At 38.0% G+C, this 72,089-nt stretch overlaps 3 protein-coding genes across 3 annotated transcripts; 2 read left to right on the top strand and 1 right to left on the bottom strand.

Annotated features, from left to right (window-relative positions):
- Window positions 1-22,608: 22,608 nt before the first annotated feature.
- LOC149262754 (FCS-Like Zinc finger 10-like) lies at window positions 22,609-23,376 on the top strand. Its single transcript, XM_089381842.1, has 2 exons — window positions 22,609-23,174; window positions 23,286-23,376. The coding sequence occupies exons 1-2, from the start codon at window positions 22,609-22,611 to the stop codon at window positions 23,374-23,376; spliced, it is 657 nt and encodes a 218-aa protein (XP_089237968.1).
- A 3,810-nt stretch (window positions 23,377-27,186) lies between these two features.
- On the bottom strand, window positions 27,187-30,539 carry SBPASE (sedoheptulose-bisphosphatase). Its single transcript, XM_089425139.1, has 8 exons — window positions 30,294-30,539; window positions 29,957-30,094; window positions 29,161-29,346; window positions 28,755-28,836; window positions 28,443-28,664; window positions 28,213-28,313; window positions 28,057-28,128; window positions 27,187-27,767 (listed from the first exon to the last, which is right to left on the bottom strand). Exons 1-8 carry the CDS (start codon window positions 30,417-30,419, stop codon window positions 27,486-27,488), a joined length of 1,209 nt encoding a protein of 402 aa, XP_089281265.1. The 5' UTR covers window positions 30,420-30,539; the 3' UTR covers window positions 27,187-27,485.
- Window positions 30,540-36,678: 6,139 nt separating this feature from the next.
- LOC149262752 (uncharacterized) lies at window positions 36,679-40,506 on the top strand. The gene is made up of 2 exons (XM_089381827.1): window positions 36,679-39,011; window positions 39,147-40,506. Exons 1-2 carry the CDS (start codon window positions 36,679-36,681, stop codon window positions 40,504-40,506), a joined length of 3,693 nt encoding a protein of 1,230 aa, XP_089237953.1.
- The last annotated feature ends 31,583 nt before the right edge of the window (window positions 40,507-72,089 follow it).

Below are 72,089 nucleotides of genomic sequence, written 5' to 3'. Positions count from 1 at the left end.
GCTTTTATCTTATCCCAGGGTTTTTTCTAAACCCTAACCTCATGATATCCATTAAACCCTAATAACCAAATTTCCTAGGGTTTCCTTCAAACCCTAGTATTCTTTTAGGTATCTTCCATCTTCTCTTTCTCTCATCAATGGTGTCTTAACAATGGTGATCTCAATCACTTTTCTTCACCTCGGCTCTAAAACCATGTTAATTTTTATTAGGGCTATATTGTTCTTTGCTTTAGATAATTGCATTTCATTATTTACACATTGAATTCACCTCATAGAATCATAACATTATTCAATGGCATATGCAATTATATAGAAAGAACAATATCAACAACAATGCAGTGGAACATAAAGGAACAATAGAATAAAATAATTCACACATAGAGATTCCAGGATTGGTCAGAGACCAGGGAAAAACCCCACAAGGGGGAAACCCTTTTAAATTATTCTTCTTATTACATTTTCATTGAATTTTTCAGCAAAGAGAGAGTACAATGATCCAATTCTTTATCCACAAGACTATCTAGCAAAATCAACCAAAAAATATCTCAAAGATGAACCCGACAATAGTACTAATGAGAATCATTATTCACCAGCATATGGTCAACTGTCGTCAACTGTTAGAATCTATGGCCAATTATGGTCAACTGTCAAAATCAAACCCTCTATTCCAACTTCATGGAGAAAGAGATGTGTGTGCAGATGAAACACTCCAACTATAGGCATAGGCTTACGTGCATGTAGTTGCAACCAAAAATATCTTGTGGCAACCCTATGGTTGAGAAACAAAAACCCTATTCACACGTGCGAGCTTCGAACCTTGCAATTTTGAACCTGTGTGAACCAATCTCTATGAACCACTTCAGACCTGTGCGAGCCAAATCAAATAAGAGAAAAGAAGAAGAAACTTTATAATCATATCCAAACGAGAGTCACTTGACTTGTATTTATAACCATCCAAGGGTGTCCAGATTCTTCTTTGGGCCGACCTGCCCTTTTGTGCATATGTGGGTTTCCAAATTATAATTATATTTTCCTTAACCAAATTAAATTATTCCAATGGCTAGAAAGGGTCTTCCTTGAAGAGGAAGATTGTCCAAAGGAGGGAATTTGTCCTTGAGCTGCCAAAATTAACAGGTATGGATAAGACTACACAATCTCCCTCTCCCTTTATGGCATCACCAAGTACTAGAAGGTATTGGAAACATGTTGGGGAGGTTTCTAAAGACGAGTCAAGAAAGAATTAAAAAATGATTTTTTACCTTTGCCAAGATTTGTGTCGAGATAGACCATAGTAAAGGCCTACTAGATCGCATTCATCTAGTTCATAAATATTTTAATTCGGCCCAAATATTAGACTTTAAACACAACATTCAGGTTTCAAATGTTTCTACAAACATGACATTTCCATAATACTTACCCTCAAGCTAAAAAATTTATAAAAAGGATAAAGAAAAAACCCCAAAAAGAAAAAGAGATGGCATGTCCCAAACCAACATATTTCAGAAGACAAAGAAGAAGAAACATACAAGAATCCTCAAAAAGTGGAGGAACAAAATCAACAAGGATCTCAAACGAAGGAGGGAGAAAAGAAGCATAGAGACATAGAAAGTCAGTTTATTAGAAGTGAGCCAACTTCTATAACGATAGCTTGAGAAAATAAATGGCACTCAAGGAGTGGGTGGAACAAATCAGACACATATTTGAAAGTTATCACTTAGATAAAGAGGTGCCCACGAAGATGGAAGGAAAAGAAATGGAAATAGTAATGGTCGCTCCCAATTAAGGAGGATGGCGAAAGGTGGAGAAAAATAAAGGGAAAAAGGGGAAGCTAAGTGATATTTATCACACTTAGCCCCATAATTTTTATGTAATTATTATTTTTTCATTTTTGAGCATTTGCCAAAAGGTTGAATTGATTAAATTCCATTGGTAATTTGTCGTATGTAATTTTGTTCCTTGGTTTTCAGGTTGAATAAATTACGATTTTTTCCTCATAATGGAAAAAGGAAAAGGTTATGAGGTGAAAAGAATAATATTTGAAATAATTAATATCTTGAGACAATATATCAAGACACTTTTGGATATGGGAAATTTGGCCAAATGTATATAGTGACAAAGAAAAACTTGATGATAGTAATGTGAACAAGAAGGACATTATTAGAATTATTAAGGCTATTAAAATGTTTCCATAGGGATCATGTAGGTCTCAAAGGAGTAGAGGGTATGTATTACATAGGAATTTTGATTCCAACTTGCAAGGGATCTTTGACTATGATAATGTTATTCTTTTAAGAGATATCAATAATATTAACTTAGATCCATTTTAATTTCAAAGTTGTTAAGCATCCAAAGTTATAAAAAAGAGATTAAAATGCAAATATTTTTATAAATAAAATATCACTATTTACAATTAATTTGTATTAATATAATTTTATTAATTTTTTATAAATATTTTATTTTATAATTGTAATTTTTTATTAATATTCTAATTTATAATTTAAATAATTTTTCTTAATAAATAAAAACATTTCTAGTTTGGGAGATGTAGAGAGCAGACAAAAGGAAAACAAAATCTTTCGAGCCATTAGCAGCTATGGGGAAGGATTATTTCGAAAACCTATATAAATCTTCGGAGGAAGTGACAATCGCAGAAGTGATCTAGGTTGATCAATTATTCTTTAGATTCATGGAAAAGGATGACAATCAAAACTTGATGGCCCTGGTCTCTAAAGGTGAAGTGGAAGTGGTCATTAAAGTAATGCAAAAGAACAAAATTCCAGACCCAGATGGTTGGACGGTGGAATTTTTCCCGCGTTTTTTCGAACTTATAGGAGATGATCTTCTTTGAGTGGTGGAAGATTCATGACTCAAGGGACAGATTCATGAACCCTTCAATTCAACCTTCCTAGATTTGATTCCAAGGGTGGATGAGCCCCTATCCTTTGAAGAATACAAACCTATCTCCCTCTGTAATTACATCTACAAGATTATTGCCAAAATTATTGCAATGCAACTCCGGCCCATATTGTCTAGAAATATTTCTAAAGAGAAGCTTGGTTTCCTAGATGTACGCCAAATTCATGAAGCCATAGGGGTAGCCCAAGAAGATATGCACAGTCTCAGAAGCCGGAAAATGAAAGGTATAATTGCAAAAATTGATATGTCCAAAGCTTATCATAGAATTAGTTGGATTTATTTGTGCATGCTTCTCACTCACTTGGATTTTAAAATTGCTTTTATCAACTAGATTACGGGTTGCATCACTAATGTGTCACTTGTAGTTTTGATAAATGGGGTTTCTTCCCCTTTTTTCCACTCATAGAGAGGTCTGAGGCAACGATGTCCTTTGTCACCTCTTTTTTTCTTTCTAGCAACAGAAGGCTTAAGTAGGCTAATTTTGGAAGCTAAGCGGAGAAGTGAAGTTCAGGGTATTGAGGTAGAAACAAATATTTTCATAACACAATTACTATTTGTAGATGACATCCTCTTGTTTAGCAACAGATCTAAGCAATATCTGCAACGCTTGAAAGAAGCTCTCTACATATTTCAAAAGGAAACAAGTATGAACATTAACTCGCAGAAATATACATTGGTCTATGAAGGACTAACTCAGCCGAAAATTCTCAGTGCACAATCCTACTTGCCTTTTGAAGCAAAGCCTATGAAGGAAAGTCTCAAATATCTAGGATTCCATTTAAATCCTAGCACCTATAAAAAGGATGACTGGAAGTGGCTCCTCGAAAAAATCGAGAAGCGTATTAGGTACTGGACTTTTAAATGCCTCTCGACAGCAGGAAGACTGGTCCTTCTCAAGTCAGTTCTAATGGCAATTCCAGTATACTGGATTGCACTCACATGGATTCCTAAGGGTATTCTACAAGCCATTAAGAAGTTCTATGGGAGATTCTTATGGGTATGGTCCAAGGAGGAGGATGTTTTTCCATGGCTGCTTGGGAGAAGATCGCCTTGCCTAAATCATGGGGATAGTGGGGGATAAAATATTTTTCAACCTTTGTGAGCTCGTTATCGGCCAAATCAGGGTGGTGATTACTATCTATGGAAAACCTCTAGACGACTATGGTGTCTCAGAAGTACATCTTCCCTCTTTCCATGGATAAATGGGTGCAAAAAACATACAAAAGTGTCCCAAATTCTTCAGCTATGTGGAAAGCTATGATAGAATCTTTCAAAATTGTAGGAGCTGGCCTAGCATGGCATGTTTGTTGGTAACAAACAAAAAGTTAGAATATTTATTGATACATGGGTTGGATGTACTTCAAACCATACACTCCCTCAAGAGATGGTGATTTCCCTAAATGAACAAGGAATAACCTTTCTTAATCAGGTGGCAGATGAAGGAAGATCTTCTTTCTAATACCAGGGGTGGAAGTTTGTTGAACCACTACATTTAAATGGGGACTTTGCAGTGTGTTGAAAAGAATATATATCAGGACTCCAAAGATCTCAAATCTGAATCAAGGAGTAGGAAGACTCCCTTAGATGGGTTTATGCTCCCACGAGTAATTTCTCTCCCAAATTCGGTATAGTTTTCAAATTGAGTCTTGGATGCAAAATCAACAAATCTGGTGGTGGAAACCAATATGGATGTTGGAGTGCCCAGCAAAGTCAATGCTTTTTCTCTTATGTTTTAATGACGGCAATCTGGGTGCAAGAAGGAGTGTTAATCTCCCAAGTTGTGAGATTATATCTTCTACTTCTGTTTGCAAGTGCAATTGTTGGTTCAATGGGCTCCCTTCATCCACTGACAACTTTTGACCTTCCGCTAAGCTAGCAAACCCCTCGAAACGTCGCAGAGTTCCACTAAACTTCCACCAGTCCGGACCCGACAGTAACACAAACCATAGTTTAATAAAATTTTAAAACTGCTTTTAAACTCGTCAGAACTTCTTCACCATTGATCTATTCAAGATCCAATGATCACATCACTTCCCGACTTCAAACTTACTTCTCGTCTGTCAACCGTTGATCTCGATCCACCAGATCTAACGACTCACACGTATATCGGCCCGTTAACTTGCGCACTCCAAATCCACTCAAAAAGCAGTTTCCCTCTCTCTCCTCGTTGCTACATCTCACAGTGTGTATGGAATCGGAGCCAATGGGGGAATTACCATTTACAACCTTTCCTCCGCCCGAAATCCACTTGTGGGTTTCTCCAACCACTCCTACTCGTTAACTGTCGGGTAACTTCCTCACCCGAACACCATTGATCTATCTCGACCGAGATCTATCGGTCCAAAATCAATATTCATGCGTTGCGTCCTTGGTCTTCCTCTGCTGATCTTGACCATTCACTCAACACACTCAGAATTCACGAGAAACTCAATTAAAAATAAAAACATGGAATTTAACATAGTAAACACAATTGCATTCAATCTCACAGAACACCAATTAAACTCTGAATTTCACAATAACACAGAGATTTCGAAGGAGATTATCCTTCGGGATTTGACAGGGAATTTCTCATCCACATACATAGAAACTAAATTTTCCCAATTTACTGGATTCGCTCCAAGAAAGCCAAATTTCTTCAACAGTCAAAATCCCCTTACAATAGTGTGAAAATTACATAAGTACTGGTTCATCCTAACAACCAGATCCTAATTCAAAGGCTAAAATTTATTAACCCTATCTGTCCTGCGAGGCATTCTCCTCGAGAATCTCCACTACAGCTAACTAACTAAAATTTATTACATCATGATCAAATCCTATATTCTAGCTCTATGCTTAACTAGAAAAACATGGAAATTGATGGCTAAAGGATCTCGCTCCTTTGCTTGTAATATTTTTTTGTATTTTTGGAATAATTCCTCGAATTCGTCTTCAAGCCTTATGTTCCTGCATTAGACTCCTAAGGACAAAATTCTTCATGGGCTCCTGTCCATGAGCTCTTCTACAGAACTGCCCAATTTTTGTAGCATGTTTTCTGTTACCCAAGTAGCTTCAGCAATTGGTTGATCCTTCCATTTGACCAAATACTGAAAGTACTCCTATCCTCTGGTTTTCTTGAACACTTTCTTGTCTAAAATCTTTTATGGCTGTAATTTCTTTGGTGTAGGTAAATGTTTACCCAGTCAATTTCCTGTGTCTCTTGGTCTTCTTTTGTATCATTTGTAATTTCACCTTCATACTTGTACAAATCAGCAACATTGAAAAGTGGAGATATTCCAACATTAGGGGGTAATTCAATTTCATATGCATTTGCAGAAAATTTCCTTAATACTCTGCATGGTCCAACTTTCTCGAACTTCAATTTGTTATACTCCCTCTTTGGAAATATTTCCTTCCTTAGGTGTGTTAAAACCAAATCTCCAACTTCAAAGTTCACTTCTCTTCTTCTCATGTTTGCTATGTTTTTGTACTTGATGTTGCTATCATGTAGCTATTGTTTCACCTGTTCATGTATTGCTTATGTTTCTGAAGCAAAATCTTCTCCCTCTGCACTTCTCATCTCATATTTTCCCAAGTTTCTTAACTCAGACACTCCTCTTGGATGCATTCCATAAACTATATGGAATGGACTCTGCCATGTACTCCTGTTAGGTGAGTCATTATATGCATATTTAGCCTGTGCCAATACTTGATCCCACTGCTTTGGATTTTTCCCAGTAAGACTCCTTAAAATATTACCCAAACTCCTGTTCACAACTTCAGTCTGTCCATCAGTCTGTGGATGATAGGCAGAACTGAAACTCAGTTTAGTTCCCAGCTTCTTCCATAGTGTCCTCCAAAAATGTCCAACAAATTTGGAATCCCTGTCTGAGACAATACTCTTAGGAAACCCATGCAATCTTACAATCTCCTTGAAAAACAAATTAGCAATGTGAGTAGCATCACTAGTTTTATAACATGGAATAAAATGTGCCATTTTTGAAAATTTGTCCACTACAACAAAAATTGAATCATTTCCTCTTTGAGTCTTTGGTAAGCCCAAAACAAAATCCATACTTACCATATCCCAAGGCCTATCTGGAATTGGTAATGGAACATATAAACCTATGTTTTCGCTTTTTCCCTTTGCATATTGACAAACTTTACATTTTTTCACATACTTTTCCACTTCAAATCTCATTTTCGGCCAGAAATAAAATATTTTCAACTGCTCATAAGTCTTATCTATACCAAAATGTCCTGCAAGTCCACCACTATGTTTCTCTTTGATTAAATTCTCCCTCATAGAACAATTTGGTATGCACAGCTGATTTCTCTTAAACAACAATCCATCTTGTAAGAAATAATCCAACCATTTATTCCTATCCATCAAAACAGGATTCTTACATGCTTCAAATGCTTCTTTAAAATATAAATCTATCTCATACAATTCTTTAAGAAAATCAAAACCCAACACTTGAATTTGACTCTCTTGAAATAATGTATTTCTCCTACTTAAAGCATCTGCAACTTTGTTTGATTGGCCATTTATATGCTTCAAGACAAAATGGAAACCCTGAAGATACTCTACCCTTTTGGGATGTTTCTGGTTAAGCTTTGGTTGTTGCATAATATACTGCAATGCATGGTTATCTGAATAAAGTATGAACTCTTTTAGCATTAGATAGTGTATCCACTTCTTCAATCACTGCACAACTGCATAAAACTCTTTATAATAAGAAGAATAATTCTTCTTTGAATCATTCAGCTTTTCACTAAAATAATTTATAGGTCTATCTTCCTGACTTAAAACACCTCCAATAGCTTCTCCACTGGCATCACATTTCACTTGGAAAGGTTTACTAAAATTAGGTAGAACCAAAATAGATCTTTCAGTGATCTTCTTCTTCAACAGTTGAAAATTATTTTTTTCTTCAGCAATCCATCTAAATGGTTGTTTATCCTTCTTTATAGTCTCAACAATAGGAGCATTGATCTTACTAAAATTCTTTATGAATTTCCTATAAAAACTAGCAAGACCATGAAAACTTCTTACCTCAAAAATACTTTTAGGTGAAGGCCACTCCATGATTGCCTTGATCTTCTCTGGATCCATCTTCAACCCTTCAGCGGAAATAACAAAACCCAAATACACTAATTCCTCTTTCATGAATGAACATTTCTTCAAATTCAGCAATAATTTCTCTTGTTGTAACCTTTGTAAGACATAATTCAGATGTCTCATGTGTTCCTCCTTAGACCTGCTGTAAACTAATATATCGTCCAGATATACTATTACAAATTTACCAATAAACTCCTTAAGAACTTCATTCATGAGTCTCATAAACGTACTTGGTGCATTTGACAACCCAAAATGCATTACTCTCCATTCATACAATCTTTCATTTTTCTTAAAAGCAGTTTTCCACTCATCCCCTTCTCTTATCCTTATCTGATGATACCCACTCTTAAGATCTAGTTTTGTAAAATACTTTGCTCCACTCAAACAATCCATCAAATCTTCAATTCTAGGTAAAGGAAATCTATACCTGATTGTGATTTTATTGATGGCTCTTGAATCAGTACACATTCTCCAACCTCCATCTTTCTTTGGACTCAACACTGTTGGTACTGCACAAGGACTCAAACTTTCTCTAATCAGTCTTTTGTCAAGCAGTTCCTGAACCTGCTTTCTAACCTCTTCATTTTCTGTGGGAATCATTCTATAAGCTGCTTTGTTTGGTAGATTTGCTCCTGGAATCAAATATATATGATGGCTAATTCTTCTAATGGGCGGTAACTCATTAGGAAAATCATCAACAATGATATCACAATAGTTGTCCAACATTTCTTGAATTTCAATGGGTAAATCGGAAACTTTAGTAGAAGTCATTGTTACCTTGGGCTTGCAAATTACAGCAAAATTTACTTCATTTTCTTCAATCTATTGTAAGTATTCCTTTCCTCCTAGTAATAGAGTTTTTGGATCAGTCTTCCTTCCTGATGTATTCCTTTCCTCCTAGTAATAGAGTTTTTGGATCAGTCTTCCTTCCTGATGCATCCTCTTCTTTCATAGGCAACAATGTATGATTGACACCATCTTTACCAAACTTGTAGGTGTTTCTTTTCCCATCGTGCATATCTCCTATGTCATATTTCCAAGGTCTCCCAAGAAATATGTGACACACATCCATAGGCATCACCTCACATACAATTTTATCCTTATATTTTCCCAAATGCAACTCCACTTCAGATTGTTCATTCACTAACAACTGATGTCCCTTTTGTAACCATGACACCTTGTAAGGTGTTGGATGTCTCATTGTCTTCAACTTCAATTTCTCTACCACTTCTGTAGAGACCAAATTATCAATGTTGCCACTATCAATAATCATCTGACAACATTTCCCTTGAACCTTGCACCTGTTATGAACAAAGTCTTCCTTTGTGATGGTTCAACTATCTCCTTTGTTGGCTTGAGCAAAACTTTATTGACTACCAAAGATTCTCCTCTCTCTGGTACTTCTTCTTTTTCTGTCATTATTGCTGCTTCTTCCTCAACTTGAGCAACAATTTCATTCCTCTGACTTGTTCCTGCATTCTCTGGGCACTCAAAAGCTTTATGTCCCAGCTTGTTACACCTGTAACATCTAAATTCTCTTCCTCTTCCTCTGTCTCCTCTTCCTCTAGAAAAACTCCCTTTGCCACCTGCATCACCTCCTGTGGTTGCATGTTGGTTTGAGCTACTGCTAGCTCCATCTCTAGGTGTTGTAGATCTTCCTCTACCACCTTGACTTCCTTTTCCTCAGAAAGTACCTCTTCCTCTGGCAGACTGCTTCCTCATGAGTTTTTCTTCAGCTTTCAGTACCATCTGATAAGCTTCTTCTACTGTTTTAGGAGACAGTATACTTATCTCATCTTGAATGTCCATTCTAAGACCATTCACATATCTAGCCACCTTCTCATCTGTATCCTGAGTTTGTCCAACTCTTATACTTACCTTATATAATTCCTCTGTATATTCTCTCACTGTCATAGACCTCTGTCTAAGATTCTGCATTTGTAAATGGTAATTCCTCCATTGACTCCAATTCCATACACACAGTGACACGTAGCAACGAGGAGAGAGAGGGAAACCTCTTTTCGGGCGGATGTGGAGTGCGCAAGTTAACGGGCCGATATACGTGTGAGCCGTTAGATCTGGTGGAGTGAGATCGACGGTTGACAGACGAGAAGCAAGTTTGAAGTCGGGAAGTGATGTGACCATTGGATCTTGAATAGATCAATGGTGAAGAAATGCCAACGAGTTTTTAGAAGGCAGATTTCAAATTTTATTAAACTATGGTTTGTGTTACCGTTGGGTTCGGACTAGTGGAAGTTTAGCGGAACTCTGTGAGTTTTGGAGGGGTTTGCTAGCTTAGCGGAAGGTCAAAAGTTGTTAGTGGGTGTCTGGCAAGTTAGAGAACAACTAGAGGGGGTGGTAGAGGAATATCTATACCAACCATTTACCACTTTATAATTTTCATCTCTCTCTATATATGTGTGTGTGTGTGATGTTTTTGCTATATCTCTTTATATTATGAAATTAGATCAAACAAGTATTTGTTGTTACTTTTTTAACCTCTATGTATATTGCAAACTTTAGTCAATTATATATTTATTTTTTTTGGACCTGTTTTTGGCTTTCTACGCCTCAAGTGGATGACTATATTTTACTTAGTAACATATAAAAGAGTCATTTTTCTCTTAGTAACATATAAAAGAATCATTTTTCTCAATATAGAAAAACTTGTTTTTGTTTTTATTATCTTTTTAATCAATTACAAAATTGCTTCCACATTGCATACGTAATTTTTTATAAAAAGATAAAAAATTACGAGAAAAAAAATAATAAAAATATTTCTCTGATATTAAATTATAAAATACATTTCAATTCTTTTCATATAATTAACCATAACTCAACAACTTCAATTTTGATGTAATTAACTAGAAGTGGACAATTTAAATTTCAGGTTAGACAATTTAAATTTCACTTCCTAAAACTTTGAAGAAAAGTCAGTTCGATGGGTATTTAATTTGATTTTTTCAGAATTAATCAATTGCCTATTAAATATAATTATGGTGTTTAGGAAAATAATGGTTTAAAGAAGAAATTTATCTAATATTTATGCCATAAGGCGTTCCCCTCTGAAACCAATTCTCCTTTGAGGTTACGTGTCCATTCGTGAGCGCTTGATTTAGTTGTTAGACGATTAAAATTGTTTGAGCCATCAGATTGATTCCACCGAAACGTTATAAGAATCGCAACTGGAAGATCTCCATTGTTGAGTTGAGAGTTTGGGAACAATTCATAGAAGACGGTTCAACTATCGGGACTCTGTAATGTCGATCAAAGCGGCGGCTTCACCACAACATCAACTGCTTCCTTCCCCGAGCACTTGCTCGAATGTATCGGTCCCAATCTTGCTCAAGTCCTCGTCTGTGTTTCACGGCAAACGCAGAGGTTTCAGGTTCAATTCTCTGCGATGTCAATCCTTGCAATCCACGGCTGTTTCGAAGGACCTCTCGACGCAGGCGGGGAACGGATTCCTAGAGCCGAATGTTGTTGAGCGCAATGTGGTTCGTCTGGGGTTGCCGAGCAAGGGTCGAATGGCCACCGATACACTTGATCTACTCAAGGTATTTCCATATTTGTTTTCTTTTCCTGTTCTTTGTAGAGAGAAGCCGAATGCTGTTGAGCGCAATGTGGTTCGTCTGGGGTTGCCGAGCAAGGGTCGAATGGCCACCGATACACTTGATCTACTCAAGGTATTTACATATTTGTTTTCTTTTCCTGTTCTTTGTAGAGATGGTCGATAAATTAGGGCCTTTTGATTACATTTTTAGATTGATGTATTAACAGTATTTGCAAAATCCAGGTAATAAGAAATAGTTTATTGCCAGGAACACAACTTTATGTTGAATATTGTCCATTCATTAGTTTTGTCCCAGCGGCGTATATACACATTTCTCTATGTTTTCCAGCTTACACGAGGGATCCTTGTTCGGCTTTCTAGTTGATATATGCTTCATTTTTTAACTCTGTTTTGCTACACACCTGTATACATTTATGACTTTTGTGGTTCATATCCATTTTTCAGTATCAGAGCAGAGAATCCGATCTCATGCCTCGCCCACATGCATATCACGAGCACTCTCGGTTTGCCATTATGGCACCAAGAGCAAGCTCTATTTTGTCATTATGGTGGTTCGGGGCCCATCTGTGTGGGCTCTGTGGCAGATTTCGCTGTGGTTCAGTCTCTTTTGTAGGGCTGAACAAATTTATAAATAATTCAGTAACGAGACATTACAACTTTTCAGTATTGGCCTTCTATGAATGAAATAGATTGCAGCAAGCGGCAGTAAACGAAATGCGTGCAAGAAGGGTGAAATAGCCAACTAATATAAACGCACTGAGCTCTTGGTATGCCCGCACAGCTTCTCATCTGTGCAAAGTGAAAACTGATCAGAATCACTATCTGCAATATACTAATACTGGAGTAGCTTTTAACAAATAGTCCGTGTTCACAAAGTTGTGTTGTAGACAGTGGGGCCAGTTTGGAGTGTGGACCTTTCAAGCTGTAGAGAGGCAGTAATAAGTACGGGAGTTACATTTAAGTCCCAAGTCTAACCAGGTCAAAGTTACTGCATTATATCCTTCCAATCCCGAATCATAAAATTTCAAAAATCTAAAGTTCAAATGCCTTATCCTGAATTGGATCACTAACCCATATTAGTTACTTTATACATTGAGGTTAACAAGATGAGCAATGAAACAAAGGATCAAATGATCCATATGTTCATGACGACAATACTCATTGAATTTGCTCAGGACTTTCAAAACCATATTGTGACCCATCTGAATGTTCCAAAACCTTGTCTTTGTTGGAATAAGGTGGTTATGCTGCATGTAGTATTGTAAGAAAGTGCCCATTTTGAAGGGAAAGTTGCCCAGGGCAGTTGTTCATTCAGTTGGCTATTTGTGTAGAATAGGTATGTTTACAAGGAAATCATCCATTCGGTGAGTATTAATGTTAAGTAGGTGGGTAAGCTATTTTTTTGTTTGCTAGTTACGACGTAAGGCGTTCCCCTCTGAAATCAACTCTCCTTTGAGGTTACGTGTCCATTCATGAGTGCTTGATTTAGTTGTTAGACGATTAAAATTGTTTGAGCCATCGGATTGATTCCACCGGTACTAAACGTTATAAGAATCGCCACTGGCCACACAGAGCAACGACCTCTCCTTGCTTGGCACTACCTTGATCGCCCCTGCTCAGCGATACTGGATCGCCCTTGCTAGGTATATTAAGGCGGAAAACGTAGACCGGCATGAGTTGCAGGCAGCGAGGCTAGCGCGCTAGAGCTACTTTAAAAAGCAATACTGTTATTTCTGTTTACCTTTCTGTCACTACAGTTTCCAAATAGGGCTGCATGCAGGTTTATTGGACCATTTCGATTTGTGTGTCTGCACAAATGCAAAGGAAAGCCGAGTTGGTGCTCCCACCGTTCTATTTTTTTCCTGGACAGGCGGGTTTTATTTTTTTGTTTTGCATCAACTACCTTTTACAGATGTATACCGTCATTTTTATCTGCCAATACTCATGTATATATTACCTTGTAAATATGATTAGGGTTTTGGGGGGGCTAAAAATAGATTCTGTAGAGAAATTGAGAAAGATTTTTTAAAGCGGCATGGACTCATATATGTAGTTTGATTGAATATAAAGTCCTTGTTGCAGCCTCTGATTGCCCAAGTGAATTCACGAGGAGGTAGGGTTTCACATAGACTGTATGCATCTAGGTTTCGTAGGTGTTGTGAGTGTGGTGCATATTTTATTGAAACAATAACAAGTTTTGAAAAGTGCATGCACAAGGATTCACTCATTTCTCTCAAAAATAATCCCCTTTTGTTTTTTTATTGTTGTCTGATAGACAATTATACAAGTGCTTGAGAAGATTGGAATTGATGCAAATCACAGTCGAAACCCTCAAAGTGAGTTTTTTCAGTCATTTGAAAAATGTGCTCCATGGCAGAGTTGAACACAGTTCTCTGTTTTATGTAAAATAGGGATGGGAGGAGTTCTGCAAAATGTGATGTGAGGTTACCTACATACCTACTAAAGGCTTAAACGTGCTTATTTCTTCTCTGTGGTATACTGCAGTGGCTGGAAATAACTTGAAGAATGGGTGAAGACTGTTGTTAATGTTGTTGTGGCAGCAATTGCAGGCATGGTAATGTGCCAAAGTTACTGAAGTTTTTCCTATGCTTTTCTAGAAGGGATTTTTGTTCATAAGCATCATTTTGCATGTTGCAGGTACCTCGCCAGATTCTACAGATGATGAAAATGGACTCTGTCTTTGGAAGAAATTGATACAATTCTAATTGGTATCGATACCCTGATTCTGAGCTTGTTTGTTACTGCATGGTTTTATGCTGCTTGTATGTGCTTGGAATTTAAGATCTTTTATTGCATGGATAATGATGGGAGTAAGTTATTCTCGGTTCGCTTTCTAAATATTTTTTTCCTTGTTGGAATTCATAATACTTACTCCATTATTATGAATCCATTCCATTACTTTTAGTCTATGCATTCCATCGGGATTTTAACCAAGAAATTATGTATTACTAAAAGGAATTAACCAATCCATTTTCTCAACAAAAACAAGAAATATGCCTTTTTCTAATTGCCAAATTCACATGTACAAACCTCTGTTTGAATGCAAGGCCTCTCTTCAATCTCATTCTTTCAACTTTATTATAGAAATTGCTTGAAAGTAGACAATGTCGTATGCTAGCATTCATTAGTGTGACAGAAAATAGCAGGTAAGAAGAAACCTGACAGGTACAGGTAACAGTTTTCTGAACAGTATGATGGAAGTGAAAAGACCCTACTTCAGATACAGGTTATAAACTTCATAATTTCCTGAATTTTGGGTCACTCCTAACTTATTGTTGAACTCCACCTGCAAATGAGATAAAATATCTCACACTATCCATCACACACTCCCTCTGTATGATAAAAGTGATCTCAAGTATCAATTTCCATACATGAATTGGTGGATTTGATTTGATTTCATAGTGTATGTAGAGGACAGAGGAAACAGATTGAGGTTCTTTGTCAACTCACAGAAGCTTGAAGAGAGAAAGAAAACATTGCCAAACAATTGGATGAAGTATCTAGGGAAAGGAATGACGCACTCCATCAAAATGAAGAAACTTGGGAAGAAAATAAAGGGATTGCCAAACAATTAGCTAAGGTTTTGAGATTGAATGAAAATGCAGTTAAGCAGAAAGATGCAAGACTTTTGGAGGCTCTGTCAGAACTTGAATTTGAAAGGAAAGCACGGAAGTCTGCTGAAGCAAAGAAAACATATTTGAAGCTGGCATTAAAACAAATGAGGGTATTTGCCCACAAGGAACATGGAAAGAATCATGCACTAAAGAGGCAGAGAGACGTAGTAGGGAGCATTGACAGTCTGTAGTTCCATGCATATTTTGTATGTGCTTGGAATTTAAGATCTTTTATTGCATGGATAATGATGGGAGTAAGTTATTCTCGATTCGCTTTCTAAATATTTTTTTCCTTGTTGGAATTCATAATAATTACTCCATTATTATGAATCCATTCCATTACTTTTAGTCTATGCATTCCATCGGTATTTTAACCAAGAAATTATGTATTACTAAAAGGAATTAACCAATCCATTTTCTCAACAAAAACAAGAAATATGACTTTTTCTAATTGTCAAATTCACATGTACAAACCTCTCTTTGAATGCAAGGCCTCCCTTCAATCTCATTCTTTCAACTTTATTATAGGAATTGCTTGAATGTAGACAATTCCGTATGCTAGCATTCATTAGTGTGACAGAAAATAGCAGGTAAGAAGAAACCTGACAGGTACAGGTAACAGTTTTCTGAACATTATGATGGAAGTGAAAAGACCCTACTTCAGATACAGGTTATAAACTTCATAATTTCTTGAATTCTGGGTCACTCCTAACTTATTGTTGAACTCCACCTGCAAATGAGATAAAATATCTCACACTATCCATCACACACTCCCTCTATATGATAAAAGTGATCTCAAGTATCAATTTCCATACATGAATCGGTGGATTTGATTTGATTTCATAGTGTATGTAGAGGACAGAGGAAACAGATTGAGGTTCTTTGTCAACCCACAGAAGCTTGAAGAGAGAAAGAAAACATTGCCAAACAATTGGATGAAGTATCTAGGGAAAGGAATGACACACTCCATCAAAATGAAGAAACTTGGGAAGAAAATAAAGGGATTGCCAAACAATTAGCTGAGGTTTTGAGATTGAATGAAAATGCAGTTAAGCAGAAAGATGCAAGACTTTTGGAGGCTCTGTCAGAACTTGAATTTGAAAGGAAAGCACGGAAGTCTGCTGAAGCAAAGAAAACATATTTGAAGATGGCATTAAACCAAACGAGGGTATTTTCCCACAAGGAACGTGGAAAGAATCATGCACTAAAGAGGCAGAGAGACGTAGCAGGGAGCATTGACAGTTTGTAGTTCCATGCATATTTTGTAGCTTTGCTATTTTCAATGTTAAAATATATGCATTAGCTGTGTTTAGGCTAATAGAGCTATGGGATGCCTCTTAATTTTCATTTTGCAATGCGTAGTGATTCCATGGCTGGGACTTAAGATGCTTGAACTAAACGAACTTGTTATAGCTCAGCTTAAAGTGAGAGGTCCAGCTTTTCCTGATGTAACAAAGGGTGTTCTTGTGCCACAAGTGAGCTACCTTGGGATAAAACTTGTGCATCTGTGGATTCGTTTTTTCGTTTTATTGCACTGGTTATGATAAAATGTTTATGCAATAAATCTATAGTGGAAGTTAGTCTAAACATTCATAATACATGGGAGGATTTTACTTGGATGGTTGCTAATAAGGTCTTTGTGTTCTATTTCCTAATTCCATTCTTGCATTAATAATTGAATTTTAACTCAGTTTACCTCTGTCTAATGTTGTTTTTTGCATATGGCAATTCAAAGGAGCGTATACTATATTTGATACCTTTCTGGCCTACCAAATTGATGGTACAAATTATGTTTTACATTTAAACATATGTTTTTGATTGAAACATCATAGGTGACTCCTGGATCACCTTCTTATCGAGCTGGATTCTGTCCTGGAGATGTCATCATTCAGTTTGATGGGAAACCAACTAAAAGCATCAAGGAGGTGAGTTGGAGCATGTTTTTTATAATCAACAGCACACAACAATAGAGAAATGTCATGATTTCTAATTTCTTATATAAATGGGCTACAACAGATTGTTGAGATAATGGGTGACAAAGTTGGAATGGATTTCAAAGTAATTTTGAAGCGATCAAATAATATACAATTGACCTTGACTATAGTGCCAGAGGAAGCCAGCCCAAATCTCTTTTGAGTACGGAGGGTAATATGCATTTTCTTTGCATTAATTGGATTGGGTTTTTGTGAAGCAATTCATCATCTGCTAGGCCACACCCAAGGATTCCCTTGATTGTAATAATGGCATCCAGGAACATATAAATCCCGCACGAGAGAAAACCAAATAAAGTGCAGGACCTTACCTCACTTAGAAGGCATTGAATTCTTTGAGCTCAGGTGAAATACCGAGTAAAGCTTTTCAGGATAAAATGAAGCTGGCACATGAACTTATCTTAGAAGGTTAGAGTTTCCATGACCAATCTATGAAAAATTGCAATTCACATGTACAAACCTCTGTTTGAATGCAAGGCCTCTCTTCAATCTCATTATTTCAACTGTATTATAGAAATTTCATAAGTTATTGATCCAGACAGACCTTCCAATTCATGGAGTTATCTTTGAGCTTTTATCTTTTCATAGCCTTATAAATTACTTATAAAAGAGGTTGTTGCATCCATAAAATTGTCTCATCTGGTCAACAGTGACCGACCCAACATATCTATGGAATTCCACAGGAATACCCAAACAAGGTCAAATTTCATAAGTTATTGATCCAGACAGACCTTCCAATTCATGGAGTTATCTTTGAGCTTTTATCTTTTCATAGCCTTATAAATTACTTATAAAAGAGGCTGTTGCATCCATAAAATTGTCTCATCTGGTCAACAGTGACCGACCCAACATATCTATGGAATTCCACAGGAATACCCAAACAAGGTCTACACATGCCTGGAGGGAAATGTGCAAGTAATACAAAAATTCATAAAACACAGTACCCAAGAAGCCCACTAAACCACTGAATGCATCCTGAATCAACCTCATATACCCAATATGGAACTTGTAAATCACTTAAATAATTTTGGCTGCCTTGCTGATCGGAAGGATTTTTGCTTACATAGAGTAGGTCAATTTGATCGTTTAACCTATAATGATAGAACAGGTCTCTTTGTTGTTTATTTTGGCTCAGGTGGATCATTTAACCTATAATGATAGAACAGGTCTCTTTGTTGTTTATTTTGGCTCAGGTGGAAATATAATTTTCTTATTTCTTTTAAAATTTTACTGTGTTGGTCTTAATATGTGTTTCCCACAAGTGTATTTAAAAATGAAAATCAGGAAAATAGAAACAATTGTGAAAATGGAAGATTGGAAAGCCAAAAAACCAGGATTTTGGAGAGTTGGAAAGCCAAGAAAACAGCGTAAAAGGATTAAAATAGATTATTACTCATTTTGTAAATATATTTTTATTTTCTAAGAGTTTACATAAATAAAAGCTATTAGCTCATGACAGTAATCTGACAGGGTATAGCAGTCCTTGTGGTAAGCAAGAAACAGACAACCATGTTCCATTACTTTTAGTCTATGCATTCCATCAGGATTTTAACCAAGAAATTATGTATTATTAAAAGGAATTAACCAATCCATTTTCTCAACAAAAACAAGAAATATGCCCTTTTCTAATTGCCAAATTCACATGTACAAACCTCTGTTTGAATGCAAGGCCTCTCTTCAATCTCATTCTTTCAACTTTATTATAGAAATTGCTTGAATGTAGACAATGCCGTATGCCAGCATGCATTAGTGTGACAGAAAATAGCAGGTAAGAAGAAACTTGACAGGTACAGGTAACAGTTTTCTGAACAGTATAATGGAAGTGAAAAGACCCTACTTCAGATATAGGTTATAAACTTCATAGTTTCCTGAATTCTGGGTCACTCCTAACTTATTGTTGAACTCCACCTACAGATGAGATAAAATATCTCACACTATCCATCACACACTCCCTCTGTATGATAAAAGTGATCTCAGTATCAATTTCCATACATGAATTGGTGGATTTCATTTCATTTCATAGTGTATGTAGAGGACAGAGGAAACAGATTGAGGTTCTTTGTCAACTCGCAGAAGCTTGTAGAGAGAAAGAAAACATTGCCAAACAATTGGATGAAGTATCTAGGGAAAGGAATGATGTACTCCATCAAAATGAAGAAACTTGGGAAGAAAATAAATTGATTTCCAAACAATTAGCTGAGGTTTTGAGATTGAATGAAAATGCAGTTAAGTAGAAAGATGCAAGACTTTTGGAGGCTCTATCAGAACTTGAATTTGAAAGGAAAGCACGGAAGTCTGCTGAAGCAAAGAAAACATATTTGAAGATGGCATTAAACCAAACGAGGGTATTTGCCCACAAGGAACTTGGAAAGAATCATGCACTAAAGAGGCAGAGAGACGTAGCAGGGAGCATTGACAGTTTGTAGTTGCATGCATATTTTGTAGCTTTGCTATTTTCAATGTTAAAATATATGCATTAGTTGTGTTTAGGCTAATAGAGCTATGGGATACCTCTTAATTTTCATTTTGCAGTGCGTAGTGTGTCCATGGCTGGGACTTAAGATGCTTGAACTAAACGAACTTGTTATAGCTCAGCTTAAAGTGAGAGGTCCAACTTTTCCTGATGTAACAGAGGGTGTTCTTGTGCCACAGGTGAGCTACCTTGGGATAAAACTTGTGCATCTGTGGATTCGTTTTTTCTTTTTTATTGCACTGGTTATGATAAAATGTTTATGCGATAAATCTATAGTGGAAGTTAGTCTAAACATTCATAATACATGGGAGGATTTTACTTGGATGGTTGCTAATAAGATCTTTGTGTTTTATTTCCTAATTCCATTCTTGCATTAATAATTGAATTTTAACTCACTTTACCTCTGTCTAATGCTGTTTTTTGCATATGGCAATTCAAAGGAGCGTATACTATATTTGATACCTTTTTGGCCTACCAAATTGATGGTGCAAATTATGTTTTACATTTAAACGTATGTTTTTTATTGAAACATCATAGGTGACTCCTGGATCACCTTCTTATCGAGCTGGATTTTGTCCTAGAGATGTCGTCATTCAGTTTGATGGGAAACCAACTAAAAGCATCAAGGAGGTGAGTTGGAGCATGTTTTTTATAATCAGCAGCACACAACAATAGAGAAATGTCATGATTTCTAATTTCTTATATAAATGGGCTACAACATATTGTTGAGATAATGGGTGACAAAGTTGGAATGGATTTTCATTCCCAGTTTACTATGTTTGGGTCCCCCAAATTCATCTGGGTAATGTGGGGTTGTTCAGACCCCATTTACTGCACTTAGGTACCCCCAAATTCTTTTAGGTGATGTGGTGGGTGTTGTTTCATACCTGATTCACTGCATTTGGGTACCCACAGATTCTTGCCATACGTGAGTGGGTATATGTACCCTGGCACAAAGTGGCAAGCAATTCATTGTTCTAAGGTTCGAAGAAGCATTCCTGCTTGTGTAGCATTGATTGAAGAAGGGGTTTATACAATTGATGGAAGCAGGGGGTTTTGATACAAGGGGAGGTTGTTTTAGTGTTTAAGGGGATTGTTTTGTTTTACGGGTGTAAAAATTGGTGTTTGTGAGTAATTTTGGGGCAGAATTGAAGGATGTTTTGTATACTTGGTGTCCTGGTACTGGAGTAGAATGATATTGGGGAAAGTTTTCTGACATTTTTCTGATTGTCAGTGTTGATTAGACACAAGCCTGAGACATTATGGAATGATTTTAGGCCTTGCCAACAATAAGTTTGGAAAATACCCGTTTGAATTGAGGGAGTGGTCAGGACTCAGGAGCTTTGAGGATTTTTTATCCTGGTTTTGCAGCCAATTTTGTCTTTATAAAACACTCATTTCAGGTTTATCTTAGGATCAGTATATGCTCACTACATCCAGGGAGGTTTAGACCAGGCTTGTAGTGTGAGGTTTTCTTTATTGCAGTATATCTGTCACCAGTTCCAAGGACTCCTACACTTTTTGTGGAAGAGTGTACCCGAAGTTGTAAGGGATTGTGCATGTGAATAGTGTACAAGGAATTTTTGGGTTTGAACGTCATTTTATTTTTCAATTGAAGAGAGTCTGCTAAGCAAGTTTAAGAACAAGGATTGAGGGGTGACTCCTCAGTAGCATCAAGGAAAAGAGGAGAGAAAAGATGATGCTTCATCTGATGCCCGATTACCCATCCGATTCATCACCTACCAGAGTCTGGCCCGAAGACAAGCATAGGTTCTGCAATGCTCCTGGGATCTCAATAGGTTTTAATCCATAGGGGTCCTCAGATTCAGAGGAAACCAACTAAAAGCATCAAGGAGGTGAATTGGAGCATGTTTTTTATAATCAGCAGCACACAACAATAGAGAAATGTCATGATTTCTAATTTCTTATATAAATGGGCTACAACAGATTGTTGAGATAATGGGTGACAAAGTTGGAATGGATTTTCATTCCCGGTTTACTACGTTTGGGTCCCCCAAATTCATCTGGGTAATGTGGGGTTGTTCAGACCCCGTTTACTGCACTTAGGTACCCCCAAATTCTTTCAAGTGATGTGGTGGGTGTTGTTTCATACCTGATTCACTGCATTTGGGTACCCACAGATTCTTGCCGTACGTGAGTGGGTATATGTACCCTGGCACAAAGTGGCAAGCAATTCATTGTTCTAAGGTTCCAAGAAGCGTTCTTGCTTGTGTAGCATTGATTGAAGAAGGGGTTTATACAATTGATGGAAGCAGGGGGTTTTGATACAAGGGGAGGTTGTTTTAGTGTTTAAGGGGATTGTTTTGTTTTACGGAGAAAAAATTGGTGTCTGTGAGTAGTTTTGGGGCAGAATTGAAGGATGTTTTGTATACTTGGTGTCCTGGTACTGGAGTAGAATGATATTGGGGAAAGTTTTCTGTCATTTTTCTGATTGTCAGTGTTGATCAGACACAAGCCTGAGACATTATGGAATGATTTTAGGCCTTGCCAACAATAAGTTTGGAAAATACCCGTTTGAATTGAGGGAGTAGTCAGGACTCAGGAGCTTTGAGGATTTTTTATCCTGGTTTTGCAGCCAATTTTGTCTTTATAAAACACTCATTTCAGGTTTATCTTAGGATCAGTATATGCTCACTACATCCAGGGAGGTTTAGACCAGGCTTGTAGTGTGAGGTTTTCTTTATTGCAGTATATCTGTCACCAGTTCCAAGGACTCCTACACTTTTTGTGGAAGAGTGTACCCGAAGTTGTAAGGGATTGTGCATGTGAATAGTGTACAAGGAATTTTTGGGTTTGAATGTCATTTTATTTTTCAATTGAAGAGAGTCTGCTAAGAAAGTTTAAGAACAAGGATTGAGGGGTGACTCCTCAGTAGCATCAAGGAAAAGAGGAGAGAAAAGATGATGCTTCATCTGATGCCCGATTACCCATCCGATTCATCACCCACCAGAGTTTGGCCAAAAGACAAGCACAGGTTCTGCAATGCTCCTGGGATCTCAATAGGTTTTAATCCAAAGGGGTCCTCAGATTCAGAGGGGGCCAAAAGCCCAATTTCTCCATTGGATTTGAAGACATTTTCTGGAGTTGGGATCACTTATTGGCCTGAAAACAACTTTGATTGCCAGTTGAGTTCTCCCAAGCAGCAAAGCGAGACAATACTGATTTGTTCTCCCCATGGATTTACAGAATCCACCCATCAAACAGGAATGGAGCATTCAGAGAGCTATACTTGTGTTATATCCCGTGATTCAAATTTGAGCACAAACAACCCGCATACTCATTGTCGTATAGAGTGTGAAATTGTGCAATACCCTGTTCAAAAGCAAGATGAACATGAAATATGGGATGTGGCATCGCCAGCTCGGAGCTATTCAAATGTTCCAGCGTTTCCTGTTGCCCATTTTCTCAGGGCTTGCTATCTTTGCAAACGGCAATTAAACCATGGAAAGGACATCTACATGTACAGGTCTGTTATAATGATCACACGATTGCTTTAAACCTCTGAGAATCGATTGAATTGATTAAAATTTCCCATTCTTAAGAGTTAGTCACATTCTCTGTTTGCTGATTATTGCAGGGGTGACATGGCATTCTGCAGCGAGGAATGCTGCTACCAACAGATTTTGATGGATGATGAAATGCCTTTAACGACAGATTTTGATGGTTGAATGAATGGAGGCATTTGCTGCTTCTCCATCTTCATCGAGTGCTGCTTCATAAGATCAGAGGCATGAGAATTGTCCATCATCAGAGCGGCAAAAAGAGGCATTTCAATGTATGTATTTTTTGCATCAGAGTAGCTGTAGAAAAATACATTGCTACAGATGATATAAAAATGTATCTTTGTTTTATTCAGAGGAAAAGGGATTGAATGGGGTAGGCTTTTCTAAGGCATATTAATACGGAGAGAGTTTTTATCCAATTTTCAAGTGTCAAATGCAAGAATAAGCTAATTGAATTTTTATTTCCAATCCTTCAAATTATTCCCTTGGTAGGAGAATCATTTTAAACAGATTCGTAGTTTTATCTCCAAGAATCTGTTTAAAAATCGCTACTTCATCTGAATTTAATGAAGTTCTTTCCCCTTCGAGTGAATGCTATTTCTATGGATCTTTATCATGTCATTGTTACTTCACACAGCAACTATTATAACTGCAGATGCTTAGTATATTTCTAGATTGGCTGCAAGGGACTTCTATGCGGTTTTCAAGCTTTATATACAAATTCTGTCAATCTGCAATCAGAGTTATGCATTACACTGAAATTGTATGTCAGAGCAAGATAAAGATGATGTCAAAGAAATTTTGATATATTGGGAATCATATTCATTTTTTACATTGTATCCATCTGCTGAGTGTACACGGTGTACAATCTGGACCTTTGTGCTTTGCTTGGTTAAGGTGTGGTGTCCCCTTTGTATGTCAGTGAAGAGCAGAATCTAAGGGATTGGTGGTTGTCATCAGTATTGTGTATTAAATTTTTTGGGTTAAGTGCACTAGTTTATCCTGATGACATTATTAGGGATAACATTCAGGGAGATGGAGAAACATTTCCTACATTTTCCTATAAAATTTTCATGACTTATAAATAATCTTAAAATAACAGACCTCTTTATACATTTATCAATTATTTTGTCGAGCCTTACATCATATAACGTGGATGCTCTCTCAGATAATTGACTTGCCAAACTTTCAATCATTATAAATAAACTGTTTTTTACCATTATCCCGTGAACACTAACATATAGGTATTGAACACTAATATATAGTTTAGTCTGAACTGTCATAGTAATGTTAGAAGGATAAGTGTCTTATTGGTGTTTGAATGTCAGGTTTAATGTTTTTTTAGTTGTCTTGGTCTTACGCTGAATTATAAATTTCTGATAAATTTGACTTGTTAACTATGATATATATCTTGAGAGATTGCTAATTCCCTATCAAAAGTTTTTCTTTGGAAAAATATTACTTTTTATTTTTCTAGGACATTTTTCGATTAATTTTGTTTGAAATTGGTGGGGGGTTTTTTGAAATAAGAAATTTAATCAAGATAATTGTTTCACCCTTTAGGGGCTCGCTGAACCATAGTCGCCTCCCGTATTTTCGTGCCTCACCCATACTCATACGCCTGTAGTGTAAGAGGATACAAGCAATATGAAAGCAAGTCACATCACCAACTCCTACCTCTAGATGAAGCCCAAAACTGTTAAAAAGAAAATGATTTTTTGACTTGGAGTGAATTAAAAGAAAAAATGATTACCCAATGATAAGGAATTAATGAGTCTACAAACTTTTGTGAAAATGAGCCAAAACCTGAAGTGAAGTCAAATTTTTATTGATTAACTAGACTTATAATTTCTTAATTATGTTTTAAAAATTCTTATTGGAGTTGAAAAATATTTAAAATTGTAACTTATGGAATGATTCTTTTTAACATTTGTAAATGATAAAATATAAAAATTAAATTAAATATATTTAATAGTCTTGGATTCATTTTTATATTAAAAATAAATAATTTAATTTCTTCAAATCATAACTTTAGTAATGATTGAATAATATACTTCTAACCATAATAAATTAAAAGAATTATTTAATTATTAAATAATGCATTTACAAATCTTCAATACAGAAATTATATTTGTCCTCGTTATATTCTTCAATTAGTTGTAGTGGGGTCTAGATATAGATATGGATGACACACTGATCCCAACAAAAATTACCTATTAATTAATAGTTAATAATGTTCTTATTCCATCATCATGTTAAAATCCAAACTTTATATTAAAGCCCAAACCCATCATGGAATTTTCTAAACATTGAAAAATGATCGGTGATTTTTTATGGTAAGTTCTTTTATGAGTACTGTTAAATTTATTTAAAATTTGTAATTGTATAGCTAATAATTAGTTTATAATTTGAATAGACCATAGGCTATATTAGATCTATAATTTAATTCTTTCTCGTTTTACTTGTCACTTATGATTGATTTTAAATTTTATTAATTTATACAATACATGCAATAAAGCCACTTGGATACAAGAAACAAGATGCCCAAACATGTGCATTATAGGTAATTTGATGTCAGTACATTTTATCACCTTCTTGATAGATTTTTGTTGCATCATGCAATCACTACAATACAGGGAATTGATCATCTGAAATATGATAACTGCTATAAGCGTGGCACAAATCCCCGGTATACATACATGGATATAGACTTCTATATCGACCTTATATAAAAACAATACAAGTACTCAAAAACTAGTGAAGCTCTTAGCAAGGCATACCACCCTATATTCTATTCACTGGGTGAAGGGTAAGAAGCATTTATAAACAATAATCTATCTTTAATCAAAGAAGCAAATACATACATGGATATAGACTTCTATATCGGCCTCATATAAAAACAATACAAGTACTCAAAAACTAGTGAAGCTCTTAGCAAGGCATACCACCCTATATTGTATTCATTGGGTGAAGGGTAAGAAGCATTTATAAACAGTAATCTATCTTTAATCAAAGAAGCAATGCTTTGACTGCAAAAACGTTTTGATTCTGCACGGGTGACCAGAGTCTTCGAACTTGGGCACCCAAGATTGCAAACAACTAAAGAACTACATGAGACATTAGACAAATGGAAAAGGTAATGCACTGCATAGCTTCATTGAGAGGGTATATTGTCTTTTAAACACTGAAATTGAACACTATATATTCCTTTGTCTAATATAACTTAAATGACCTTGAAATAATATCATGACTATAATTTGTTCATTCCAACATCACATCTAGAGCTGACCAGGATGACCAGTGGGCACCTTATCTAAGGACTAGTGGATGAAAGGATAAATTCACAACTTTATCGATTTCATATAAATTATCATGATGCTGCTACCAACATTTGATGATAATTTGCAATATCAAGTGCCATTCTTCTTGAATTTATGCCTTACGGCGTTTCCTTTGCAACATGTGGTGCAAATGCTAGTTTTAATAGTTTCATAATTCTGCGAGGCTGTCTGTGACTTCATTGCTGGGCCATGGCTATCGTTGTTTTGTCAAATAAATAAAATGGTAGGTCCAGAGTTACAAATGGGATTTAAAAAAATAAAATAAAAGTATCATGTCAATTGTGTTTGGGCAGCGGCTAACCAGCTTGCCATAGGGCATTAAATGCCCGGGGAGATGCAGGCTGGATAGCCCGCTAACACGCAAATTCCCATTTCTTATTTAGTGCCCAGTTTCGGAATTTGCGTGTTAGCGGGCTATCCAGCGTGCATCTCCCCAAGTCAATCAATCAATCTTACGTATGTGCAAAAACATAAAAAAAAACAAAAGCGGGTATTGATATCATGACAATTATTTGCGTTATAATCTTCTTACTTATGTGCCCAAAACAAATTCAAATTCTGTTAGGTGGCAACTCTCGAGTTTTGAGTTTGCATTTGATATAACATAATCAAAATTTTCATATTTGCTTTCCAGTGAAAATCACAAATATTACGAGAACAAATTTCCAAAGCTAAAAGATTATGAAACAATAGCGAGTTAGAGAGATTCCACGTACATAAGGATCCAAATTAGATACCCAAAAATAAAATAAAAATTTAGAATAGTGAAAAAAAAAAAATTATATGTCTGACGAATATATATACCAAAATTATGAACACATACTCAATTACTTCCAGAATAAACGAAGGTTCGGCAGACTTGTGGGAATGATTTTCTATTGATATCCGGAGGAGTAGATGAGCCCAAAAAATGGTGAGAGAATATAGCGCGTATCAGGCCTTGACTGTTGCTCCAACTGGCACATTAAGCCTGGAAGATCCATAGAGGGTTTCTTCGAACCTAATGATTTCATTCTTGGAACCATAGGCAACCTGTGTTCTCTCATCCACGAAGCTAATAACCTTCTCTAAAACTGATTGTTTTCCATCGCTGCTGTACCCGCCCGCTTTCTCAACCAGCATTCCCAGAGGGGCCACCTCGAAAAGCAATCTTAGCTTCGCCTTTGCGGTTGGCGATGTAACATTTGTGAAAATTCCCTTCTCCTTCACTATAATCTGTAATGCAATGCAACACCAGCCATTACTTCAAACCACCAGCGACCAGTGCATTATGCTATAGCTGTTTCTGTAACTTTGCTCTAACAAATTTCTAACAAGGGATCACATTTTACGAGCCAAATTAATCAGAGCCTAATCCCTAGAACAGAGGAAAATTGACACCATGACTGGGAGGTGCTTTAGCAACAAATTTCTAATCTTATTTCAACAATATCAGAAAATTTACCAACATTCACAACATTCATGCTGCCTGCTTAATTTGGGTGTATTTTCATAGAGGACAAACCTGGTTAACATCTGGCACCATGCCTCCTGTGTATCGGAGTGTGTACTTCTCACTCACATAGTAGTTGATCAGCTGAAATGTGAAAAACCATCAAATTTTCTTTTTGGAAACGAATTCATAGGAATTTTAAAGAAAAAAAAATGAGGGTGAAAAAACCTTCTCATATTCAGGGTTGTCAAAAGTTGCCCTCAAATTCCCAGGAGAGAAGAGTTTCCCCTCTCCTATCTCTGTAGTATCCTTAACATGTTGCCACTTGCCTGTCCAAAGGGCCAACAAATACCAAATGAAGATCCTAGTGCAGAATTGATCCATATTAAACATCTATAATAGATTTCTGACATAAGCATCCATATAATATGAATGTGAAGTGATAGTATTATTGTTACCATCATCCATTAACAAGAATTCATGGGTGCCTGGTGCATCTTTAAGGGCAAGCACATATGTTGTCCGAGGCCCATAAATGCCCATGGCAGCAGCAACCTGATCTCTGCCAGTCACTCCTGTTAATTTGTCTCCAGGCCACACTCCAAATATTGTACCAACTGTGAAGTTGGTATCAACAATGCTTGACCCATCAAGAGGATCAAAGGCCACACTGAACCCGCCTGCCATCATCATGGTATAATGTTTTCAATTCAGGCGAGGTAAATAAAATTCCAAGTTGGTTACTACCGAATTCAACTTAACACGCATACCTTCCACAGGTCCACCCATGTCCTCGGGCTCTGGGTTCTCTTCGGAGCATGCATATTTACAAAAATGGGAGTATCTCAAAGACTGAACATGTTTTCACCCAAACGAATTATTATAAGTCAGTCCCTGGGAAAACATTTAGCAGCTCATAATTCCTATTTGACAACCCTTTGTCCAAATTTCTCTATTGAAATGAAGATTTGGAAAGCCTGGAGTTTATAGAATCTTTAGACTGATTGTAATCTACGTAAATCAAAAACATGATAAATCTCATTCATCTCGCATGATTTCACATATCCTTAGTCCCAGGTTTTTATCTCCCATCATTAAAAAAAAAAAGGCATTTCTGTCCAACCTGAAAAACTAATTGAATGAAGCAATGAAAACTTAGATAATGTAAGATCTGACCTCAAAGAGCAGCTTATTGGCAATAAGATCAACAGCCAGCTGCTCGTCACCAAAGGTATTTATGCAGGATGTGGCACCACAAGACGCTGTCCTGACTTTGAAGGCTATGGTTCTAATTGCTTCCCCCATGCACACCAAAAGCCTTGATAGATTCTTGTTGTTTGTTGACTTGGCCAGGAATTCCTCCTATAACAACAATATCATTGCATGATATTAACCTCCTTCTACCTTGTTACACTCAGGTAATCTTATATCTATTGCAGATTCCTGAAATATCTGGAATCTGACACTGAGAATAGAGGTCAATTGCTTGACTGCTCTCCACCGTCAAATTTTAGAATATGCCTGAAGTCTACAATCGACATAAGTTTAACAATACCATTGCATGACATTAACCTTTTCTACCTTGTTACATTCAGATAACTTTATGTGGATTCTACCTTGTTACAATTGCTTGACTGCTCTCCACCGTCAAATTTTAGAATATGCCTGAAGTCTACAATCGACATAAGTTTAACAATACCATTGCATGACATTAACCTTTTCTACCTTGTTACATTCAGATAACTTTATGTGGATTCTACCTTGTTACAATCAGGTAATCTTATGTGGATTGCAGATTCCTGAAATATCTTAAAATCTGCCGGTGAAAAGAGAGGTCAATTATTTGACTGCTCCCACCGTCAAATTTTGAGATATTCCTGAAATCTACAATAAACATAACTTCAGCAGTTTCACTTCTCAAAAGGACCAAAAACACCTTTCAAACCCACAAACTAAAATATTAAGAACTTACCAGAGAATCCCCTAGCTCACATTTTGTAACTAGAGTGGAACCATTTCTGCTGGATTTTCTGGCTGAGACCATTCTTCTTGCAACAGATTTCGGCCATGTGCGCAGTGACTCACCATAGATAGAGCTTGCTTTGGCACTCTGTTGTAACACCCATAACAGGGTATATGATGTTCATAAAACAGAGTAAATGGACTCCACATACATAGAAATAGATAGAGATATATCTGTGCGGGGGTTGTAAATGTATGCATGGGAAATTCTTCTATAGACGATATAAAAAGAGTGTAATTACTGGAGCTTAGCAGTGAAGCAAAGACATATATGATAATTGAAATACCCGGGAGGTTATGGAAGGGATTCGAGCAGGTGAAGCAGCGAGAGATGGCCTGGACATGAGCTGAGGTTCCGACCCTCGCGAGAGTGGTGTGCTGCTGCACGAGTATGCCACCATGCTACTCTCCATTGTTGTTACTGCAGCAAATATGGATCGATTGATTGATTGCTTCTGTTAATGTTTTCCTTTTGCTTGTATACCTCTGCTCTGTGTGGTGGTTATTGTTATTGGGCTGGTAGCAGCAGGAGGGGATCAGCGGATGTTCTCTATTCGGTCTCATCTTCGCCCACGTGGCATGGAATCACTCGATATATGCGCCACGCTGGAAGGATAACTCCCTCCCGCATTTTGTGGCTCCAATTTTTTTTGGCAGGCAACCAAATAATTGAAATTGTTTGATCGTTTTTTCGATAGCTTACCGACAAAACTATTTGCTTTGAGCCAATAATGTGTATCTGCTCTTAGTTGTTGTGTAGTGCATTTACTCTCAATATTGTATTGATAAAAGATTTTATTTGGTTACAAATTTGGGGAAATGAGTAGAAATCCAGGGATGAGTAGAGTAAATTTATTGTTTATGATTTTAAGGAAGTAAGATTCATTGCGATTTTTTAAGAGATTAATTGTGATATTTTAACATGTTATTTTTATGATCAAAAAGAAGGGAAATAAGCATTTTTAGATCATTATAGTTTTGTTAATTTAACGAAGCAAGAGGGTTGGCAGCGGGGTAAATGTTGTGGAAATGAGAATGAATGTGATTAGAAGCCGACAATCCAAGAGAAAATGTTTTTCATCTTCAATATTCTTAGTACTGCAAAGGTCACTAATTCTTTCATCCCACGGTGTTTTAGGAACAGACCAATGCCAAGTTTCACTTTGAAGCTCATGTGAATTAGTTATTATCTTCACAATGTTCATTTTCTTCTTAGCACTGGTCAAGACAGAAAGATAATTATGGTAGGAAGAGGGGTTGATCACCTTCTTATAATACCTTAGCTTATTTTTTCTCTTTAGCTCCTTATCATCCCACAACTTATCCTTAAATTTGGAAGTAATAATATTTTTAATATTCTCCTTATATTCCAAGGTAGTCTCCTCCTTTATCCCGCAATGGTCGAGCCAAGACTAGGTGTCCTTATGCCAGCCTTGCTTGAGCCAAAGGTGTGGGTTTTGGCTAGAGTTAGAAGCAATTTTGGGGAGCCTTTAGGCTTCCATGTTGTAAAGCATATTCTTATACATCAGATACATAAACATAGTTATGCTTTCAATGGGGGAAAGGCTAGCTTCAATCAAGAGGATATGATAAGGAGTATTACTTTAATATTGAGGTTGTAGGCTGCAAATTGCTTTTGGATCAACTCAATCTTCCTCCACGATTCTCTAGATATACTGCAACCCCAAACCTCATATCGATTTAAAATAATAGGGGTGACAAGAGTCTCAAAGATTAACTTTTTTACTTTAAATTCAAAGATCAATCGGCTTACAATTGTTTTCAAATTCATAATAAGCATTTCAACCTCTAATAACCCTTTTCTCAATGTTATAATTCTAGTTGAGTTAATAATGAAAGTCAATACCTAAATATTTGTATGAAGACGCCTACTCCAAGTACTTGTTATCATAGATGAAGTTATCATGGTTGGCCTTTCTGGATTTAATTATCATGATTTTAGTCTTGTTGGTATTAATAGTCATGCCAATTTTGGAGCAGAAATCATGGAGGATTTTAAGCTCCCTGTCGAGATCATCATGGCTCTGACTAGAAGAAAGATATCATCAGCATAAAGGAGAAGAGTAATGACTATACTAGTGGGCTTGGGTCCATCACAACTCACAACTTCCAAACATTCTTCTAGCTTATCAATGTAAATGTCAAAAAGGGTAGGGGATAGGGGCACCCTTTCTTGACTATGATATTACATTTAATTTCTTGATACCAATTCTCAGTGGTCTTAAGCTTGGCAAAAACATTCTCGTACAGTTGAATCACAACAACCCTCAACTCGATAGGAACCATTATCTCTTCAAGCCTTTGCCATAGCTTATCCCGAGGAACTGTGTCAAAAGTTTTTCTAAAGTCAAAAAAACAACATAAGAGATTAGTTTTACTATTGTGACATATCTCGACAATGTTCATAAGAGTGACAAGATGGTCAATAGTTGAGTAATGTCTCGTAAAACCTGCTTGCCCTTTAGCTCTTTTACCATGGCTTTCAAGCCATATGCTAATTTTCTTTTCCAAATTAAGCCCATATGGTTTGGCTAAAATGTGGCTAATCATAATGGCCCTGTAGATAGAGGGAATGTTTTTATCCCCATTTTTGAAGATAGACACAATAAAACTTTGTGTCCAAGGCTTAGGGAATTCATGTTTTACTGCCAAATTGAGAAGTTTTTGAATATGAGGGATGAGGATAGACCTTCCCATTTTGAAAATTTCGGCTTCACAGCCTTTAATATCTCTAGCTTTCCCATTAGCGAACTTCTTAATCCCAAAATCCATGTCTTCCAAAGAAAATATATCATATTTTATAAGTGTTTAAGATGTGGCCCATGGTGGCATGGGAGTCATAAAGATTCTTAAGATAGATATCCCAATTCTTTAAGGGGATCGAAATATTTCCTTTTGTTTTATGAACAAGTATATTCCTCCAAACTTTCTAGGCTCAACTTTAGAAAAGTGAAGAAGACGCTATTGTCTCTTATTAATATAAGACCTTTTCTCCCTTTTGATAAGAGATTTGTACACATTTATTTTTTCAATCTTTACAATTTCGTTATGAGCATCTCTAATCACTTCCCTGACAATTTTACAATCATTATCATACCAAGGGTTGGAAATTCTATTATTCTTTTTATACGACACCTTGGTAGAGAATTTTTTAATGGCAGTGGAAAGAGTAGTAGTAAAATTGTACTAGGTGTGATCAATGTTATCATTATACACTAGGAAACCTAAATCCCTCTTTAAATCCTTTAAGAAGAGATCCATTTTACTTTTGTCAAAACAAATGTTCCTTTAACTCTCACAATTCTTTTGCATGTGGTTGGTGTGCATGTCAATATTTAGAGTTAAGGTTAAAGGTATATGGTCAAAATTAGGCTTGTGATCATTTAGGAGGTTAAAATTTACAATACAATTGAGAACATGGGTGTCATTTACTGCATAATCCACAACATTATTGCCCAACCCATGAATATAAGTCATATGACCAAAGGTTGGCTGCTTATTAATTCATTATCAGGTCTTGAGAACTACAGATATTAATAAGCTCGGTAACAAATAGGTTCTTGGTTATGTCTTTAGAATTTCTTTTGAATCTATTAGCTGAGTCACAGTCCTCATCTAGCCATAGAGGGTTAGGATTAGGGTCATTACTTAGGAGAATAGTTTGATTGGTAGTGGTTCTAGCATTGAAGTCCCCAAACAGAAGGATATTATCCTCCCTCCTTAGACTATGGATATCCCGTTCTAAGGTATTGAAAGGGAAGTTCTTATCCAAGTTATTTTTCTTAAAAAAAATAATATATAATGTAATAATGTTTTTTTAGATTATATTAAATTTGAAATTGATTATAATAGTTACAAATTTGATTTAGAATTTTAAATTAATGAAAATTTTTCATTTTAAAATATAAATTAAATAAGAAGAATTTTACTTCAAAATTAAAGGGTGTTTTTTTGTTATAAAAACATTTGGGTGATTAAAGAACTTATTTTAGTGAATTTATTTATTTAACTCTTTTTTATTATTATATATTAGAATAAGACCATGAACTTGGTTATATCAATAGAAATGACTTGTATGGCAATTTGTAATTTAGTATGAAGATTCATTATTTATATAGAAATTTCTTGTTAAGTGAATTTCGGTTATGATTTATGTAAAAATTTATTATTTATTGTTTGTTTTAATTTTTTTATATAAAAATAAAATTAGGTGATTCTCATTAATAATAACTTAAGAAACTTTCTTTTATTAAATTTTATAATAATAAGTTATCTTTAATATAGAAGTAACAATCATTCAACATGAATATAATATATATAATATATATATGAAAGATTTATGATGTATTAATGCTTTGACTAACTCATGTTTTATATCTTAATTTTTTTATAAATTGCTAAATGTATATGTACTTTTTTTTAATATATATATATATATATGAAAGATTTATGATGTATTAATGCTTTCACTAACTCATGTTTTATATCTTAATTTTTTTCTAAATTTTTAAATGTATGTGTACTTTGTTTTTAATATTATTAAAGTAAATGTATACGGAAGACATAAGGTGTTAAAAAATAAGTAGTTTCATTTTTTTCATAATTAAATAAATAAAGAGAAAATGGTTATCTTTACTCAATTGGAATTCTAATAAACCCAAAAATAAAGTTTGCAACATTATTGTTAAACCACAATTAAAGCTCTTTATTTTTTCCTCGATGAAAAAATATGTATCTCATCTAAAATAAATTCCCCTACTTGTTTGATTTTTTCCCATCTAAAATAAAACTTTAAAAGTTGTATATTTAACTAACCACTAAAATCCAAGAACGGTTGGGAACGGAGCTCTGATGCTGAAGCGATTACCCTGTTCAAAACTCGAAACCCTAGACGCCGCCGCTCGAACCTGCGCCAGTTGCAGCAGGTTCCGCCACTGACAGTCCTATGGCTTCTGCTGCTGGAGGGGAGAGCTCTGCCTCCCCTCCACTGGGGACTCCCTCCTCAGACAAAAAACAAAAGGCCGATATACAGCACTCTGCAAATGCAGACTCAGAAACGGAAAAAGAAGAGCAAAGGACGCAAGGACAGACGAACTTAGATCAGAATGTGGAGAACGATGCAAGCAATGGTCGGCACAACATGACTGGCGCCTCTCCAACCAAAGTGACCTCAGCTACCTGTATACCAAAAGCAGCAGATCCGATCAAGGTCGAACTGCCAAGCCACCGCATTAATGGGGAAATCCAGTTTATGCAAGATTATGCACTCATTGGAAAGTTCTTGGGATTCTGGCCCACAGAGAAAGCCTTACAAGGTTGGATAGCCTCTAAATGGAAGCCCAAAGGACAAGTAACTTTACAGCTTGGCCCAAAGGGCTTCTTCACAGCAATTTTTAACTGTCTAGAAGACAAAACAAGGATATTCGAGGGCGGTCCGTATTTCTTCAACTCTTCAGGCTTATATCTAACGGAATGGAAGCCCCGTTTCAATCCTGAGAAAGAAGACTTCAGCTGGACCCCTGTATGGATCCGAATGTATTCCCTTCCTGTGGAATACTGGCGAGAAGAAACATTAGCAGACATAGGCAACAAGTTGGGAACCTTCATCAAAGTGGCTACTGAAACCAAGACGCGCAAATACACCTCCTATGCCAGGATCTGCGTCAAGATGCACCTAACCAAGACCCTAGCAGACACGGTAAGTCTCTTTCACGATGACTATGAATGGAAACAGACTCTAGATTATGAACACATCCCTTTTCGATGCCGAAAATGCCATGAGCATGGTCACCTCTTCCGCGACTGTCCCACCAATGTGCAGCCCAAAATTCCTTCCAGTGAAACTAACTTGGACACAGATGGCTTCACAAAGATCCCTACCCGTCGCCGACATGCAAAAAGAAACCAAGCTAATCCTGCTCATACCCTCAAGGCGCCTCCTCAGAACCGCTTTTCCGTTCTCACCTCACAAGATATTCAACTCAGTCCCACCGCTGATAACCCAGAACAGCAGAACCATACCCAGTCTTCCCTCATTCATTCCGAACCAGCCACTTCTAAATCTGCTGATCTTCCCCTCCCCGAAAATCCCATCTCTGTTTCAGAGGGCGGACCCCTAATCATTTCTAAAGGAAAATCCAGGCTGAACGAGACTCCACAAGCTTCTGACATGGAGCTTGACGCAGCCCTAGCCCTGAGTCTTCATGAACAATCAATGGAGGAGGCCCTCATTGCCTCAAATGACATGGAGGAAGATAGAGCAGATGTAGATCTAGAAGAGTTCGACATATCCAAGCTTGACATATCCAAACTGGAGGCAGCTTGTAAGCAAAAAGAATACAACTCAATCCCTCCCTGGCAAGTAGACAAAATTGAAGGAGTCCTAACAAGGGTACAGCATCATAAAAGTCTAGGCATCCAAGGAGGCAGTCACTGGGATGGAAGGAAAATACTCAAAGAACCAAAGAAAAGGGGCAGAAAAACAGATCTACAGCGCACAATAGCAGTAGGTGAAATACTCATGGATTCGGGGCAATTCCCCAAGTTGACCAAGTTCTACAAGACCAAATCTCCGTCTCCATGAAGCTCATCTCTTGGAATGTAAGAGGACTCAATAGTCCCTCTAAACACAGAATGATAAAAAACCTGATAATGCAAGAAAAACCAGCAATAGTCTTTCTTCAAGAAACAAAATGCAGTAGCACAACAATAGACAGTCTCAGCAACAAAGTTTGGGCAGGCAGCAACTCAATTGCAGTGGACGCCACCAGAGCCTCTGGAGGCCTAGCCATTCTATGGAACCCACAGATCGTATCACTTGATAATTTTCATGCCACTCTGCATCTCATTCAAGCTACTTTCCACCTCATTGGCACCAACATCCATGGGCATATTACCAATGTTTACTTCCCGCAAGCTATACAGCAAAAATTGGACCTCCTGGAAACGATCACCCGCCTTAATCAAAACAGATACTTTCCTTTATGGATAGGAGGAGGCGACTTTAACATAATAAAGTCTATGGAAGAGAAACAAGGAGGCCGCACTAGGCTCGATAGTGATAGTAGCAGCTTCAAGCAATTCATTCAAGGCAATCAACTCATGGATATCTCCACCTCCAATGGCATCTTCACCTGGTCGAATAAACGAAAAGGGGTTCACCAAATTGCCTCACGACTAGATCGTTTTTTAATTTCGGACAACGCAATTCACCTGGGAGGAGAGTTCAGTGCCGAAATCATTCCACAAGGAGGCTCAGATCACTGGCCCATTCTTCTCCAATGGTCCAGACCAGGTGCTCGCAACAATCGACCATTCAGATTCGAAGCCTTCTGGCTTACTAACTCCAATTTCAAGGCAGTGGTTAATCAAGCTTGGACTTCCTTCATCCCGCCGGCAGGAGCTAAGATGTATCAGTTCCTTCAAAAACTGAAACATCTAAAGCAAACTCTCAAAATATGGAACCGAGATCATTTTGGCAACATACAGGAGAGTAAACAAAAACTAGAACAGCAGATGAAAGCATTACAACAAAGATTCATACTGGAAGGTCGCACAGAAGAACAAATTCAACAGGAGCAATTCCTCTGTAATCAAATAGAAGAGCGACAAAAACAAGAGGAAATTCTATGGAAGCAAAAGTCGCGTATAAGCTGGCTCAAAGAGGGTGAGCGAAACACCAAATTTTTCCACAAAACTACCATCCAAAGGCGCATGCACAACAAAATCACCTTTGTCAACAATTCGCAGGGTGAACGAGTGGAGGCTCATGACGAAATGGAGAAAGAATTCACAGGATACTTCAAGAATATTCTAAAGGAGCCTAACAATAACAGAGATGAGGCAATCCAAGCTATCACACAGCATATTCCTAGAATTATCACTGAGGATCACAATACTCAACTGCTCCAGCATGTTACACTAAAGGAAGTAGAAGACGCCATGGCCCAGCTTAAAGACGGAAAAGCGCCAGGACCGAACGGATTCACAGCCAACTTCTTTCATGAATTTTGGGATCTCATAAAAATTGAAGTTTGGGATCTGGTGGAAGAATCACGCAGCATGCATTGGGTCCTCCCTGCCCTCAATTCAACTTTCATTGCATTGGTTCCCAAAGAAGCTGCCTCAAATAAACCTGAGAAGTACAGGCCAATAGCGCTCTGTAATGTGATTTATAAACTCATTTCAAAGGTTATTGCAAACCGACTCAAACCGCTTCTGCCCTTGCTCATCTCTCCAGAACAGACAGGATACATTGAAGGTAGGCAGATCATGGATGGAATTATTCTATCAAATGAAGTCATACACTCTTTAAAGATTCTCAAGAAACCTGGTATGCTTCTCAAACTCGATCTATCTAAAGCCTTCGATAAGCTTAGCTGGCAGTACATTCACAAAATGCTCTTAGCTTTTGGCTTTAATGCAACCTGGTCCAGATGGATCATGAACCTTATCTCATCTCCCAGTTTCTCTGTCATTCTAAATGGATCCCCCTCACCTCCCTTTCTCCCCTCTCGTGGTATCCGGCAGGGGGACCCTTTATCACCTTTTCTCTTTGTTTTAATGGCGGAAGGCCTAAGCAGGCTCCTCAAATCGGCTGTTTCTTCTAAGGATCTTAAAGGTATTTCCCTTCATGGTCGTGCTCCTCAAACGCATCAACAATTTGTTGATGATACTATGCTCTTTGGGCATCCATCAGCAAAAGAAGCCTCCGCTTTCCAGTCTCTTCTATCCCTTTTCTCCGAAGCCTCTGGCACTTCTGTTAATGCTACGAAATCTCAGCTTTTTTTCTTCAATACTCCCCCATCCTTGCAAAGGATTATTGCTCGGATTCTGGGTTTCACAATCTCACACCTGCCTTCTAAATACCTGGGCGCCCCCCTTACTGATTCAGCAATTAAGCAGGTGTCCTGGAGATCATTACTGGACAAATTAGAATCTAAGCTTTCATCCTGGACCTTCAGAGCTCTAAATCTAGCCGGCAGGTTAGTTCTCATCAAATCAGTTCTACAAGCTATGCCGCTTTATTTATTCTCTATCTTAGCAGCTCCAAAAGGGGTTCTAAAATAAATACGTAATCTTCAGCGAAACTTTCTCTGGGGATCCACAAGCCTGAACAGGAAATGGGCACTTGTTAAATGGACAGAGGTATGCAAAATCAAATCTGAGGGAGGATTAGGTCTTCGAGATCCGCTTCAAAGCAATAACACCATGGGAGCTAAAATTTGGTGGAACTGGGTCTCCAAGCCAAGCACCCCCTGGGCCCAACTTTGGCAAGCTAAATATGCCAGAGGAAGTCAATGGAATGACCTCATTAGAATCAGTCCAACTGCGCCGGGATCACTCATATGGAACAATGCAAAAACCCAAAGTCGCTTCATCCAAGATCATAGCTTCTGGGAACTCCACTCAGGCAAGGCGGCTAGATTCTGGGAAGATTCGTGGCAACAACTTCCCAAATTGGCCAATCTGTTCCACAAACCTCTCTGGCAGGCTCAAATGAACCAAGAAAGCATCCCTTTGGTACACCAGTTCTGGCAGCCCTCTCAGAACCACGACTTCCAAACATGGAAACCGGCGAGACTTTGGCAAATAGATTGGCAGGGAGAAGAGTATACAGACATTGAACAGGAACTCAACAATAGGAAGATCCGCCTCTCCAATCAGCAAGACAAACTCAGATGGGGCTACACAACCAAAGGCACCTTCACCACCAAAGAAGCTCATCACCTGCGATATTCCAACCTCCAGGAAGCTAAAGATCAACTATGGGAACAAGTCTGGCAAGCTGGGCATTGGCCCAAAATCTCAACTTTTTTATGGCTACTCAGCAGAAAGCGCATTCTTACCTGGGACAATCTGATAAAAAGAGGAATGGTAGGGCCATCCAGATGCCCAAATTGCAACATAAATTGTGAAACCATCCATCATTTAATGGAAGAATGCCCATTAGCAAAACAAATCTGGGAGAAAGTCGAAAAATGCAACATGAGAGCTCACCCCAGAACGGAGGACATAACGACAACCATAAGGACCTGGGAAAAACACCCTTTCAAGTGCAGGATCCTCAACTCTTTATGGCGCATCATACCGGGATTTCTGTATTGGACCCTCTGGAAGGAGCGCAACCACAGAATCTTCAATAGCACTTCTAGATCCATCGATGATCTTTGGCTCACACTCAAAAAAAACATTCAGGAAACTCTGGCCATCAGAGTATGGAATGATAATGATATGCCAGAAGTCCCCCAGGAGCGTCGCATTTTGAAGGAATGGAATTTAGAACTCAAATCCCTAATCAAGACCACCACTAAACCGTCCACAAGATCCGCTTCACCATCATCTTGGTCCCCGCCGGCACTCAACGCATACAAGCTGAACTTCGACGGCGCTGCCAAAGGCAATCCTGGCCCAGCAGGATTTGGAGGAGTAATTCGGGTCATAATGGAAAAGAGAAACTTGTATACTATGGAACAATAGGGAAAGATACTAATAATGCAGCGGAGCTAGAGGGTCTTTGGAAAGGAATATGTTTAGCTGAACAGCACCACCTCTCCCCTCTAGAGGTAGAAGGTGACTCTCTCATTCTAATAGAGGCAGCTAAAAGAATGCAGGCGGGAGCAAAGGCTGTCAAGATAGCGAAAAGCTGGAGATTGCTAAGCCGTATGGAATCCTTGGAGGAAAAACTCCACGCTCCCCACAATTTATCCTTCCATCATGCAAGAAGAACTGCTAACCAGGTAGCAGATCGGCTAGCAAATCAAGGAGTGTCACATACGACACATTACTTCTCAGGCACCCTAGACATGGTTGAAGATGCTAGACTCAAACAAGACTGCATCGCTTTGGTGCACAAAGACATCCCTCCTGCTGATGAGGATTAGTTCTGAAGCCGCTGCCCCCATGGCCAGGAATGCTGCTCTCCATCCAGTTCCTTCTGTTCTCTGCGTTTGTTTGTTTGGTATGAAGTCAATGTCTGTCGCGAAGGATTGCGTGTCCACTATGTTAGTTTACGTGTCAAATGTGTTCAGTTATGTGTTCATCGTGTCAAGTCACAAGTCCGTTGTGTTGGCTCAAACGCCCGATGTGTCTATAATATGCTGGTTATGTTGGAGGAAAGAAACAGGTCCTTTTTTGCCTGCTGCTTAGATTGGTCTATCTTGGGAAATTCTCTTTGGAGATGCAAGGCTTCGGCCCTTTGTAATTTTGGATGTAATTTTGATTTTTGTAATATAAATTAGTGCAGTTTTACGTAGAAAAAAAAAACTAACCACTAAAAAAACCATATAAAGTTTTACTAATAGTTACAAATGGCCATGAAAATTTGTGTCTCTGCCCGGGAAAGAATGGCCAACATTAAAAGAGTTTTAGAAAAAAAAAATGCACAACCAAAATCCATAAACTTAGTCCCAAAAAAAGTTTGAAACTCTATTTTTAAAATTAAATTTTAAATTATTACCAAAACCTTTTGGTAAATAGAAATGTAATTGTTATTGAAATGAGTCACTTAATTAACCGTGCAAAATAGTCAACAAAATTTTGCAACCATATTTTAATTAAATGTTCAATGAATTGGATCATAAATGTTTAAACAAATTATAACTAATGAGAACATTTCTCTCTCAAAGATAAACATATTAGATGAAAATGTTCTTTTTATTGGTATATTAAATATCATAAACTGCTATAATATATGAAGTGTTTTTCCAACATAATAATGTTCCCCACCCAGCCTCAGCCTCGAATTAGTTCTTGGTAGTTAATTTATTTCAATTAGTGATGTTAAAATGGGCATGTGTGCATCACTTCTCATAAAAAAAGATTGGCATCAAATGTAAATTCAAATATATGACACAATTGTGTTAATTTAAGAGACACCCTTAACATCAACCATAAAGTCGAGAGTATGTTAAACATGCCTTCCCAATAATGCACTTTGTTTTTTGAATGTAGTTGCATCTTTATGTGGTGAATGTATTTTCTTATTTTTTCTTAAATGAGAGACAATAAATTTTCTTTTTTCGTGCAAGGATATTTCTAAACAAACTTAAAATATTAATAAAGCCAAATGATTTTTGAGAATAAAAAATTATAAATAATTATTGTTGTAATTGCCATGGATGATGGAGAACCATTGATAATGTATATAACAATTTTCTTTCTATTTAAGTTGTATATTCCCAAGTAAATTATTCAATATTATGCCATAAGTTTTACACAATGGATGTCTTAATGTTGAAACATGTTTTTATAAGGCATTCACTTTGAAATTTCTTTTATAATTCATTATATGAAATTTAAAATTTAATAAATAATTTTTTTCATAATTGTTCTCTCCATTTAAATTTATAGGAAATAATATTAAATATTTAATCATATTTATTTAATATTTGCATGGAATAATTTAAAAATATATTAATTTTCTTTTATTATTAATTTCTTAAATAAAATTAAATTAATTAATATAAAATGTATTTAATTTTTTTTTGTAAATAGATATATTTAAATATATTCATGTAGGTAAAATATTAGACATGCTCATAATTATTAAAGAAAATTAGACATATTCACAATTGTTATGACAACACACAACATAACTATAACTTAATATTTCAACAAAAAGAAATGAAAAGTATGTTACAATATTTATTTTTGATCAATCATTCATTCATTTGTACAAAGCATATGTTGGTTATAAGAATATGAAAGATAACAACAATAAATTAAAAACAATGGAACAACACAAAAATTTATAGTGAAAAACCTAAATACGTGGATGCAAATCCACTCTCAAAATAATAGCTTTGATTAGCACAAAAATCTATTACAAATACCAAACATATATATCTAATGTAGTCTTCCAATGGGTATCATATACAATATGATGACTAGTAACTACATTCACCCAATAATCTATATTTAGGTTCCAACTTATATATGTTATATTACTCAAACGTTGATGAACATTTAGATTATTGAAAAGTTGACTAAAAAACGTGTTCATATTCCTTAATATACTCTTGAAAATAATAGTTTATGGAATTATGTAGCTAGGTTTAACAATTGTTTCATTAAGCTCCTCTTATGACATTAAATCTAACATAATTAGATTTGACATTATTGAGGATCCATTAACACCATTTAATTCAGTCACTCTTCAAATAAGCATTTGCAAGTGGGGGGTATCTATTCATTGAAAGTCACTTAGCACTTGCACCTAGTACCAACTACTAGTGTATACACTATTACAGATCCACAAGTGTGAGAACAGAGGTTCAATATTTACAATAAAAAAATTATAAAAATTAATTGATTAAGTCCCATTATTCACATTTAGACACAAAATTTTAGAACAACAAATCTTAAAAATACTTTTAATCAATTAAGTTAATGTATGCATCAACATTATTCAAATTCATTTAATGCCTCTTTAAAAGTTTCAAAAATATATATATAATACTTTCCTCATTTTTCTTATATTTTAATATTGTATTTATAGTAAGGTTCATATCATGGCTTTTCTTCAACTTCTAGATATTTCCTTATATCATTTTATTTAGGATCATTCTATGACCTTTTACCTAGACATGATGTCATAGTCAAATTTCCTTCATTCTTCTCATCTCCTTATTATGCATTGTCATTAGGATGAAACTCAATTAGTACATGATAATAATCAATTGATGTTGGCCACCTTCATCAACATATCTTCAAGAGATTGTCATAATAAACCCTAAATATGGGGATTTGTATCATTTTAAATTTCACTCTCACTTTGTATCAATTCATCATCTTGGTCATTCTCATCTCCCATCCCATGTTCATCAATTTTATGTCACATTGAATACTTAAATATAGGCCTTTCTCTTGGTTGACATTGTACTACGAAGCACCAAGTTAGTAATAGAATGTATGGAAACAAAAATACTTGCATATGATGCAACATTAAAATATCGACATCATTTCATTCAAGCATTTAGAATTTCCATCCAATTACAAACTATAACCAAATTATAGATACATAAGTAAATTACATGTCACTATTGGTTCTGTACCTAACCACAAAATTTACCTTAAGTAGTAGGCTTTATATACATGTTGGTACCATCCTATGACCTCCTTTTTCCTCCTAAAACATATCATTTGCCTACTTCTTTCCATCATATATCTCTTAGATCCCTTGAAAATTGATTAGTTAATAGTCCTATAGTTATTAAAATGCATTGGAATTGATTTAGGAGTTTTATGTTAAAGAATTAGGGATTTTTGGTAAAATGGCTACAGGAAGTTCCAACATCCTGTAATTGGTTCATTGTTTGACATGTGGCATGACAGCTGGGCTAGAACAAAGGGTAGGGATGAAAAGTAGAATGTCCAAGCATGGACGAATACCTATCCTACAGCAGAATCGACCCTCCTACATGCGCGGTCAACAATGGTCAAAGTATATCATGTTGGCGACAAAGGCAGCAACAGCAAAGCATTCTAAATTGATTTAGTTTTGTTCCTTTTTGAAATCAGTTTAGGATAGAAACATTTTAAAAATCTCGACATGGTAAAAGCGACAACAGCCATATCATGAATGTACATTCGTTTTCGAAATGTAAGGGTTGTAAAAACATATGTAAATACAGTCTTGTGTAATCAATGTTTTTGGTAATCGTTGTATCATTTGAAACAGAGTTTGAACTTAATATCAAGAACACAGTTGCAGTTACGATCTTTGTCTTGTTGCGTTGATTTTATATCACAGTCCAGTATACCTCTGGAACGCGGACGGGCCCTGCGTTAAACCGGTATACTGTTATTTCCTTTTTCATTCGCAACTTAGGGTATTACATGACATGCAGAGTAATTAGAATTGGTTGTTGATTTCAATCGAATGCATATGGTTTATGTTTATGATATCGCTTGAACAGTTCATCACCGGGATCGTGAATCGTATCCTGTAAGGGATTCGATCCTCTGTTGTCCTCTAAAGAAATGTTATGAACTCTGCTTTCATTTCAAAGTATGTTTATAATTTCCAGATGTCTTTAGCTTGCATGAATATTAGTGAATGCTGAGTATTTGTTAAACAGGGGTTTCGTGCATGGTGTCTCTATAAGGAGATTGGAATCTTGGTTTGAAGTGATACACAGTGTTTAATTTGATAAATGAATTGAGTGACAGTGTGGTAATTAGGTAGATTAACTGAGTGACCTAAGTGTTTGGGTGATAGGTAACATACCTCAATCTTCCGTAAAGAAGTCCTGTGACCTACCATCATAATCACTTAGCTAATAATCCTTTATGTCTATATACTTTAGACGCATGCCTCTAAGTCTACGCATCCTGGTCGATAATAAATATAGCCTAGTCTAGCACCCTAGATAGGACACTACATTTTGGCGCTGTTGCCGGGGAGGCGTACTTAAAGGATTTAAAAAGAAAAAAAATTCAATAAACAAAAACAAACAAAAACACAGTTAGAAATCATGTTCATTTATGCCTAGATTTAGAGACAGTCAGGGTTGATTCGTAAAAACCCCCCACCATCTAAAAACTAACCCATCATCATCAGGAGCAGACTCTTTAGGGAATACAACACCAGCTGAGGAAGTCATCCAAGCATTAGAAGAAAAACAAAAGTCAGGACAGAGACTTACTCTCATCGAAGGGCAAACTTTATTCACACATAAATCACAGAAGAAGCATTTTCCTAGATCTTCCACACAAGGAGAAAGTAGCACAGTGACCGAACAATCTTTCTTTAATCTCCTCTTTCAAACAAGTGACACTGACACAGAGAGACCTATTAGAATGGCTGAGGAAGGAGTTGGATCAGTACCACATCAAGGACAGGGAGATAAAGAGGAGTCAACTTTTAAGTTTCCTATACATGAACCACAGGAAGATGATGAGATCAAAATGAAAAACATACCCCCATCCGTGCTACCAAACTTCTATGGTATGGCTTCGGAAGATCCAGACTCATTCTTGTTCGAGTTTGACATTGTATGTCGAACATATGGCTATACAGATGATGCCCATAGGCTTAGACTCTTCCCAGCCACATTAAAGGCATCAGCCTTAAGATGGTTCATGAGGCTTGGTGAGCATGCTATAGTTGATTGGGATGGCATGAGGAGAATATTTCTAAGGAAATATCAGCCTTATTGTAGATCCAAAGATTCTAAAGATGATATCTTTAGAATGAGCCAGCAAGAGGATGAAACCTTAGAGGAATACTTAGAACGGTTTGTCTACAACTTACAAAAATCCAAACACCGAACCATGCCTCTTGATCTGATCCGCACAATATTCTTGAAAGGTATCCGAGAGGAATACATGGATGATCTTAACTTGATGGGAAAAGGTGACATTTATGCCTTACCCTTTGAAGAAATCACTGAGTTGTGCGAAAAGTATTCAAGGAGCAAAGCTAAAATGGGAAAAAGAACCCTGTCATCCAAAGTCACAAAATCTGCCTCCGCAAGTGTCACAAGGGCTGAAATAGGGAATCTTTTAGAAGAGTTTAAAACAGATCTGTTAAGCACTCTAGGGAACCAAATTGACACTTTAAAAGCTAAGAAGAAACAAGAAGATGAAGATCAGATAATGGCTATCTTCTGCCCAAAATGCCGGAAGAAACATGCATTAAAAGATTGCCCACTAGAAAACATCCAAGTTTGTGTTTTCTTTACTGAACATCATGATATGTTTAGCTGTCCTAAAGTTAAGGTTTTGCATAACTGTAATATGGCAGCCAATGCAGAAATGGAAAATGTGTATTACATGGGCACGAAGAGACCATGGCAGCCAAGGCTAGCACCTCAAGGTATGTTTCCAAATCAAAATTTGCAATTCCCTATAAATGATCAAATGTATGCACAGAACTCATGGAATGTACCCATGCCATGGCAGCACCAAAACCACCCACAGCAACAATGGAGACCGTCTCAACAGTACTCTCAATCTTATCATACATATCCTCAATCATACCCACCATATTCACAACCATATCAACAATAACAACAGCCGTATTCATCACATTCTCAACCATATCAGCAGTATCCTCAGCAAGTTGTTTATCAGCCTCAACCTACTCAACAAGCACTGCCTGCTCCTCCACCAATAAATCCACCACAACTACAATTTCTAGCTAACTCACAACCTCCCAGACCCACTCAAATTCCTGCTCAAACTGTCCCAAATCCAAACAATAGAGCAGAGAGGCCAGCCTACAATGTAGAAGAGGGAACCTCATATTTCACACTGCCCTTGCAAAATATCAACTTGAGGTCTGGCAGGGTACTCCACAAAGATTCTCCAATAACAGATAAGCAAGAAGAAAACACAGAAAATGAAAATGAAGTGACAAATCAAAGAAAACCAAACGATGATACCAAAGATAAACAGATGCAACCACTGCATCCACCTTTTCCAGACCGATTGGTCCAAATAAAACCTCCACTGTCCATACCACAGTTTGATGTCTTAGATGAACTCAAGAATGTCTACATAAAAATTCCACTGCTGCAAGCTATAAAAGACATTCCCATCTATACTAAAGCCATCAAAGACATATGCCTCAAGAAGCCTGCTAGAAAAAGGATTGATCCTCAAACTATTCATGTTATAGGACATTTAGCAGGCCTTATGACCAATACCATCTCCATGGAAAAGTATGTTGATCCTGGCATCCCCAAAGTGACCACCATCATTAACAACATACAAATTCCAAACACTTTGATAGATCTTGGGGCCGCAATCAATGTCATGACTCTTGAAACCATGAGAACACTCCAGCTCATAAATTTGCAACATACAACGATTGTTCTAGAACTAGCTGATAGGTCTAAAGTGATTCCTGAAGGGATCTTGGAGGACATAATTATCTCACTGGACTCTTGGGAGTATCCAGTGGATTTCTTAGTTCTTCAACCCAAATCCAATTTAGGAGGTCACCCTATCATCCTTGGTAGACCATGGTTAGCGACTGTTGATGCATTTATAGGATGTCGATCGGGCAACATGATCATTTCAAGAGGGACCGAAAGAAAACAACTCACTCTTTATCCAGCGGCACAGTCACCAACAGTAACACACAATTTGTGGCTTGATGATAAATTCAATGATAAAGAAGAAGTACAATCTGTTTTTAGCATTGACCAAATCTATGATTTCCAAGAACAAGACAATAATGATTTGGTAGAATTATTCCTTTCTCAACCTGATATTTCCGAAAATTTGAGAAATGACCAATATCATGCTGCAGATGTACTTTTGGCCCAAAACTTTCAGGAAACATGCACCATACAATCTTTGCAAACCACATTTCATGACATTTTTCCAGTTCAATCCATCACCAACACACAGAGTCAGATCATAGAGATTAGTCCAGGGAAAACTCTGAACATAGGCAATCACCTAGACTCATCTCAGCAAGAGAAATTGATTCGACTATTGAGAAAATACCAGAAAGCCTTTGCTTGGGAGTACACCGATATGCATGGGATTCACCCCGACACATGCACTCACCATATTTATACAGATAGCACCATTAAACCAGTGAGGCAACCACAGAGAAGAATGAACCCCATGCTCCGAGATATTGTCAGAGAAGAATTGCAAAAACTTTTGAGAGTTAATTTTATATATCCTATTTCTGACAGTCAGTGGGTATCCCCATTGGTTATAGTGCCCAAGAAAAATGGTAAGTGGCGCATTTGTGTTGATTACAGACAGCTGAACAAAGCAACGCTCAAAGATTATTTCCCACTACCATTTATTGACCAAGTGTTAGACACCCTAGCTGGGAAATCATCATTTTCTTTTCTTGATGGTTTCAGTGGCTACAACCAGATCAGGATAGCCTCAGAAGACCAGGACAAAACCACATTCACCTGTCCTTGCGGCACTTATGCTTACAATGTTTTGCCGTTTGTACTTTGCAATGCTCCAGCTACATTTCAGAGAGCTGTGTTAGCTATTTTCGTTGATTTAATTCATGATTGTGTTGAAGTTTACATGGATGATTTTTCAGTGTACGGAAATTCATTTGAACATGCATTAGAAAACCTTGAGAGAGTTTTGAAAAGATGTATTGAAGCTAATCTGTCCCTCAGCAATGAAAAGTGCTTTATGATGTTAAACGAAGGGATAGTGTTAGGCCACTATATTTCTTTTCAAGGCATCAAAGTTGACCCAGCAAAGATCCAGATCATTGTTGATTTGCCAATTCCACAGAATCAAAGAGAGGTAAGAAGTTTCCTTGGGTACGCAAGCTATTACAGAAGGTTTATTGAACATTTTAGTAAAATAGCTTTACCTTTGTTTAAACTTCTAACCAAAGATGTACTTTTCAACTGGAATGAGAACTGCCAACAAGCATTCGAACTACTCAAAAAGAAGTTATCAACCGCACCAGTCTTGAGAGGGCCTAATTGGAGCCTACCATTTCATATCTTTACAGATGCATCTGACACTGCAGTGGGTGCCTCATTAGGCCAAAAAGAGGAATCTTGTAATTATGCCATTTATTTCATTAGCAAAAATCTAACACCTGCAGAGTTAAACTACACAGTCATAGAAAAGGAAACACTTGCCATCATATATGCTGTGAATAAATTCCGACATTATATAACTGGTTATGAGGTCTTTGTACATACTGATCATTCTGCTATTAGACATTTAATGAATAAACCAATAACTAGTGGCAGAGTTACCAGATGGTTATTATTGTTACAGGAATTTAACATCACAGTGTTAGATAGACCAGGCAAAGAGAACCAGGTGGCAGATTTTCTTTCTAGACTGCAAAATCCAGGTGAGGTTGTTCCGGTTGAAGATTCTTTTCCAGATGAAAATTTATTTGCAATTTCCATAGTAAATCCTTGGTATGCTGATTTGGCCAATTATTTGTCTACAGGAAGGACACCTCCACACTTTACTACAAAGGAAAAGAAGAAACTAGTCAAACAAAGTGCTAGATATTCATGGCTTAATGGTGATTTATTTTACACTGGTTATGATATGATCATTAAAAGATGTGTAAGAAATGATGAGGTCATTGATATTTTAAAATCTTGCCATGATGAACCGTGTGGTGGGCATTTTGCAGCTAAGCGGACAGCATTCAAAGTTCTTACTCTTGGATACTACTGGCCATCCATTTTCAAGGATGCCAAGAAGTATGTGAAGAGTTGTGACAGCTGCCAAAGAATGGGCAGGCCAACAGCTACAGATGAGATGCCCCTTCAGCCCCAAGTTCACCTAGAGCCATTTGACAAATGGGCTCTAGACTTTATAGGACCCATTAACCCAACCTCCAATGGTAAGAAGTACATCTTAGTATGTACTGATTACGTCACAAAGTGGGCTAAGGCAAAAGCAATAGTTAGAGCCACCGAACACACAATGGTAAATTTCCTTTTTGAAGAGATTTTTGTAAGGTATGGAGTACCAAGGGAAATAGTGACTGATCAAGGTACTCAATTCACCTCAAAGCTAGTGAAGGACATCATAGAAAAATACCAAATCAAGCATAGGAAAAGTACCCCTTACCATCCACAGGCCAATGGGCAGGTGGAATCCACAAACAAAACTTTGGAAGGGATCATTACTAAAACTGTGGCAATGAACAGGAAGAATTGGGAAGAGAAGCTCAAAGATGCACTCTGGGCTTACAGAATTACGTGGAAGGATACTACAGGATTTACACCATATCAGTTGGTGTACAGCAAAGAGGTAATGCTTCCTATTGAGTTTCAAATACATACTTTTAAACTGGCTGCAGATTTGCAAATTGACTTGGACCAAGCACAACAAGAAAGAATTCAGCAGTTGAACCAGCTGGATGAAATGAGGCAGCAAGCTGAGGAAACCACAATCCTCATGCAAAAACAAAGGAAGCAGTGGCATGATGCACATATCAAGAAGAAGCAGTTCAAGGAAGGTGACTGGGCTTTACTTTTTGACTCTAAATTCAGAGATCATAAAGCCAAGTTTACCACCCATTGGATGGGCCCATACCAAATTATTCAGGTTTACGACAATGGTTTAGTCAAGCTCAAAACTATTGATGGAGAAGGTCATTCCTTTACTGTCAATGGTCATCACCTGAAACTATACACTAAGCCCATCAGCAAGCAAGATTTTCTACAAACAGTATCTCAACAAAGAGAGGTTGAGATACTGCAGCCCTCAGCTGCAGTATCCCTGCCTTAGTTCATTTCCTTTCAATTTAGAAATTCAAAAAGAAAATTAAAAAAAAAAAAACACAAAACAAAAACTAAAAAATATATATATATATATAATAACAATGGGTTAGATGTGAAAACCAGCCTCTGGCACACTCTAACCCCGAATTCTTACTTGAAAACCAATTCGTTGGCGGGTAAGAATTCTCTTTCTTTTGTTCACTGTTTGATTTATCAACTGAGTATTGACTTGAGGACAAGTCAAAATTTTAGTCGGGGAGAGAAGCATCAGCATTTTGTTCTCTTATTCTTAAAAGATTTCTTATCTTATCTCCTCACTGTACATCTTCAAAGCAGTTTGTTCCAGCATTCCAGATTTCAATAAATAAGTTGTTTTGTCATTGTTTTATCTCAGAGGGACCTGGTTATAAACATTATGCAGGGGGGCCTGTTCTGTCCAGAAGACCATGCTACCAACACCAGCAGTAATGGGACCTGTTTAAGACACATAGAAGGGACCTGTTAAGAGATTGATACTTCAGGGCTACTTCAACAAAGTTTCATCAAGTTTCTACAAGGATTCACAGGTTGCTGGGCACCAAGACTCCATCAAATACCCAAGCTCAATGAACCTGTATACATATAAGGAGTTGCATGAACATCTTCAAGATTTTAGAGGGACCTGTTGCATTCGAATCTATTCAGGGGACCTGTGATGAACAACAAGGAATAGTCAGCAGTGCCAATGCCAATGCCAATCCTACTCAGCATGCCAATGCAACAATAACCAACAAAGGTGTAATATGTTCCTTATTCTTAACATTAAATTTCTTAGATTAATTTTTAATGTTAATTTTAATGACTGTGACTGTTATGATCGATTTCAAGGGTACTACATTCCTTATCTCACTGTTAATTCTTATCATCTGCCATACCCCAACCTATTTCATACTTCTAATTCATTACCCCTTTTCATATCAACCTTGTTATGCCAATCGCACCCTACAGTCATACCAACATCTTTCATTTGGCCGAATACCAATAGAAACAGGACACGTGGTGGATTGTGTTTTAAAAAAAAAAGGGAAAGAAACAAATGTTAAAGCGGGCCTATTCATTGTATTCCACACGGCCGAATTATGATTCCACCACCCGACGTGGCCAAATGATTCAGAGGACTCCCTGAAATCATACCCCAGTATTGCATATACGCTTCCAGCGCTCCTATGATGACATCTATACAAGCGGTACAGTCATTCCTCTGTTCCAAAGGATGAATATGCTATGAAGTAAGTATAGTGGTTATTTCACCATCATTCTCAGTTATTTCGCGCTAGCATTTGACTCCCGTGACTTCCACAGTGAGGATTGAAAGCAGTGAGCGCCACAAAGAGGGAAATATAACCATTCGGCTTTGACAAGGATTGAAAGCAGTGAGCGCCACAAAAGGGAAATATAACCATTCGGTTTCGACTCCCACCAAAGTCACAAGACAGTCGACCGACCGAGCATGTTCGACAGTTCTCAATATCATGAAGATTGCATCTCAATTCTCAGAGAGATACAGTGGTTGCCCTTTTTAGAGAAATTTCATGGAAGCAATGAAGAGGTTACCAAGCAATTCGCCTTCACATTCAATGGAGAGAAAGCCCTGGTAGGTAACTTCTCATTCAGGGTTTCGAGGGACACCATAGCCCAGTCAATAGGGATTAGCCCAGAAGGGGAGAAGTACTTTAAAACAAAGCAATTTAAAGGGAAATCGTGGACTCAATTTATGTCTAGATCCAGAGTCTCATCAGTTAACTGGAAGAAAGGTGTTCCAAGGAGTTGGTTGATGCATCCCTGGATGAGATGGTTTATATTCTCCAAAAATTCGTAACCTGCGAAGGCCGTTATAGTATTGTCTATCTATACCATATTAAGTTACTGCTACACTTGAAAAGGCAATGCGTTATCAGCCTACCATATTTTCTATTACAAAGCTTAACCAAGATGTCTAAGACCATCCAAAAGCAGAAGGGAAATGAGGACAAGAGCCTATATCACTTTGGCTTAATTAAAATTCTTATTGAGCATGAATTACAGAGAAGAGGGAAACCGTGGAAGGAGTTCTTAGCTGCTAATCAAATTAAAGATGAGGAATACAAAGAAGAACTGCAGGAGGACTCAGGTTTCATGAAGGATATCGATGAAGAGATCCCAGTATCCAAAGCCAGCAAGGTACCTCCACCTATGAGCAGCATAAGGACTAGGAAAATGAGAAAAGAAGATGCTCAGAAGGCAGAGCAAGATAAAATTTTCACCACTTATTCAAGAAGAACAAGGAGAGCACCGAAAGCCCAGTTATAAGAAGACCAGCTTGAATCCAATGCACCTATACCAATGGATATTGAAAGTAGTGACCACTCACCACTAGGACCAGGAGCTGATATAGAGGTTGAAAGCCATAACAGGCAGGAAAAAGGTTCACCACCTCCCATTAAGAAACAGAAGAAACTGGATAAACAAATTGAGAAATTGAAAGAAGAACTCATGGAGGCTAATATGTTAGAAAAGGTTATCAAGAAAGAAAATGAGATGCTCCGAGCGCAGAGTAAAGAGACTCAACAAAAGAATGAAAAGTTAAGGGAGCGAATCAGTGAACTTGAGGCTGAGTAAACGGATATTTGTAAATGGGCCACCAAGTGGTACAACCAGAAGAAGATCCTCAAAGAAAAATACAAAATATTAAAGCAGGAGCTCCATGGTCAGAAAGATGCCCAGGTGAAAAAGAATGTGGACACATTGTTAAAGGCAGCAGAGATACAAGCAGGGACAGAGTTCAAGGGAAGCACTTCAGGGTTAGCATGAGGACATGCTAGTTCATTAAGTCGGGGAGAGATGTTGGTACCATCCTATGACCTCCTTTTTCCTCCTAAAACATATCATTTGCCTACTTCTTTCCATCATATATCTCTTAGATCCCTTGAAAATTGATTAGTTAATAGTCCTATAGTTATTAAAATGCATTGGAATTGATTTAGGAGTTTTATGTTAAAGAATTAGGGATTTTTGTTAAAATTGCTACAGGAAGTTCCAACATCCTGTAATTGGTTCATTGTTTGACATGTGGCATGACAGCTGGGCTAGAACGAAGGGTAGGGATGAAAAGTAGAATGTCCAAGCATGGACGAATACCTATCCTACAGCAGAATCGACCCTCCTACATGCGCGGTCAACAATGGTCAAAGTATAGCATGTTGGCGACAAAGGCAGCAACAGCAAAGCATTCTAAATTGATTTAGTTTTGTTCCTTTTTGAAATCAGTTTAGGATAAAAACATTTTAAAAATCTCGACATGGTAAAAGCGGCAACAGCCATATCATGAATGTACATTCGTTTTCGAAATGTAAGGGTTGTAAAAACATATGTAAATACAGTCCTGTGTAATCAATGTTTTTGGTAATCGTTGTATCATTTGAAACAGAGCTTGAACTTAATATCAAGAACACAGTTGCAGTTACGATCTTTGTCTTGTTGCGTTGATTTTATATCACAGTCCAGTATACCTCTGGAACACGGACGGGCCCTGCGTTAAACCGGTATACTGTTATTTCCTTTTTCATTCGCAACTTAGGGTATTACATGACATGCACAGTAATTAGAATTGGTTGTTGATTTCAATCGAATGCGTATGGTTTATGTTTATGATATCGCTTGAACAGTTCATCACCGGGATCGTGAATCGTATCCTGTAAGGGATTCGATCCTCTGTTGTCCTCTAAAGCAATGTTATGAACTCTGCTTTCATTTCAAAGTATGTTTATAATTTACAGATGTCTTTAGCTTGCATGAATATTAGTGAATGTTGAGTATTTGTTAAACAGGGGTTTCGTGCATGGTGTCTCTGTAAGGAGATTGGAATCTTGGTTTGAAGTGATACACAGTGTTTAATTTGATAAATGAATTGAGTGACAGTGTGGTAATTAGGTAGATTAACTGAGTGACCTAAGTGTTTGGGTGATAGGTAACATACCTCAATCTTCCGTAAAGAAGTCCTGTGACCTACCATCATAATTACTTAGCTAATAATCCTTTATGTCTATATACTTTAGACGCATGCCTCTAAGTCTACGCATCCTGGTCGATAATAAAGATAGCCTAGTCTAGCACCCTAGATAGGACACTACAATACATGAACCATATTACGTAAAACCTTATGCATTTATAATAGTCTTATAGTTGTAAAAGATCCACTTTACTATAATAATGCCACAACGGCTCATTCCTTAGTTAGGGTTTTATTAAGGCTTAAACATATCTATGGATATAAATAGGGTTCCAATTTCTAGTATTTCTTATATAAGTCTACCTCCATTACTTGGATTTGTATGTGCAATCCACTTGTGGGTGTGTAACTGCCCACATTATTCTTTCTTTTTACTCTTATTATTGTTCATTTCCCATTTATATTGTTGTCATCGCTACATTTGGTTGTTGTGACATTGTAAGTTAATGTTAGGGCTTAATCAATTTTCTCTCTCAACATGTTTTCAGTACCAAGGACCCAATATCAACTTTATGTGACTAAGGATGAGATAAATGAGGCTTTCACGAAATTCACTAATGAAATGAAGCAGTTAATGTAGGGAAAAAGAGTCCCAAAAGTCAATTCCTTGTAACATAACCCAATATTTCACAATGAAGAAGAGGAGGTAAAGCTTTAGGGAATAAAGGGTAATGCTCCTACAGTTTCACCACATCACCACTCCCATAGAAATTTTTATGATCCTCTTACAATATCCAAATGAATATATCACAATATGCTTGCAGTGAAGTGAAAGTGTATAAAAGGATAATCAAGGGTAAACTCATATTCAAGGTGCAACACATGTATGACCAAGAGGATATTAGAAGTGGCATTCCAACATCTAGATGGGGACAGATCATTCTTTGGGAAAATATGGATTACTAAAAACTATAGAGGGGATTTTAGTCATTTTTCATAATAATTACCTAAAAGAAAATATTAGATCTAGGACAAGCCTTATGAGATTCAAGCCATGTTTTTTTTTCCAAAGGGACATGCACATTAAAGAATTTATTGAGAAGTTCCAAATTATCAAGTCTAAGGATAAGATTAATATAGATCAAGTGTGAGATATTTATATTTCTAATCTAAAATCTAAAGCCTAGTATGAGATAAGAATGTTTGAACCCAACATTTATGAAAAAAACATTGTTCTTGATACAAGAGCTGCAACTCATATTGAGTGCATTAAAAGAAACATACTCGGTTCTAAAAGAATTGGTTATACATATAATAGAAGAGCTATAGTGATGTCGTCAAATACCTGCGTGCACCAATCTTCAAACCTTAATGGCTACGGCCCCTTTAACCAGTCTCTGCGGAATGATTCAATTCAGTAACCCAGTCTTTCCCTTCATCGTTTCTTCCTATCAGAACTCTATAACCCTTTATAACCTTTTAAGTCCTTAATCCTGCATATATATACCTACTCCTCTTTAACCTTGGTTATCTTGGACTTACCACATAAATCCTTCAAATTGGCGCTATAATTATTATAAAACCTTTATAAAGGAAATACGCATAAAACATGTGTAACACACCTTTTCCTGCTTTTTCCATAGTCTTTGCACATTTCTCGAGGGCTCCCCTTTATCGCTAATCGCAATCGGGGTTGGTCGCGGTCACACAACACATAACTCCTTCTCCTCCGATATGCGATAACGTCAGATTCCAAACGCTATACAACGATACCTATTCCTTATCGGGTCCACTTAACTTCGCATGTCGCATTCACTCTCGGTTGATACATTACCATGGGGTTTTGCGATGTGATCACATCACTGATCACATCAATCGCAAGTCACAATCACTACCGCCAATGTTAAATCCCTCCCCCTTGGATTGTTGCGATGCGATACTCCGCAACGATCTTCCACCGTTGATCCAACCTTTCGATCCAACGGTTAGCGATGATATCACTCATCGCAAATCACTATCGCTGGTTCCAGTGGCCCAAGGTTCATTCCTTTTGATCGAAACGTTGCGATGCGATATCTCAGGTCTATGCAACTAAACCCTATCCATTGATCTGATAAATCCAACGGTGTCTGTGCATCATCACTTCACCTCTTCGCTCTTCCTTTTGATTTGGGGTTTTATATCATTTCTTCAATGTTTCTCTGCGACTCGGGTTATTTCATGGTTCTTCTTCCTTCTTTGTTCTGTTGCGCGACTCCACCTGCATTCAACTATTACACGATATCTATGATACATAAATAATTTAACATTTCAAGTTTGAATCACACACTTATACAGTTTGGAACTGAATCTACGTATAAATATACATTTGCATAATTTCTCTATCTTTGGCTCGATCTTCCGTTATCAACGGCCTCTACTTACAACTTGCCCGTAGGCTTACAATCACATTCTCATTTGGTTAACTCCCTACTCTTCTCTCTTGTTCTCCTTTTCAATACATCATTAGCAGTTTCTTTTACAGTTCGAGGAACTATTTCTCAGTTATGAAACAACTACTCAACAATTTCTTCAAACAATTATTAACTAATCCTAACTTAATCTGTTTGCCTAATTTAAGAACTAACAATGGCTGATTCAACCTTAATTTGAAATGACACAAAATGAAATTGAATGACACATAAACTTGAAGTGTTTTCCTCTCTATTTGTCAAAATAAAACGAAAATAAAAATAACAAGAAACATCTCCTAGTTGTCGCCTCTTCATTCGGATGCTCCTGCATCAGGCTCTCGAGGTAAATGAAATTCATGGCTCCTGTCCATGAACTCTTCAATAGAGTACCCGGCGCTCTGAATCTGGCCAGCATCTAACCAAGAACTATCTTCAATAGGATGACCCTTCCACTTGACTAGGTACTGCAAATATTCCTTCCGTCAAGTCCGTCTAGCCACCTGGGTATCTAGGATTTGTTCGACCTCTAGAGGCTTTGCTAGGGGTATTTGTTTAATCCACGTATCATTCTCTTTTTGGGTGTCCCGTGTTCATATTTCCGAACTATCTTCGTCCTCTGCCGCAATGTAGGGGTACAGGTTTGTGTTGTGGGGAAAAGTATCCAACACGGAATGACCCTATCCCACTCTAAGGGTGATAGTTCCTTAGCAACAGTCAAAGCAAAGCTATCTAAGATTACTTCTTTATGACATGCAAAAGAGGAAAGGAAGAGATCCACTTACCGATGTCTTGCGCAAATGGTCGATCCAATCTTCTCTCTTTGTTGCTTGCTCCCAGCTCCTTGTCTTCTCACGGGCCCAGCTACACAAGATCCTGCAAACAAGACGAGAAAAGGAAACTACAAGAAGCATGCATTCATAATTGATTCAAGGATTAGCATAAATCAAATACGCAAGTAAGACAATACATCATTGAAACACGTGCGAATAGAAGAACCTCAAATGCTTTATTAATGGAAGAAAGTAAGGTTCAGGCGGTGATACAACCATAAGAGGCCCAATCCAGCATCACCTTCCCGACGGAAAGAAATCCCCTCTTCACCTCCCTCAAGCAATCACCCAATACTCTCAACTGTAAACCAACAGCAATTCTTTGCACAAAATTCCGGCCTCAGATCCCATGGGATGAGATCCTTATATAGAGTTTTGGAGTGAAGATAAGTCAGCTTGATGTGTGACTGTTGTCCTCTTCAACCCCAGTTGTTCTTCAGTTCTTGAGTCCACTTGGAGACTCTACCTTCCACTCGGAGTTTTAGAACCTCTTACTCTTCACTTAGGCGAATCTTTTGATCCAAGTGTCATTTTGGAAGCTTCCTGGGCACTGACACATTGAGGAAAGATTCCTCCACATGTCCAAACTCGCTCAGCGCAGGTAGCCTTTGATGAAGTTGACATTCAGCGCAGGTACACCATGGAGCAGTTGACATTCAGCGCAGATGCTCAGTGGAGCAGTTGCTTTGATCCAAAATTGACCTGTTTTTGAGTGTTTTTCAGTGGAGAACTGATCTGAAGTGCTGTGGTTTGCTGACCTTGTTCCTCTAGGGGTAGGAACAACATGTTTAGGGACTTTGGATCCCTCAGATTATCGACATTTCATGCTTCATGCTGTAAGGCACAAAAATGTCTATAACAGTTTGCTACATTGAAAATGGGTGAAATTCCAATACCTGGGGGTAACTACAATTAGTAAGCATTCACAGAAAATTTCCGAAGAATCCTACAAGGCTCAATATTTTTCCATTTCAACTTGTTGTACTCGCCTTTAGGAAACCTCTCTTTGCGTAGGTGTGCTAATACCAGGTCTCCTACGTTGAATTGCACCTCCCTCCTTTTCAAATTTGCCTTCTACTTGTATCTTTGGCTATTGTTTTGTAATTTTAATTTCATATGTTCATGAAGATCGTTGATTGCCTTTGTGAAATCTTCACCATCGGCACTCCTGTGCTCCAACTATCCCAAATCCTGTAACTCATGTACTCCCCGTGGATGCATTTTGTATAGGATCTGGAAAGGAATACTGCCTGTGCTCCGGTTGGGTGAATCGTTATAAGCAAATTCCGCTTGTACAAGCACACGATCCCACTATCGAGAATTTTCTCCAACCAAACTCCTCAATAAATTTTCCAGACTTCGATTCACCACTTCGGTTTGACCATCAGTCTGTGGATGATAAGCTAAATTGAAGTTTAGTTTGGTGTCTAATTTCTTCCATAAGGTTCGCTAAAAATGTGCTGTAAATTTAACATCCTGATCTGAAATAATAGACTTTGGCAAGCTATGCAATCTGACTGTCTCAGTAAAGAACAAATGTGCTATATGTGTGGCATCACTGGTTTTCCTACATGGAATGAAATGTGCCATTTTGGTGAAACGATCCACCACCACCATGATGGAACCGAATCCCCGTTGTGTCTTCGGCAGACCTAAGACAAAGTCTAAACTGACTAAGTCCCATGGTCTGCTCGGAATGGGTAAGGGCGTATACAACCCTGTGTTTTGGTTGTGTCCCTTTGCAAGCTGACACACTTTGTATCTAGTCACAAACCTTTGTACATCTTTTCACATCTTCAGCCAATAGTAAAAGTGGCTCAACTGATCCAAGGTCTTGTTTATGCCAAAATGCCCAGCTAAACCTCCATTATGCTTTTCCTGGATTAAGTTCTCTCTCATAGAACATTCCGAAATACAAAACTGCCCTCCTTTGAACAACAATCCTTCTTGCATATTATAGTCCAGCCATGAACATTTATCCCTCAACAATGGATTTTGGCAAGCTTCATAAGCTTCCTTAAAATCTGCATCTGTCTCATACAAGTCCTTAAGATGTTCAAATCCTAATACTTGTATTGTACTTTCTTGTAGGATCAAACTCCTCCTGCTTAACGCATCTACCACTTTGTTGGCTTAACCACTGATGTGTTTCAACACAAACGTAGAACTCTGCAAGTACTCCACTCACTTGGCATGTTTATGGTTCAGCTTATGCTGCTGCGTAATATATCGCATCATAGAATTGTCCAAAAATAAGACAAATTCATTGGCCAATAGATAATGTCTCCAATGCTTTAGCACTTGAACCACTGCATAAAATTCTTTATCATAAGATGTGTATTTCTGCCTAGTTTCATTTAGTTTCTCACTTAAATAGGCTACTGGATTGTCCTCTTGACTGAGTACTACACCAATGGTTGTCCCACTAGCATCACAACGAACTTGGAAAAGTTTGTTAAAGTCTGGTAATCTCAAAATCGGTTTTTCAGTAATCTTCCTTTTGAGTAACTGAAAGTCTTCTCTGCCATCTCTGTCCAATGGAAAGGTTGATTTGTCTTCTCAATGGTGTCCAGCATAGGTGCACAAATCCCACTGAAATTTTTAATAAATTTTCGATAAAAACTCGCCAATCCATGGAAACTCCGTACCTCAAACAAACTTTTGGGAGACGACCAGCTAACTATGGCTACAACATTTTCCGGATCCATTTTTTAGTTCATTCTCAGAAATCACAAATCCCAAATAAATTAAATCTTTCTTGAAAAAGAACATTTCTTCAAATTTATCAGTAATTTATTCTGCTGCAATTTTTCCAATACATACTTCACGTGTCGAAAATGTTATTCCTTTGTCTTACTGAATACAAGTATATCATCCAAATACAAAATCACAAATTTACTAATGAATTCCTTCAGCATCTCGTTCATTAATAGCATGAACGTGTTAGGGGCATTGCTTAACCCAAATGGCATAACCAACCATTTGTACAAGCCTTCATTAGTCTTGAAAGTTGTCTTCCACTCATCACCTTCTCGAATTATGATTTGGCGGTAGCCACTTTTTAGGTCTATCTTTGAAAAGTACGTTGCTCCACTCAAACAATCCATCATATCATCCATCTTCTCGTTATTTTTAACGGGTCTTACGCGGTACTTGTCTTCCCGTCGGCCCAACTTTTGACAGCTCTTTTTGCAAGATCGCAAGAGAACAGCTACTTGCGACAAGAGAAGAACACTACTCAAAGATAAAACATTAATGTTATTGAGGGAGGCTTGCCTCTTTCTGGTTACCCAAAGATTGTTTTATTTGCTGCCGCAAATGAAACTCTTTCTTCGGCGATGTCTATCATTAGGTTACTCAAAGATGGTTACAATTTGTTGCAGCAAAGGAATCTCTTTCTTTGGAGGTTGCCCCTACTTATCCTTCAAAACATTTGTTTTAACGGGTGAGGCTTGCCTTTTTACCCAAAGATGGTTACAATTTGCTGCCGCAAAGGAATCTCTTTCTTTGGTATTGCCTACTTATTTAGACAAAGGTGAATGACTAGAAATCATCAAACACATAACCTTGACAAAAGAATTTTATCCTAGAACAACCCTCTCTTCCTTTTTTGGACGGGGTACGGACTAGTCATATTCTTTCGCGGAAATTCTACCTTATACCCAGGGTTTCCTCTGCCCGAAGCAGACCAGGATGCATGCCCCCTGGGTTCCAGTCCCATCTCTCCGAATCACTCGCATTCATCGGGAAGGAGGACTGGGGGTGGAGACATTTCTTGGGTGAATAGACCATTCAGGGTTGGTATTTGACTATTTGCGATGCGTGATCCCGGAAATGAAAGTTGGTCTACGAGCTTGACCATTCTTCCTTCGTGTGGAAAACACATTACTCTAAAGAGTGAGGAGACTATAGCTCCCATGCAATATATATAGTCTCGTCCAAGGAGTAGGTTATAATCCAAGGGTCCTTGAACGACCATCACGTTCATTTGAACGGTCTTCCCTTTCAATGTAACAGGCACATTGGGGAGGATCCCTAATGGTCGACTGGTTCCTTTATCAAAACCCGAGAGATTTCTTATCTCAGGCAAAAGCGTCGGGAACCCAGTGCTTTCCAAGCAATAGAGGAAAGGATACTCACAGATGCCCCTTCATCAATGATAGTTCCAGCCATTACCATTCTGTAGATTTGGACTATGATTCTGAATGGTATATTGGCTGGTAACCGGGGTCTGCCTAGTTGGTTCCAATCAAAGGACACAACCAGGTTGCTTGGTGGTGGGACCGAATATACGGCCGGATATGATCCTGACGATGCTCCTTCCTGCGATAAAGGAGTGGGCGCATTGCCCTGATGTTCATCAGAATCGGTGTTGATGAAAAGAATCTGGATGGTGTCATCCTTACTCTCTTCGGTGAGGGTGTCAGCTGAAGATGAATCTTCAGTGACTGTGTTATTTGAAGACGAAACTTCTGAAGGGAGAACTGGGTCAACTGCCGTTTTGACCTTTGGACTTTCGTCCGGTCCGGATTCAGTAGGTTCATTTTCAGTGACTAACGCTTCAGCTGGCCTCACGAGCGGGGCAGCTGTATTTTCAACCAACGAAGGACTTGGCGTGAGTTTTTGGTATCCAGGGGGAAGTAGCAACGGTGCAACCGGTTGATCTTCCAAAACTCTCTTTGCTTCGTCTAAAAAGGGACAACGGCGGAGGGTGTGATTGCCTTCACACAGTTCGCAGGGGAATCTCATTCCCCTTCGTTGTCTAGAACCTTCACTTTCGCTGGTCGATGGTAAGCATTCAACCTGGTTGTCAGAGGTTGATGCTTCCTAACTGTGCAAACGAGGGGACCAGTCCCTTAGTATTCGGGGAATACTAGGACAATCACGGTGGAAGTGGTCTCCTTCACATATGACACATGGCGACTTAGGCCCGGTCTGTGCTGTGTGTGGATTTTGGTTAGATGTCTTTTGCCCGCCCCCAGCCGCCTTTGGCTCCTTCTGCTTCTTTTCCTTCTTCTTCTTCTCCTTCTTCTTCTCTATGGGAGCTCTGCTTTCGGCGGCTCTACCTTTCGAAGAGGAAGGATCGGAATCCTTCTTCTTCTCTATGGGAGCTCTGCTTTCGGCGGCTCGACCCTTCGAAGAGGAAGGATCGGAGGAAGATTTATAAGAAGTGGAAGGCTGGAGGGCAGCTCTAGACTGGTCTAACTGTTGACTCGACTGTTCAGGAGCCGTGGTGCTCTGAACTACAGTGGTTGAGAATAGCCAAACTGGCAGGCCAATTGTCAGCCCTGGAAGCGACAATGTGGCCATGTGGGGCGCACCAACTTCTCCCCAAGAGGAGAAAGGACTAGGATTCCCATCATGTGGAATCCTTTGGTTGGTGTGTTCCATGTTCTCAACCTAAAGATCAACGCAGGAATAAGGGGTGATTATGTTCCGTTTAAAATGAATTTTATATGACGACGCTTTAGACACAACTTGCTTTTTCACTTTTTAAGAGTCGAGAAAAAGCTAAAGATGACTCTAGTCTCCTTCGATGTATTAACGAGCCCGAAGTGACAAATGCTCGGATGGACTTTTTCAATTATAGAGTTTGAAAAAGGCCAAAAGGAACTACTCTGGAGTTCTAGGCAAAGGGTGTGCCAAACCTTTCGCGAAACCACAGAATACGTTTTACGGTACGAGTGGTCGATCTTCGTGAATGCTGTGTTCACTGCATCGCGATCAGTAGGGCGGCCGACACGGCTTCCTATGGATAAAGGCTTTGTTCCTATAGGGGTCTCCCAATATACGCGACGGTACGTGGGAGCACAAGTCTGTATTAGTGCTATCGTCCCTCAGGAGGAATCACCCACCTTCGTAGAGATCGACAGTCACTATGTTTAACGACGCCGGAACACGTCTCTACCTAGACCTCTACTATGTTTCGTTATGTTTCAAAGCGTTGTTATGTAAATTCAGTTCGTTTTAGGTTGATCTTGCTTAGCAGTTTGCCTTTATGGATCACCACGTGATGTATGATACAACTCCTAAATGCAGTCTAAGAATGATAAGCAAGCTTTTTCAATTCTTTCAACTTATGAAAATCTTAACTACTGAGGGAAAAGAAAGACATCATATTTTCAAATAGATCATAGAACACACACTGATGCACTTTCCTAAATCGACATGCAAACTGTCAAAATGCACATGCACAATGCAAGTATTTCTTTTCTTCTTCCTTAATGTTGATGTACTACACAAAGAAAGCTGTTGTATGATTTTGAATTCAATTTCAAGCGAAAGCAAACAAGTTTTTGTCCAATAATCAAAAGAACACCTTAAGATTCACTCGTTTCAACACAAGAAATACTGAAATTCGAACCATATAACGAAAGCAAATGCTCAAGCAGCTATGAACAGCAATAAACTAGCTCTTCGAATCACAACGACACTTTATCACAGGTCTAGATTCAAGAGGCCACAGCAGGACTAGTTCACTTTCGCTACGGGAAACTGTGAATGAAAGTAAGAAATACAATAAGAACAATCACGGTTTCTTCATACAACTGAGGCGAAATGATGGCAAAGAAAGATAGTTTCAGATGGGTATACAGGTTGACAACAGGCTGCAAAAACAATACTGAAAACTGGGCAACAGAAGGCAGGGAACCCCAGTTGCATAATGCAAAACTGGTTCAGCGCAGGTAGGACACTGTCAGTTTGACATTCAGCGTAGGTAGCCCCTTCGGGACCTACATTGCAGCGCAGGGAGCCTTCACTGCAGCTGCACTGAAGAGAAAACTCTCGTCTCTCTTTGGTTCCGGGTCACAGATTGGTCAAAAATCAACTGTTTTAGGCCAAATCAGAGGCTATCAACCAGGTATACACTAGAGGATGATGAAAGGAATATGAACACTATCACAAAGAGCTAATAAGAGTCCTTGTGGATCAGCTCTTCAAATCATAAACATGCCCAGCACTGAGCTAGAGTAGTTGCCCTCTACTTTGCCTTCGAAGGATTCGAATGCAGTTCGATTCGGTACTCCCTTTGTTTAGGAAATGAATAGCAAGAAACACAAGCTACCAACAAGACACGCTCCCCAGTGGAGTCGCCAGTCTGTTGTGGGGAAAATTATCCAACACGGAATGACCCTATCCCACTCTAAGGGTGATAGTTCCTTAGCAACAGTCAAAGCAAAGCTATCTAAGATTACTTCTTTATGACATGCAAAAGAGGAAAGGAAGAGATCCACTTACCGATGTCTTGCACAAATGGTCGATCCAATCTTCTCTCTTTGCTGCTTGCTCCCAGCTCCTTGTCTTCTCACGGGCCCAGCTACACAAGATCCTGCAAACAAGACGAGAAAAGGAAACTACAAGAAGCATGCATTCATAATTGATTCAAGGATTAGCATAAATCAAATACGCAAGTAAGACAATACATCATTGAAACACGTGCGAATAGAAGAACCTCAAATGCTTTATTAATGGAAGAAAGTAAGGTTCAGGCGGTGATACAACCATAAGAGGCCCAATCCAACATCACCTTCCCGATGGAAAGAAATCCCCTCTTCACCTCCCTCAAGCAATCACCCAATACTCTCAACTGTAAACCAACAGCAATTCTTTGCACAAAATTCCGGCCTCAGATCCCATGGGATGAGATCCTTATATAGAGTTTTGGAGTGAAGATAAGTTAGCTTGATGTGTGACTGTTGTCCTCTTCAACCCCAGTTGTTCTTCAGTTCTTGAGTCCACTTGGAGATTCTACCTTCCACTCGGAGTTTTAGAACCTCTTACTCTTCACTTAGGCGAATCTTTTGATCCAAGTGTCATTTTGGAAGCTTCCTGGGCACTGACACATTGAGGAAAGATTCCTCCACATGTCCAAACTCGCTCAGCGCAGGTAGCCTTTGATGAAGTTGACATTCAGCGCAGGTACACCATGGAGCAGTTGACATTCAGCGCAGATGCTCAGTGGAGCAGTTGCTTTGATCCAAAATTGACCTGTTTTTGAGTGTTTTTCAGTGGAGAACTGATCTGAAGTGCTGTGGTTTGCTGACCTTGTTCCTCTAGGGGTAGGAACAACATGTTTAGGGACTTTGGATCCCTCAGATTATCGACATTTCATGCTTCATGCTGTAAGGCACAAAAATGTCTATAACAGTTTGCTACATTGAAAATGGGTGAAATTCCAATACCTGGGGGTAACTACAATTCGTAAGCATTCACAGAAAATTTCTGAAGAATCCTACAAGGCTCAATATTTTTCCATTTCAACTTGTTGTACTCGCCTTTAGGAAACCTCTCTTTGTGTAGGTGTGCTAATACCAGGTCTCCTACGTTGAATTGCACCTCCCTCCTTTTCAAATTTGCCTTCTACTTGTATCTTTGGCTATTGTTTTGTAATTTTAATTTCATATGTTCATGAAGATCGTTGATTGCCTTTGTGAAATCTTCACCATCGGCACTCCTGTGCTCCAACTATCCCAAATCCTGTAACTCATGTACTCCCCGTGGATGCATTTTGTATAGGATCTAGAAAGGAATACTGCCTGTGCTCCGGTTGGGCGAATCGTTATAAGCAAATTCCGCTTGTACAAGCACACGATCCCACTATCGAGAATTTTCTCCAACCAAACTCCTCAATAAATTTTCCAGACTTCGATTCACCACTTCGGTTTGACCATCAGTCTGTGGATGATAAGCTAAATTGAAGTTTAGTTTGGTGTCTAATTTCTTCCATAAGGTTCACTAAAAATGTGCTGTAAATTTAACATCCTGATCTGAAATAATAGACTTTGGCAAGCTATGCAATCTGACTGTCTCAGTAAAGAACAAATGTGCTATATGTGTGGCATCACTGGTTTTCCTACATGGAATGAAATGTGCCATTTTGGTGAAACGATCCACCACCACCATGATGGAACCGAATCCCCGTTGTGTCTTCGGCAGACCTAAGACAAAGTCTAAACTGACTAAGTCCCATGGTCTGCTCGGAATGGGTAAGGGCGTATACAACCCTGTGTTTTGGTTGTGTCCCTTTGCAAGCTGACACACTTTGTATCTAGTCACAAACCTTTGTACATCTTTGCACATCTTCAGCCAATAGTAAAAGTGGCTCAACTGATCCAAGGTCTTGTTTATGCCAAAATGCCCAGCTAAACCTCCATTATGCTTTTCCTGGATTAAGTTCTCTCTCATAGAACATTCCGAAATACAAAATTGCCCTCCTTTGAACAACAATCCTTCTTGCATATTATAGTCCAGCCATGAACATTTATCCCTCAACAATGGATTTTGGCAAGCTTCATAAGCTTCCTTAAAATCTGCATCTGTCTCATACAAGTCCTTAAGATGTTCAAATCCTAATACTTGTATTGTACTTTCTTGTAGGATCAAACTCCTCCTGCTTAACGCATCTACCACTTTGTTGGCTTAACCACTGATGTGTTTCAACACAAACGTAGAACTCTGCAAGTACTCCACTCACTTGGCATGTTTATGGTTCAGCTTATGCTGCTGCGTAATATATCGCATCATAGAATTGTCCAAAAATAAGACAAATTCATTGGCCAATAGATAATGTCTCCAATGCTTTAGCACTTGAACCACTGCATAAAATTCTTTATCATAAGACGTGTATTTCTGCCTAGTTTCATTTAGTTTCTCACTGAAATAGGCTACTGGATTGTCCTCTTGACTGAGTACTACACCAATGGTTGTCCCACTAGCATCACAACGAACTTGGAAAATTTTTTTAAAGTCTGGTAATCTCAAAATCGGTTTTTCAGTAATCTTCCTTTTGAGTAACTGAAAGTCTTCTCTGCCATCTCTGTCCAATGGAAAGGTTGATTTGTCTTCTTAATGGTGTCCAGCATAGGTGCACAAATCCCACTGAAATTTTTAATAAATTTTCGATAAAAACTCGCCAATCCATGGAAACTTCGTACCTCAAACAAACTTTTGGGAGACGACCAGCTAACTATGGCTACAACATTTTCCGGATCCATTTTTTAGTTCATTCTCAGAAATCACAAATCCCAAATAAATTAAATCTTTCTTGAAAAAGAACATTTCTTCAAATTTATCAGTAATTTATTCTGCTGCAATTTTTCCAATACATACTTCACGTGTCAAAAATGTTATTCCTTTGTCTTACTGAATACAAGTATATCATCCAGATACAAAATCACAAATTTACAAATGAATTCCTTCAGCATCTCGTTCATTAATAGCATGAACGTGTTAGGGGCATTGCTTAACCCAAATGGCATAACCAACCATTTGTACAAGCCTTCATTAGTCTTGAAAGTTGTCTTCCACTCATCACCTTCTCGAATTATGATTTGGCGGTATCCGCTTTTTAGGTCTATCTTTGAAAAGTACGTTGCTCCACTCAAACAATCCATCATATCATCCATCCAAGGTAAAGGGAATATGTACTTGATGGTGATCTTGTTAATGGCTCGGGAATCCGTGCACATTCTCCACTCACCTCCTTTCTTGGGAGCTAAAACAGTCAGAACTGCACAAGGGCTTAAACTCTCTGGAATCAATCCTTTGTCCAACAATTCCTGCACCTGCTTCCAGATTTCTTCATTATCCTTTGGACTCATCCGATAGGCAGCCTTTTTTGGCAAACTGGCTCCTGGAATAAAATCAATATGGTGACTAATGCTCCGCTTCGGTGGTAATTTGTCCAGTAGATCGTCTACCACAATATCACTAAATTCTTGCAGCATGTTCTGTATCTCCACAGGTAAATCAGTAAGGTTGGTGTGTACTAACACTACCCTTGGTCTTCTCACAACTGCATAACCCAATTCACTCTCCTCAATCTGTCGCAGAAACTCCTTTCCTCCTAGCAGCAATGCTTTCGTTCCACTTGTTTCTGTTGTCTCCTCTTCTTTCATGGGTACCAAGGTATGCTTTATCCCATCTTTGACAAATCTGTAACAATTTTCCACTCCGTCATGGACTACCTTTCTATCGTACTGCCATGGTCTGCCCAGCAGAATATGGCACATGTCCATCGGCATTATGTCGCAAGTCACCTTATCCTTGTACTTGCCTATCTGAAAATCTACCTCGCATTGTTCATCAACTAACAATTGGTGTCCCTTCTGCAACCACGACACCCTGTATGGAGTTGGGTGTTTTTCTCTCTTCAAACCCAGTTTCTCCACCATCTCTGTAGCTACCAAATTATCAGTGCTCCCACTATCAATAATCAATTTATAGCATTTTCCGTGCGACTTACATACATTCTGGAACAATGCTTTCCTATGTGTCTGATCAGCTACTTCCTTCGCTGGTTTTAATAATACCTTGTTCAACACCAAGGCTTCCCTGGTTTCTGGCATATTTTCCACCTCCTGTGGCGGTGCATCTGCTTCATCTTGCTGAGCAACATATGCTCCCCTCTACCCAGTTTGTTCGTTTTCAGGACATTCAAAGGACCTGTGTCCCCACTTGTGACACTTGTAACACTGATAGGCATTTCCTCTACCTCTTCCATTACCTCTTCCTCACTGGTATGGCCTTCCTCCTCTGGTGTTACCTTCCCTTTCACTCTGTCCCGAAGTCTTCGAACTACTACCTTCTTCATTGTTGTTGGCAGTCCTACCTCTGCCAAAGGTCTGTCCTCGACCTCTACCAGAACCACATCCTCTTTTGGCATTTTGTTTCCTAGCAATATTTTCCTCTGCCTTCAAAGCACTCTGATAAGCTTCCTCCATGGTCTTAGGGGAAAGAATGCTAATTTCATCCAGGATCTCCATCCGTAGAAAATTCACAAACCTCGTTGTTTTCTCAAGGGTATCTTCTACATAACCAGCTGTCAGGTTAATTTTATAAAATTATTCAATATATTCCTTCACAGTCATCATTCTCTACTTCAGGTTTTGTACCTGTCTATAAAGGGCAATTTGATAATCTTTAGGCAGAAACTTGCTCTTCATTCTAGCAACCATCTTGTCCCATCTTTTAATCAATGGTTTGTTTAATCTCCTCCTTTCTGCCTGTACACTGTCCCACCACAATGTTGCATGTCCCTTCAATTTGGTGACAGAAAACCTGACCCTCTTATCTTCGTTGATTTCTTCATACTCAAAATATTTATCTAATTCATTTATCCAGCCTAACAATGCCTCTATGGATAAACTGCCATCATAATTAGAGAGCTCTGGTTTTGGCTTGCTGCTAGCCAACGAAACTGAACTCAATAGCTTAATTTCTAGTCCTTCATCATCTAACCCATCTGTCGTGGCTACGTTTTCCTCCTCACTATCATCCCCACTTTCCGGATCTCTACACCTCCCTGCTTCCACCGCTGCCAAACGTGTAGTTAAATTTCTAATCTCTTCTCTTAACCCTTCATTTGCTGCTCTTCTGACGGCTCTTCCTTGTCCCCTTATTCCTACCTCCATCTTTACTTAGAGAAGGTAAAAACTTGCTCTGATACCAAGATGATGTCGTCAAATACCTGTGTGCACCAATCTTCAAACCTTAAAGGCTATATCCCCTTTAACTAGTCTCTGCAGAATGATTCAATTCAGTAACCCAGTCTTTCCCTTCATCGATTCTTCCTATCGGAACTCTATAACCCTTTAAGTCCTTAATCCCGCATATATATAACTACTCCTCTCTAACCTTGGTTATCTTGGACTTACCACATAAATCCTTCAAATCAGCGCTATAATTATTATAAAACCTTTATAAAGGAAATACGCATAAAACATGTATAACACACCTTTTCCCACTTTTGTCATAGTCTTTGCACATTTCTCGAGGGCTCCCCTTTATCGCTAATCGCAATCGGGGTTGGCCGCGGTCACACAACACATAACTCCTTCTCCTCCGATATGCAATAACGTCGGATTCCAAACGATATACAACGATACCTATTCCTTATCGGTTTCGCTTAACTTCGCATGTTGCATTCACTCTTGGCTGATACATTACCATGGGGTTTTGCGATGCGATCACTTTGTTGATCCCATCAATCGCAAGTTGCAATCACTACCACCAATGTCAAATCCCTCCCCCTTGGATTGTTGCGATGTGATACTCCGTGAAGATCTTCCATCGTTGATCCAACCTTTCGATCCAACGGTTAGCGATGATATCACTCGTCGCAAATCGCTATCGTTTGTTCCAGTGGCCCAAGGTTCGTTCCTTTTGATCGAAACATTGCGATGTGATATCTCAATTCTATGTGACTGAACCCTATCCGTTGATCTGATAAATCCAACGGTGTATGTGCATCATCACTTTGCTCTTCACTCTTCCTTTTGATTTGGGGTTTTATATCATTTCTTCAATGTTTCTCTATGACTCAGGTTATTTCATGGTTCTTCTTCCTTCATTGTTCCGCTGCGCGACTCCGCCTGCATTCAACTATTACACAAAATCTCTGATACACACATAATTTAACATTTCAAGTTTGAATCACGCACTTATACAGTTTGGAATTGAATCTACGTATAAATATACATTTGCATAATTTCTCTATCTTTGGCCCGATCTTCCGTTATCAATGGCCTCTACTTACAACTTTCCCGTAGGCTTACAATCACATTCTCATTTGGCTAACTCCCTACTCTTCTCTCTTGTTTTCCTTTTC

This window comes from Pinus tabuliformis, chromosome 6 (genome assembly GCF_031772625.1).
Source record: "Pinus tabuliformis cultivar Carrire ecotype Pingquan chromosome 6, CPIR1, whole genome shotgun sequence".
Lineage (NCBI taxonomy): Eukaryota > Viridiplantae > Streptophyta > Pinopsida > Pinales > Pinaceae > Pinus > Pinus tabuliformis.
Note: the sequence above shows the minus strand (reverse complement) of the source record. Positions and strands in the feature narration are given on the sequence as shown.

Coding starts and splice junctions, on each gene's coding strand:
- LOC149262754 (XM_089381842.1), top strand. CDS start 22,609: ATGATGCTTCATCTGATGCCCGATTACCCATCCGATTCATCACCCACC. Junction 23,175..23,285: donor AAGGACATCTACATGTACAG/GTCTGTTATAAT, acceptor TGATTATTGCAG/GGGTGACATGGCATTCTGCA.
- SBPASE (XM_089425139.1), bottom strand. CDS start 30,419: ATGGAGAGTAGCATGGTGGCATACTCGTGCAGCAGCACACCACTCTCG. Junction 29,347..29,956: donor GTGAGCTAGGGGATTCTCTG/GTAAGTTCTTAA, acceptor TTGTTGTTATAG/GAGGAATTCCTGGCCAAGTC. Junction 28,837..29,160: donor CCAATAAGCTGCTCTTTGAG/GTCAGATCTTAC, acceptor AAACATGTTCAG/TCTTTGAGATACTCCCATTT.
- LOC149262752 (XM_089381827.1), top strand. CDS start 36,679: ATGCAAGAAAAACCAGCAATAGTCTTTCTTCAAGAAACAAAATGCAGT. Junction 39,012..39,146: donor GCTCTAAATCTAGCCGGCAG/GTTAGTTCTCAT, acceptor AAGCCTGAACAG/GAAATGGGCACTTGTTAAAT.